This window comes from Cetorhinus maximus, unplaced genomic scaffold (genome assembly GCF_964194155.1).
Source record: "Cetorhinus maximus unplaced genomic scaffold, sCetMax3.hap1.1 HAP1_SCAFFOLD_2058, whole genome shotgun sequence".
In the NCBI taxonomy this organism is placed as follows: Eukaryota; Metazoa; Chordata; class Chondrichthyes; order Lamniformes; family Cetorhinidae; genus Cetorhinus; species Cetorhinus maximus.
Genome location: NW_027597998.1, coordinates 1 through 57,717, shown reverse-complemented (window position 1 = coordinate 57,717; position 57,717 = coordinate 1). Strand labels below are relative to the sequence as shown.

The 57,717-nt window shown below is 53.7% G+C and overlaps 1 protein-coding gene across 1 annotated transcript; it reads right to left on the bottom strand.

The window, feature by feature from the left end:
• Positions 1 to 14,020: 14,020 nt before the first annotated feature.
• LOC144676898 (uncharacterized) lies at positions 14,021 to 57,548 on the bottom strand. The gene is given in 17 exon segments (XM_078537214.1): positions 14,021 to 16,190; positions 17,690 to 17,775; positions 18,509 to 18,728; positions 23,739 to 23,852; positions 26,920 to 27,007; positions 29,222 to 29,423; positions 31,415 to 31,429; positions 31,432 to 31,516; positions 33,372 to 33,494; positions 36,283 to 36,372; positions 37,405 to 37,515; positions 37,947 to 38,102; positions 39,157 to 39,285; positions 41,464 to 41,601; positions 43,603 to 43,731; positions 44,667 to 44,959; positions 57,406 to 57,548. Coding segments are annotated over 16 exon segments (2,028 nt in total). The 5' UTR covers positions 44,874 to 44,959; positions 57,406 to 57,548; the 3' UTR covers positions 14,021 to 16,055.
• Between the last annotated feature and the right edge of the window lie 169 nt (positions 57,549 to 57,717).

The following is a 57,717-nucleotide window of genomic DNA, read 5'->3' as shown; positions in this document are numbered from 1 at the left end:
CAACACCATCCAGGACAAAGCAGCCCCGCTTGATTGGCACCCCATCCACAAACATTCACTCCCTCCACCACCGACGCACAGTAGCAGCAGTGTGTGTACCATCTACAAGATGCACTGCAGGAACTCACCAAGGCTCCTTAGACAGCACCTTCCAAACCCACGACCACTACCATCTAGAAGGACAAGGGCAGCAGACACATGGGGAACACCACCAGCTGGAAGTTCCCCTCTAAGCCACTCACCATCCTGACTTGGAAATCTATCGGCCGTTCCTTCACTGTCGCTGGGTCAAAATCCTGGAACTCCCTCCCTAACAGCACTGTGGGTGTACCTGCACCACATGGACTGCAGCGGCTCAAGAAGGCAGCTCACCACCGCCTTCTCAAGGGGTAACTAGGAATGGGCAATAAATGCTGGGCCCAGCCAGCGACGCCCACATCCCGTGAAAGAATAAAAAAAATAAGGAGATATTAGGGGCAGGCGACCAAATAATTGGTCCAAAAGGGCGGATTTAAAGAAGCATCTTAAAGGCGGAGAGAGAGAGAGGGGGAGGTGGAGAGGTTTAGGGAGGGAATTCCAGAGCTTATGTCCCCAGGCAGCTGAAGGCACGGCCGCCAATGGTGGAGCGATGGGAATCGGGGGATGGTCAAGAGGCCGGAATTGGAGGAGCGCAGAGATCTCGGAGGGTTATAGGGGCTGGAGGAGGTTACAGAGATAGGGAGGATTGTAGGGGCTGGAGGAGGTTACAGAGATAGGGAGGGTCGTAGGGGCTGGAGGAGGTTACAGAGATAGGGAGGGTCGTAGGGGCTGGAGGAGGTTACAGAGATAGGGAGGGTTGTCGGGGCTGGAGGAGGTTACAGAGATAGGGAGGGTCGTAGGGGCTGGAGGAGGTTACAGAGATAGGGAGGGTTGTCGGGGCTGGAGGAGGTTACAGAGATAGGGAGGGTTGTCAGGGCTGGAGGAGATTACAGAGATAGGGAGGGTTGTCGGGGCTGGAGGAGGTTACAGAGATAGGGAGGGTTGTCAGGGCTGGAGGAGGTTACAGAGATGGGGAGGGTTGTAGGAGCTGGAGGAGGTTACAGAGATAGGGAGGGTCATAGGGGCTGGAGGAGGTTACAGAGATAGGGAGGGTTGTCGGGGCTGGAGGAGGTTACAGAGATAGGGAGGGTTGTAGGGGCTGGAGGAGGTTACAGAGATAGGGAGGGTTGTAGAGACTGGAGGAGGTTACAGAGATAGGGAGGGTTGTAGGAGCTGGAGGAGGTTACAGAGATAGGGAGGGTTGTCGGGGCTGTAAAAGAGATAGAGTGGGTGAGGAGGGATATGAAAACAAGAATGAGAATTTTAAACTGCCGGTGTTGCCAAGCCGGGAGCCAGTGTAGGTCAGTGAGCGAGAGGAGTTTGTGGATGGACAGGTCTTGGTACGAGATACGATTTGTCTTATTCAGAGTGTCTGGCTACAGAGACCCCAGACGGGACAAATCTCCATTTCCCAGCTGTGGAATCCAGATGGTTCAGCTCTCTTGCTTCTGTTAGTTAAGGTCGTGTGTTCGAGTCCTACTTCATAATCCAGGCTAACGCTCCACTGCCTCACTGTACTGACCCTCCGACAGTGCAGCACTCCCTCAGTACTGACCCTCCGACAGTGCAGCACTCCCACAGTACTGACCCTCCAACAGTGCAGCGCTCCTTCAGTACTGACCCTCCGACAGAGCAGCGCTCCCTCAGTACTGACCCTCCAACAGTGCAGCACTCCCTCAGTACTGACCCTCCGACAGTGCAGCACTCCCTCAGTAGTGACCCTCCGACAGTGCAGCACTCCCTCAGTACTGACCCTCCGACAGTGCAGCACTCCCTCAGTACTGACCCTCCGACAGTGCAGCACTCCCTCAGTACTGACCCTCCGACAGTGCAGCACTCCCTCAGCGCTGACCCTCCGACAGAGCGGCACTCCCTCAGTACTGACCCTCTGACAGTGCAGCACTCCCTGAGTACTGACACTCCAACAGTGCAGCACTCCCTCAGTACTGACCCTCCGACAGTGCAGCACTCCCTCAGTACTGACCCTCCGACAGTGCAGCACTCCCTCAGTACTGACCCTCCGACAGAGCAGCACTCCCTCAGCACTGACCCTCCGACAGTGCAGCACTCCCTCAGTACTTACCCTCCGACAGAGCAGCACTCCAGCACTTTCTGTGGTCCTTTCTGAATTCCAGCACCCACAGTATTTTATCCCCATTTATATGTTGTCAGATGGAGCCTGCCTTGTTGGGTAAGTCTTGTAAACATGGAAGTGAATTTGGAGGAGCTGCTTAGAACCTCTCCCCTTTCTCCTGTAGCTGTGTGAGGGGGCTTAAAGCACATGGACTCCCTCCTGGAGAAGGATAACAAACTATTAACATAGAATTTCAATCTGTGGTTCTTTCTGATAGGTGGACGTAATATCATGGTTGATTTCCAAGGATGTGTATCCAAATCCATTTGTTCCCTGAACTCCACAGAGTTTATCTTTGGGATCAACCTTGGGAAATCCTTTGAATGCTGTGATGGAACTCTCTGCAATGGAAGTTCTCGAACAGTGACCGGAGCTCTGTGTTGGATCATCGCGTGTTTATATCTCCTTGTCACCGGCAATTGATATTGTTATTGTGTGGGAGTGGGGTGGCGTGGCCTAGTGTACATATGAGTAGATGAGATTATTATTTATCGGCCTTCTTGACATTATTTATTGGCAATTCCGGCTGCCTTCAGATGTTGCATTTAAGGCTAATTGCAAAGTGAATTGAGTGGCCGTGGGAACTTGAGGGTGGTCAAGACAAGACGTTCTATACCGGCGGGTTGACGTGTTCACATTAGCCCATAGGCCCAAAGCCTTGACTCCCATTGCTCTGCCAGGACCTGTATCCCTCGACATTGGAAACACAGGGACAGGAGGAGGCCATTCAGCCCCTCCATCCTGTTCCTCCTGTCACAAACGCTTTAATCACAGAAAATAATTCATCTTCAAGGGCTGAGAACGTTCTGGAGGGATTTGCGTTTTTTTTTTAAAAAAGGCACTGACTTTTTAAAGGTCTCTGACGGCTGCTGCTCATGGGAAAGGAAGAATCTGACAAGGAAGGGGAACTAAGCGGCTTTAGGGAAGCCGGAAACCTGTTGACCCCTGTTTATGGCTTTGGAAAAAGTTCCCTGTGCCTGGAAAGCTGTGTCTTAAAAGCCTGTAGGCTTTGCAGAAAGAAAGATCAACTACTTGGGCGGAGGACACACCAGCTCCTGAAGCTCCAGACACAGTCCCAAAGCAGAGAGAGAGTGGATGGAAGTTGGCTCCGAAACCTCTTTACGTTCTGAAATTGATTGACTGCAAGTTTTCCTCGAGTCTGCCTGAGAAGTCGTGCAAGATTCATCGATTGTTTCGTAGGCCAGTGCTGAGAAACCAACCGAAAAACCTGGACACCATTTCAAGGGCTCCACCATCTATCCTGTTCCTTTAAACCATTTACTTTTAACCTTTTTTGCAGATTTCCTCTATTTCATTTTGATTTTTTTTTGGAGTGTGTGTGTGCGAGCGAGCGTGCGTGTGTGTGCGCTTGCGTGTGCGCGCACGCGAGGGAGCGCGTGCGTGTGTGTGTGCAAGGGAGTGCGTGTGCGTGTGTGTGTGCGTGTGTGCGCGAGGGAGCGTGCGCGCGCGAGGGAGCGCATGCGTGTGCGCGTGCGAGGGAGCGCGTGCGTGTGTGTGCGCATGTGCGTGAGGGAGCGCGTGCGTGTGTGTGCATGTGCGCGAGGGAGCGCGTGCGTGTGTGCGCATGTGCACGAGGGAGCGCGTGTGCACGAGGGAGTGTGTGCACGTGAGGGAGCGCGTGCGTGTGTGCGCGCATGTGCGCGAGGGAGCACGTGCGTGTGTGTGTGCGCGAGGGAGCATGTGTGCGCGAGGGAGTGTGTGCGCACGCGTGTGTATTTTTCACACAGTGAATGCTTTGGGTCTGGAACACACTGCCTGGACGTGTGGTGCAGGGCAGGCTCAATCGAGGCATTCAAGAGGGCATCAGATGATTATTTGAATAGAAACAATGTGCAGGGGTACGGGGTAAAGGCAGGGCAATGGCACTAGGTCATAATGCTCATTTGGAGAGCTGGTGCAGACACGATGGGCTGAATGGCCTCCTTCTGCGCCATTAAAAGTGTGTGTTATACTTATTATACTTTCATTTTTCAGACTGTATGTTAACAAGCTTTGCGTTTCCACTTGACAAGGCTGGTTTTATGATAAACTAATAATTTTGTTGTTTATTGAAGAAACCTGGCATTGAGTGGTCATTCTGAGACTAATGGGTAAAGCACATATTTGACCATATAGCTCGCTGGAGAAGTCACTTAAGTATCTGGTGTGACCCGTGGAGCAGTGGACCTAGAGACAGACAGTGCACTCCTCCCATCTCGGTCATAACACTCCATTCAATGAGATCCTGGCTGATCTGGGACCTAACTCCACATACCCGCCTTTGCCCCGAATCCCTTAATCCCTCCTGGAGAACAAAAATCTATCAATCTCACCCATTTAAAATTAACAATTGATCAATTGCCGTTTGTGGAAGAGAATTCCAAACTTCCCCCACCCTTTGTGTGTAGGAATGTTTCCTAATTTCACTCCTGAAAGGTCGGCCTCTCATTTTTAGACTCTGCCCCCGAGTCCCAAACTCCCCCCAACCAGGGGAAATAGTTTCTCTCTATCGACCCCGCTCTGATCCCCTTAATATCTCAAAACTTTGATCAAATCCCCCCCCCTTACCCTCTAAATTCCAGGGGATAGAAGCCGAGATTGTGTTTAATCTTCCTCGTAATTTAACCCTCGGAGTCTTGGTCTCATTCTGGTAAATCGACACTGCGCTCCCTCCGAGGTCAGTACATCCTTCCTGAGGTGTGGGGCCCAGAGCGTCTCACAGTGACTCCCAGGTGTGGTTTAACCAGGGCCTTTGTATAGGCTGAGGTGTGACCCCTACCTTGTCTTCTAATCCTTGAGATGGAAAGACCAGTGTTCCATTCGTTGTTTTAATTATTATCTGTACCTGTTTGTGATATTGTAATGATTTGTGTAGCTGACCCTCCCCAAGTCTCTTTGGATCTCCATCGTTTTGAGGTTTCCACCATTTAGAAATGCCCCTGTTCTGTCCTCTTTTTTGGTTCAAAATGGATGACCTCAGACTTGCCAACACTGCAGTCCATTCGTCACAGTTTTGCCCCTTCCCTTCATCTTTCAGTATCTCTTTATCATTCACACTTCCACCTCCGCCGCTTACAGTGCGGCCTAACATCACTCCCGGGGCCTCCCAAATCCAAGGATCTGATTTCTCCTGGACCCCGGATCGGAGGCCTCATCTCCAGCGTTTGGCTCCCGCCTCGCACCCTATTTGACCGAGAAAGGCATCACAACCGCCGTCTTATCGAATCGTGGCAGCTTTATGGCACGGAGGGAAGGCTATTTTGCCCGTCGCGCCGGCTCCTAGCCCTATTCTCGCCTTCCAGCTCTTGGTTGTCCAGCCTTGTGGGTCAACGACACTTTGGATGTATATCCGGGTATGTTTTAAACGCGATGAGGGTTTCTGCCTCGGACCACCCATCCAGGCCGTGAGTTCCAGATACCCCCCTGGGGTGGAAAAAAAACTCCCCTCGATTCCCCTCCAACCTCCTGACCCAAAATCTATCCCGTTTGGTTACAAACCCCCCCTCGTGTCAGTGAGGTCATGTTGGCTCGAGTCAGAAACTCGTTGCTCTAAAGGTTGATGAGGTTAAGAATAAAAAGTGTGTTTTTTTGGGTGTATTTAGGGATGAAGCACACTCGACCTGTAGCTGCCCCTTCTCTGCCCACCCGACCAAGGCCATCGATACCTTCCTGCAGTCCACAGCTTCCTTCCCCGTCGCCTGCAGACGCCCCCATCAGCTCTCGCGCAATCCCCGCTCGCAAACGCGTCAAGTGGCACGGGAACGTCAATACAGAGCGACCGGTCCCCATAAACATTTCTCCCGCTGAAAGCGGGCGGAAGAACTTCCAATGGGAACAGGGTGAAGTTAAAAGGGGGTCCGAAATGCCCTGGGGCGGCTCACCGCTGCCCTCTGACCCCACTTCGCTGAAACACCATCAGGACCAGCCTTCACCGCCCATCCCTAACTGCCCCCTGGGGGAGGCAGCGGTGAGCTGCCTTCTTGAACCGCTGCAGTCCCATGTGGTGTAGGTAACACCCACAGACAGGGAAAGGAGCTGCTCTGTTTGAAAGTGGGTCCATTGGGGGCGAGTAAATGCTTTATCCACCCATGCTTCAATTGTATTTAAGTTGCGATGTTTCATAACTCTGTAAATATTGAGAACCTTAATACCTGCAATAAAAATATTGTTTTGCCACACATGTTGACTTTGTGTTCTGACCAGGAAGCCTCTCTCTGATTGTCCAATGCTTTTTACAGCAAGACGTTCTGACTTATGCATCATTCACGCCACACAAGTGCCAGGCAATGACCATCTCTGTCAAGAGAGAATCCAACCATCGCCCCTTGACGTTCAATGGCATTACCATCACTGAATCCCCCACTATCAACATCCTGGGGGGTTACCATTGACCAGAAACTGAACTGGACTAGCCAGATAAATACTGTGGCTACAAGGGCAGGTCAGAGGCTAGGAATCCTGCGGTGAGTAACTCACCTCCTGACTCCCCCAAAGCCTGTCCACCATCTACAAGGCACAAGTCAGGAGTGTGATGGAATACTCCCCACTTGCCCTGGATGAGTGCAGCTCCCACAACACTCAAGAAGCTCGACACCGTCCAGGACAAAGCAGCCCCGCTTGATTGGCACCACATCCACAAACATTCACTCCCTCCACCACCGACGCACAGTAGCAGCAGTGTGTGTACCATCTACAAGATGCACTGCAGCAACTCGCCAAGGCTCCTTCGACAGCACCTTCCAAACCCACGACAACTACCATCTAGAAGGACAAGGGCAGCAGACACATGGGGACCACCACCACCTGGATGGAGGGATAATATTTCCTCCGGCTGGTGGGGTGGTCTGGAACAAGGGGTCACAGTCTCAGGATAAGAGGTAGATCATTTAGGAGTGAGATGAGGGGAAACTTTTTCACTCAGAGGGTGGTGAACCTGTGGAATTCTCTACCACAGAGGCTGTGGAGACCAAGTCACTGAATATATTTAAGAAGGAAATAGATATATTTCTGGATTCTAAAGGCATCAAGGGGTATGGGGGGAGAGCGCAGGAGTCCATCACTGAGGTAGAGGATCAGCCATGATCATATTCAATGGCAGACCAGGCTCGAAGGGCCGAATGACCGACTCCTGCTCCTATTTACTATATTTCTATGTTTCTATGAATGGGTCTCCTCCTGTTCCTGTGTAACAGGCTTGAAGGACTGAATGGGCCTCCTCCTGTTCCTGTGTAACAGGCTCGAGGGGGCTGAATGGGCCTCCTCCTGTTCCTGTGTAACAGGCTCGAGGGGGCTGAATGGGCCTCCTCCTGTTCCTGTGTAACAGGCTCGAGGGGGCTGAATGGGCCTCCTCCTGTTCCTGTGTAACAGGCTCGAGGGGGCTGAATGGGCCTCCTCCTGTTCCTGTGTAACAGGCTCGAGGGGGCTGAATGGGCCTCCTCCTGTTCCTGTGTAACAGGCTCGAGGGGGCTGAATGGGCCTCCTCCTGTTCCTGTGTAACAGGCTCGAGGGGGCTGAATGGGCCTCCTCCTGTTCCTGTGTAACAGGCTCGAGGGGGCTGAATGGGCCTCCTCCTGTTCCTGTGTAACAGGCTCGAGGGGGCTGAATGGGCCTCCTCCTGTTCCTGTGTAACAGGCTCGAGGGGGCTGAATGGGCCTCCTCCTGTTCCTGTGTAACAGGCTCGAGAAGGGGCTGAATGGGCCTCCTCCTGTTCCTGTGTAACAGGCTCGAGGGGCTGAATGGGCCTCCTCCTGTTCCTGTGTAACAGGCTCGAGGGGCTGAATGGGCCTCCTCCTGTTCCTGTGTAACAGGCTCGAGGGGGCTGAATGGGCCTCTTCCTGTTCCTATGTAACAGGTTCGAGAAGGGGCTGAATGGGCCTCCTCCTATTCCTGTGTAACAGGCTCAAGGGGGTGGAATGGGCCTCCTCCTGTTCCTGTGTAACAGGCTCAATGGACTGAATGGGCCTCCTCCTGTTCCTGTGTAACAGGCTCGAGAAGGGGCTGAATGGGCCTCCTCCTGTTCCTGTGTAACAGGCTCGAGAAGGGGCTGAATGGGCCTCCTCCTGTTCCTGTGTAACAGGCTCGAGAAGGGGCTGAATGGGCCTCCTCCTGTTCCTGTGTAACAGGCTCGAGAAGGGGCTGAATGGGCCTCCTCCTGTTCCTGTGTAACAGTCTCGAGGGGGGCTGAATGGGCCTCCTCCTGTTCCTGTGTAACAGTCTCGAGGGGGGCTGAATGGGCCTCCTCCTGTTCCTGTGTAACAGGCTCGAGAAGGGGCTGAATGGGCCTCCTCCTCTTCCTGTGTAACAGGCTCGAGGGGGTGGAATGGGCCTCCTCCTGTTCCTGTGTCACAGGCTCAAGGGGGTGGAATGGGCCTCCTCCTGTTCCTATGTAACAGGCTCGAGGGGGCTGAATGGGCCTCCTCCTGTTCCTGTGTAACAGGCTCGAGAAGGGGCTGAATGGGCCTCCTCCTGTTCCTGTGTAACAGACTCGAGGGGCTGAATGGGCCTCCTCCTGTTCCTGTGTAACAGGCTCGAGGGGGCTGAATGGGCTTCCTCCTGTTCCTGTGTAACAGGCTCGAGAAGGGGCTGAATGGGCCTCCTCCTGTTCCTGTGTAACAGTCTCGAGGGGGGCTGAATGGCCTCCTCCTGTTCCTGTGTAACAGGCTCGAGGGGGCTGAATGGGCTTCCTCCTGTTCCTGTGTCACAGGCTCAAGGGGGTGGAATGGGCCTCCTCCTGTTCCTGTGTAACAGGCTCAATGGACTGAATGGGCCTCCTCCTGTTCCTGTGTAACAGGCTCGAGAAGGGGCTGAATGGGCCTCCTCCTGTTCCTGTGTAACAGGCTCGAGAAGGGGCTGAATGGGCCTCCTCCTGTTCCTGTGTAACAGGCTCAATGGACTGAATGGGCCTCCTCCTGTTCCTGTGTAACAGGCTCGAGGGGGCTGTATGGGCATCCTCTTGGTGTTCATATGTGTTCAAAGAATAGGCAAAACCTCACCAGCATTCAGATCTGATCTGAGTTGCTAAACGGGCTGTCTGAAGCATGAAATTACCAGCTCAACATGTCACTTTTTCCTTCCTTTCCAATTATTTCGCAAGCTTGTGAGCTCACTTTATTTTGATTGAAACCAGCTATGCTGTCCCGATTAGCCTATTACTCAAATACGTCAATTAAACACTCATTACTACAGAAGCAAATTTCTCATCAAGGAAACCCAGTCAGAAGCTGTGCAACAACACCCACTGTTGCTTCCTCTATCGTCAAGAGTTTCCTCATGATTTTCAACATTTACTCCTGTCAAACGAGGATGCAGCGAGTTTCACTCCAGCCTCCATGGGCTCGAGCCCCTTTCCAAAGACCTGAGCCCAAAATCCAGCTGACACCCACAGTGTCAGTCCCGAGGGAGAGCGGCACTGTCGGAGGGTCAGTACTGAGGGAGCGCTGCACTGTCGGAGGGTCAGTTACTGAGGGAGTGCTGCACTGTCGGAGGGTCGGTACTGAGGGAGTGCCGCACTGTCAGAGGGTCAGCACTGAGGGAATGCTGCACTGTCGGAGGATCAGTACTGAGGGAGTGCTGCACTGTCGGAGGGTCAGCACTGAGGGAGTGCTGCACTGTCGGATGGTCAGTACTGAGGGAGCGCTGCACTGTCGGAGTGTCAATGCTGAGGGAGTGCTGCACTGTCGGAGGGTCGGTACTGAGGGAGTGCTGCACTGTCGGAGGGTCAGTACTGAGGGAGCGCTGCACTGTCGGAGGGTCAGTTACTGAGGGAGTGCTGCACTGTCAGAGGGTCGGTACTGAGGGAGTGCTGCACTGTCAGAGGATCAGTACTGAGGGAGTGCTGCACTGTCGAAAGGTCAGTCCCGAGGGAGTGCTGCACTGTCAGAAAAACACGTATCTCACAACCCTCTCTATCTCTGTAACCTCCTCCAGCCCCTACAACCCTCCCTATCTCTGTAACCTCCTCCAGCCCCTACAACCCACCCTATCTCTGTAGCTTCCTCCAGCCCCCACAACCCTCCCTACCTCTGTAACCTCCTCCAGCCCCTAAAACCCTCCCTATCTCTGTAACCTCCTCCAGCCCCTACAACCCTCCCTATCTCTGTAACCTCCTCCAGCCCCTACAACCCTCCCTATCTCTGTAACCTCCTCCAGCCCCTACAACCCTCCGAGGTCTCTGCGCTCCTCCAATTCCGGCCTCTTGACCATTCCCCGATTCCCATCGCTCCACCATTGGCGGCCGTGCCTTCAGCTGCCTGGGGCCCTGAGCTCTGGAATTCTTTCCTTAAACCTGGATCCTCTCTGTGTCTGTCTGTCTGTCTCTCTCTCTCTCCCCTTCTTAAAAACTGACCTGTTTGATCGAGCTTTTGGCCACCTGTCCCTAATATCCCCTTATGTGGCTCGAGGTCAGATCTTGTCCGATTGCTACACCTGTGAATCAGCTTGGGGCTTTTGTCTACGTTACCGGTGCTATATAAATGTCAGTTGTTGTTGCCGATCACCACGCTGTTGTGGGCATTGCCTCAGGGTGTCAGCTAGTTGTAGACAAGGGGACCACAGGACACTGCCTCCTCATGGCGAACGCATGCTATTTCAGCATAGTCAGGAAGGGCTCACAAAGAGTGTTCATTGGAATTGGGAACAGATGATTGGTGAGTTAGCATCAGGTCAAATCCTCGAGGGTGACAAATCATTGCTCAGTTTTGAGCTAATGTGTCAGATTTCAGAGAAACAGCTTTAGAAACTCCAAAGTGTTCACAGCTAATTGCATTTAGCCAGCTCCCGGCAGGTCTTGGTTTCTTAAGAGTGGTCAGTGTGAGAGAGGATTGCACAGTAGGATCCAACCATATCAAACCAGTTTACATTCCACCCCCACACTGCTCTCCAAGAACATCCATTTCTCACAGTCGGTGAGCCAAGATTGAAAGGATTTTTTTCCAAAGCATTCCCATTAGATTGAGTAACATTGTTACTGAGCATCAATACACTGGGAGAATGATACTACCAGAAGCCCAGTCAATCCAATCGATTCCCACTCTACACAATCCCAATGGACCCAACCCCTTCCCATTCACATATATAAAAACAAAAAGCTAAAAGCTACTGCGGATGCTGGAAATCCAAAACAAAAACAGAATTACCTGGAAAAACTCAGCAGGTCTGGCAGCATCGGTGGAGAATAAATCAGTTAACGTTTCGAGCCTTCACGGCCCTTCGGCAGACTCCCACTGTACACAATCCCAATGGACCCAACCCCTTCCCATTCACTCCCACTATACACAATCCCAATGGACCCAAACCCCTTCCCATTCACTCCCACTGTACACATTCCCAATGGACCCAACCCCTTCCCATTCACTCCCACTGTACACAATCCCAATGGAGACAAACCCCTTCCCATTCACTCCCACTGTACACAATCCCAATGGACCCAACCCCTTCCCATTCACTCCCACTGTACACAATCCCAATGGACCCAACCCCTTCCCATTCACTCCCACTGTACACAATCCCAATGGACCCAAACCCCTTCCCATTCACTCCCACTGTACACAATCCCAATGGACCCAAACCCCTTCCCATTCACTCCCACTGTTCACAATCCCAATGGACCCAAACCCCTTCCCATTCACTCCCACTGTTCACAATCCCAATGGACCCAAACCCCTTCCCATTCACTCCCACTGTACACACTCCCAATAGACCCAACCCCTTCCCATTCACTCCCACTGTACACAATCCCAATGGACCCAAACCCCTTCCCATTCACTCCCACTGTACACAATCCCAATGGACCCAAACCCCTTCCCATTCACGCCCACTGTGCACACTCCCAATGGACCCAAACCCCTTCCCATTCATTCCCACTGTGCACACTCCCAATGGACCCAAACCCCTTCCCATTCACTCCCACTGTGCACAATCCTAATGGATCCAAACCCCTTCCCATTCACTCCCAATGTACACAATCCCACTGGACCCAAACCCCTTCCCATTCACCCCCACTGTGCACAATTCCAATGGACCCAAACCCCTTCCCATTCACTCCCACTGTACACAATCCCAATGGACCCAACCCCTTCCCATTCACTCCCACTGTGCACAATCCCAATGGACCCAAACCCCTTCCCATTCACTCCCACTGTACACAATCCCAATGGACCCAAACCCCTTCCCATTCACTCCCACTGTACACAATCCCAATGGACCCAAACCCCTTCCCATTCACTCCCACTGTGCACAATCCCAATGGACCCAAACCCCTTCCCATTCACTCCCACTGTACACAATCCCAATGGAACCAAACCCCTTCCCATTCACTCCCACTGTACACAATCCCAATGGACCCAAACCCCTTCCCATTCACTCCCACTGTACACAATCCCAATGGACCCAAACCCCTTCCCATTCACCCCCACTGTACACAATCCCAATGGACCCAAACCCCTTCCCATTCACTCCCACTGTGCACAATCCCAATGGACCCAAACCCCTTCCCATTCACTCCCACTGTACAAAATCCCAATGGACCCAAACCCCTTCCCATTCACTCCCATTGTACACAATCCCAATGGACCCAAACCCCTTCCCATTCACTCCCACTGAACACAATCCCAATGTACTCGAGCCCTCTTTCTATTCCACTCCAGTAAAACCCAACTCCAAACAGTGATTGGTTTCATCACAAGTCAGACCCATAGTTCATTATCCTCCACTTTCCACCAAATAAGATTTTCCCAACAAGTCACAGATGCCAACTTAACTCATGACTTATATTTTGTAATGGTCCAGAACAAGGACGACCTCGCTACATAGGGACAATAATAACAATACAGCGATGTTCAGCCCCTCTGCAAGTGTATTTCAGTCAGGAAGGTGTTAGAATTCTGGTTATAACCGCCATCCCTCCTACCCTTGCTGCTAATGTCGGGCCATCACCTCTTCTGTTCATGGCACCCCCCGCCCACCATTGGGGCATCAAGTCTCTCAACTTGGCCTAGGGTCTCCCAGGATTTCCCAGATACTGCCCCCATGCAACATTCAGGAAAGAGAGAAACCCACAGGGACTGAGTCATTTCTCACTGCCAAGATATCAAACGTTGGAGATTTGAGACTTTTAAAAAAACAGCCACATGACCGAAGAGTCAACCACCGGCCAATTGAGCTCACCAAAGAGTCCACCCAGCCTCCCATTGGTTGTGGGGAAGGCGGGGCCTTGTGAGGATTGGCAGGTCAGATGACCAATGGTTAAGAGGCGGGTGGTTGGGTGAGGTGGCCTCTTGGGGAAGCCTCCTCAGAGTTGACTGAAGCAACTGAATGTTTGGCACTGCCGGGTACAGTTGGTAAGGGAGAGGGGGGGGGGCGGAAAGAGGGTGTTGGGGTAGAGCCATGCCCAGGAGTCTCGTCGGGAAGGGGAGGGGGGCTGGGGAGGCGAGGTGAGGAGCAGCTCACTGGTTTCTTGGAGGACAAGGAGTTTGGGTGGGTGGTGGCCAGAGGGGCATTCGTGCCCAATTCCAAATCCAAAGGGCACCAGCGGGCACAAAGCAACAGGAGACAACAGACAGTGATTGTGAGCCAGTGGCCCTGGCTGATTCCACGCCCCCCACCCCACCCCCTGACTCCTCACTTCAAAAGGGCACTGAGGCAAATTGGAGAGGCCCCTGTTACCACACTGGCCAAGGGTAATGAGGGGAGCGATAGATTGAACCTGGCACCAAATTTCCTGCAGTTCAAGGACACACTAAGCCAACAGTTGGGGGTTTCCCTTGGCAAACTGGATAGGAGAGAGTGGGTCAGTGATAATACTACCTCGTGTTTATAATCTTAAATATATTAAAAATTAACATCAATCACATAATTTACAGTACAAATTTCAAAGGATACATCAGCAAACTCTTTGAATAACCCTCTCACGCGAGCGTATAATTGCTCTTCAATAGGTACACCTTTTATCTCAAGTTGAAGTGGGCAGCATTTTCCCAGTGTGTGAAAGGTGGGGTCTGTGAGGTGAACTCCACCCCCAACACAGTTCAAAGCACGATGTCCGGTTCCAGGTCTTTACAAAGGACACGAGGATACCAGGCTCAAAGTTGTCCGACTGCAATTTTGACTGGGAAGACCCATTGGATCAGGATATGCTCCAGGGAAGAGTCCATTCACCACCACAGCAAACGTGGTTAAAGTCGTACCAGAGGGTAGTGTCCACAGACAGGACAAGCTCCCTCTACACTGTCCCCATCAAACACTCCCAGGACAGGTACAGCATGGGGTTAGATACAGAGTAAAGCTCCCTCTACACTGTCCCCATCAAACACTCCCAGGGCAGGTACAGCACGGGGTTACATACAGAGTAAAGCTCCCTCTACACTGTCCCCATCAGACACTCCCAGGACAGGTACAGCACGGGGTTAGATACAGAGTAAACCTCCCTCTACACTGTCCCCATCAAACACTCCCAGGACAGGTACAGCACGGGATTAGATACAGAGTAAAGCTCCCTCTACACTGTCCCCATCAAACACTCCCAGGACAGGTACAGCACGGGGTTAGATACAGAGTAAATCTCCCTCTACACTGTCCCCATCAAACACTCCCAGGGCAGGTACAGCACGGGGTTAGATACAGAGTAAAGCTCCCTCTACACTGTCCCCATCAAACACTCCCAGGACAGATACAGCACGGGGTTAGATACAGAGTAAAGCTCCGTCCACACTGTCCCCATCAAACACTCCCAGGACAGGTACAGCACGGGGGTTAGATACAGAGTAAAGCTCCCTCTACACTGTCCGGTTAAACATTCCCGGGGCAGGTACAGTTTGTGTTTCTTCGTTACTGCCACTGGGTGTATTTCCACAGCAAAAGTCCCTTGTGTTGATTTACAGAATTCACTCAAGCAAAATGCAACAGCCACCACCAACCCTGTATATAATTGGACAGGAGCGTTACAGTAATATGTGCAACCGGGCAGTTACTACATTCGGGTTCCCTGTCGACACACAGGGGAAACAGAAGTCAGTCAACACAAACCTCCTTTTGCAAAAGAAATTCACAATTAAACTCAAAATAACTTTCCTCCCTCAAACCTCACAACAGCTTCAAAGAGGGAGTTGAAAGGACTCAGAATTACATTGACGTCAGAGCTTTATCTCAACCTGGAAGTTTGTTGGATCAATTTGATGCAGCACGTGAATGACTGGCGATGGTCCTCACAATTTCACATTGAGCCTTGGATTTGCCATCTTGAGCGTACCAGCAGCTGTGCAACAAGGCAGCCACCATCTTGAGTGTACCAGCTCTTATATGAGCCCTAGTTCTTCCGAAGCCACCATGTGTAATATGTGCCTTCGAAGCCACCATCTTGAGTGTACCAGCTCTAATATGGGCACAAACGGAGCTGAGGCCACCATCTTGAGTGTACAGACCTTATATGGGCCCTGGTGCCTACAAAGACACCATCTTGAGTGTACCAGTTCTAAAGTGTGTAAAAGTGCCTTTGAAGCCACCATCTTGAGTGTACCAGCTCTAATATGTGCACCGGTGCCTCCAAAGCCACCATCTTGAGTGTACCAGCACCCAATTCCCATTAATATCAGCACTTGTAAGCAGCAGCGTTCCTTAAGGAACTTCTAGAAACATCTGAACAGGCCTAGATAGGGATTTATAAAACCTTTTGAATAGATCCATGGTCATTTAAAAACGCACAAAAGGTGTTTTAAAAAAAAAAGAGGACTGGCTCCAATCTGAAGATTTGCTGTGGTTGGTACTGAGCGGGCATTGTCGGGCGAGGTGGGTCCCAGCGTCGGGTAACGCCAGAGATGGCGCGTCATTACCCGGGATGACAGCAAGCCTTTCAAAACGGAATGTTCCGCTCCACAGCGGTGAGGATAACTTCCATCCAGATTCGCAAGGAGACGTCTGTCGGAGCGACCATATAGAAGAGTCTGTCATAGGTCTTCAAGCAGAAGGTCAAAGGTGGGTTCGGACTCTGGGGCGAGGGGAGAGAAAAGGGGAAAAATTAAATTGGGCAACGAAGCCTGGGTTTGTGTTTGCCCTAAAGGAAGACAACAACAGCAAGGTTGTGCCGCAAATGTATTCAGAAATGATATCCTCTTCCTCTAGTCTTCAAATCGCGGATTGGTTACAGCACAGAAAGAGATCTTTTGGCCCATTGCGCCTGTGCCAGCTCTCTAAAGGAGCAACTCAAGCCAGTTCTACCCCCCTCACCCTTTTCCTCGTAACCCTGCACATTTTTTCCCTCTTCAGACAGTGATCCAATTCCCTTTTGAAATCCTCAATTGATCCTGCCTCCCCCGCCACACTCTCGGGCAGCGCATTGCAGGTCGTAACCACTCACCGCGTGAGAAAGTTTCTCCTCATGTTGCCTGAGTCGCCTGAAATCGGTGTCCCTCTGGTTCTCAACCCTTCCGCCAATAGGAACGGTTTCTCCCTACCCACTGTGCCCAGACCCCTCATGATTCTGAACGCCTCTATCAAATCTCCTCTCAGCCTTCTCCTCTCCAAGGAGAACAGTCCCAACCTCTCCAACCTACCTTCATAACTGAAATTTCTCATCCCTGGAACCATTCTCGTAAACCTCTCCTGCTCTCTCTCCAATGCGTTCACATCCTATAGTGTGGCACCCAGAACTGTGCACAATACTCCAGCTGAGGTCTAACTCGTGTCCTATACAAGTTCATCATAACCTCCCTGCTCTTGTACTCTACGGCCCTATTAATAAAGCCCAGGACACTGTATTCTTTATTAACTGCTCTCTATACCTGTCCTGCCACCTTCAATGACTTATGTACATATACCCCCAAGTCCCTCTGCTCCTGCACACCCTTTAGAATTGTATATTGTCTCTCTATGGCCCTCCCACCAAAATTAATCGCCTAAATCCTGGGGAACTCCACTGTAAAACTTCCTCGAGCCCAAAAGACACCCATTCGCCACTCAAGTCATACGGACTCCTGTCTACTCTACTCCTGTAGAAACTTCCTTAGCCAGAGAGTCTACGGAATTCATTGCCACAGAAGGCTGTGGAGGCCGGGTCATTGAGTGTATTTCAGACCAAGATAGATAGGTTCTTGATTGGTGAGGGGATCAAAGGTTACGGGGAGAAGGCGGGAGAATGGGGGTCGAGAAACTTATCAGCCATGATTGAATGGCGGAGCAGACTCGATGGGCCGAATGGCCTAAGTTCTGCTCCTATGTCTTATGGTCTTATGGACTCGAAACGTTAACTCTGTTTCTCTCTCCACAGATGCTGTCAGACCTGCTGAGTTGTTCCAGCATTTTCTGTTTTTATTTCATTCACCACGACTCCAATTCCTGTCTCTCAGTGAACCCCATGTATCTAGTTTCTCTTTGATTCCATGAGCTCTAACTTCACTCTCAAATCTCTGTTGTGTGTCACTTTAGCAAATGATTTTTTTTAGAAACAGTGAAATGCATCGATTAGGGAGCAGGGCATGAATAGGCTACCTTAGGGGCACTCCGCAAATGGTCAAAGTAAACTTCCTCAATGGCCTGGAAGTAAATGACTCCTTTCAGCTTGGTCTGCTCTTTGCCTAAAGATAGAACAGAACAGAGTCAGCGTTGTCCATGTAACAGCACCGGAAACAAACACTCACTCCATCCACTGCATTAAATATTCACTGTGCTGCACTGGCGGAGGGTCAGTACTGAGGGAGTGCTGCACTGTCGGAGGGTCAGTACTGAGGGAGTGCTGCACTGTCGGAGGGTCAGCACTGAGGGAGTGCCGCACTGTCGGAGGGTCAGTACTAAGGGAGTGCTGCACTGTCGGAGGGTCAGTACTGAGGGAGTGCTGCACTGTCGGAGGGTCAGTACTGAGGGAGTGCCGCACTGTCGGAGGTTCAGTACTGAGGGAGTGCCGCACTGTCAGAGGTTCAGTACTGAGGGAGTGCCGCACTGTCAGAGGGTCAGTACTGAGGGAGCGCTGCACTGTCAGAGGTTCAGTACTGAGGGAGTGCTGCATTGTCAGAGGGTCAGTACTGAGGGAGCGCTGCACTGTCAGAGGTTCAGTACTGAGGGAGTGCTGCATTGTCAGAGGGTCAGTACTGAGGGAGCGCTGCACTCTCGGAGGATCAGTACTGAGGGTGCATGTGGATGGAACCCGAGACCTCTGACCCAGAGGCGAGATGCCAACCGTGTCAGGATGGAAGAACATTCTGGAATAGACATGCGATTTTGTGTTCAGCTCCTGGATGCAGTTGTGAAGGCTGGGCGTCGGGGGCGGCATGCTGACTGGAGTGGCTATACAGAGCGGAACATGGTGCGTACCTGCAAAATACGCCAGCCGCCTCTTGACACTGTCAAAAACGAACCACCTTTTCCTCCAGGTCTTGATGCGGCCGCCCATCTTGGTCAGAAAGCCCTGGCACACCCTGCTTGTCAGCGTCAGATGGCGGCATGCCTCCACCCCGTGTCCAGAAGCTTCTACGTGGGAGCGGAGGTCAAAGGTTGCCTGAATGATTGGCGCCCGTTGAGTGCTGAGGGCTTTCTGTTTGAGAGAGAGAGAGAGGGAGATATGAAAAAACAAAATGGCCGCCGAGCAAATCGCCAACATGCCCCTCATTATTGGGGATGGAATGGTCCCTCCTAACAAAAGATCGTCAGAAACAGGAGCAGGAGGAGGCCAGTCGGTCCCTTGAGCCTCCTCTGCCAGTCAATAAGATCATGGCCGATCTGACTGTGGCCTTAACCCCGCTTTCCTGCCTGCTTCCCCCTCATAACCCTCGACTCCCATGTCAATCAAAAAAAATCTACCTCAGCCCTGAGTATATTCAGTGACCCGGCCTCCACTGCTCTCCGGGGAAGAGAATTGCACAGAGGAGAATTCCTCCTCATCTCCGTCTTCAATGGGAAGACCCCTTATTTTTAAACTGTGCCCCCTAGTTCTAGGTTCCCACACGAGGGGGAAACATCCTCTCCGCATCCACCCTGTCAAGCCACCCCACCTCAGAATCTTATCTGTTTCAATAAGATCGCCTCTCATTCTTCTAAACTCCAATGGGTACAGGGCCCAACCTGCTCAACCTTTCCTCATAAGACAAACCCCCTTCGTCCCAGGAATCGGCCCAGTGAACCTTCTCCGAACGGCCTCCAACGCGAGTCTATCCCTCCTTAAGTGAGGAGACCAAAACTGTGCCCAGGACCGCAGGCGTGGTCTCGCCAATATTTGTGTTTTGAAAAAATATCCTTTATTCATGAAATATCTGAAAGGACATTGCAAAACATTTCAAAAAGGCCGTCTTAGAAAAAAGTGCAATCAGGTTCCAGTTTTCCCGCATGGATCATGAGATGCTTCAGTAGAATCAACGAACATTACAGACATTTCAACATGGTCATGACAGACAGTCCCTTGTACAGTTCCAGCAAGACTTCCCGGCGTTTATACTCCATCCCCCTCGCAATAAAGACCGACATTCCATTTGCTTTCCTCATTATTTGCTGTACCTGTAGACTGACTTGTGGTTTACAATGTCGAATAAACATCAGCTCTAAATTAAATCAAACTCTGGCCTGGTTTTAATATGCGACTTCCGAAAACAAAGATTACGTAAGGCCAGTGGGGTAAGGAAAACAATATTTGACCCCGAGCCACTTAAGGACAGGTGACTAAAAGCTTGGGCGAAAAAGTTGGTTTTTAAAGGAGCATCTTAAAAGGAGAGAGAGAGAGAGAGGGAGGGAGAGAGGGAGGGAGGGAGGGAGACAGGCAGAGAGGGGGAGAGGTTTAGGGAGGGAATTCCAGAGCTCAGGGACCCCCCGGGCAGCTGAAGGCACGGCCGCCAATGGCGGAGCGATGGGAATTGGGGGATGGTCAAGAGGCCGGAATTGGAGGAGCGCAGAGATCTCGGAGTGTTGTAGGGGCTGGAGGAGGTTACAGAGATAGGGAGGGTTGTAGGGGCCGGAGGAAGTTACAGAGATAGGGAGGGTTGTAGGGGCTGGAGGAGGTTACAGAGATAGGGAGGGTTGTAGGAGCTGGAGGAGGTTACAGAGATAGGGAGGGGTGTAGGAGCTGGAGGAGGTTACAGAGATAGAGAGGGTTGTAGGGACTGGAGGAGGTTACAGAGATAGGGAGGGTTGTAGGGGCTGGAGGAGGTTACAGAGATAGGGAGGGTTGTAGGAGCTGGAGGAGGTTACAGAGATAGGGAGAGGTGTAGGGGCTGGAGGAGGTTACAGAGATAGGAAGGGTTGTAGGAGCTGGAGGAGGTTACAGAGATAGGGAGAGGTGTAGGGGCTGGAGGAGGTTACAGAGATAGGGAGGTTTGTAGGTGCTGGAGGAGGTTACAGAGATAGGGAGGGTTGTAGGGGCTGGAGGAGGTTACAGAGATAGGGAGGGTTGTAGGGGCTGGAGGAGATTACAGAGATAGGGAGGGTTGTAGGGGCTGGAGGAGGTTACAGAGATAGGAAGGGTTGTAGGGACTGGAGGAGGTTACAGAGATAGGGAGGGTTTTAGGGGGCTGGAGGAGGTTACAGAGATAGGGAGGGTTGTAGGGGCTGGAGGAGGTTACAGAGATAGGGAGGGTTGTTGGTGCTGGAGGAGGTTACAGTGATGCTGGGGGGAGTGGGCTGGGGGAAGGGAGTATGTGGAGGCATCTGAATCAACATAAAGAGAATTTACAATATATGTTCTCTTAAATCCCTGGGAATGTGAGCAATGTAGGCGGGGGCGATGGTGATGGTGGGGGCGGGGGCGATGGCGGGGGCGATGGCAGGGGTGGGAGTGGGGGCGATGGCGGGGGTGGGGGCGATGGCGATGGTGGGGGCGATGGCGATGGTGGGGACGGGGGTGGGGGCGATGGCGGGGGCGATGGCGATGGTGGGGGCGATGGCGGGGGCAGGGGCGATGGCGATGGTGGGGACGGGGGTGGGGGCGATGGCGGGGGCGATGGCGATGGTGGGGGCGATGGCGATGGTGGGGACGGGGGTGGGGGCGATGGCGATGGTGGGGGTGATGGCAGATTGCTGCTGCCACTGGATAGTAATCCAGGGGAATGCTCTGGGGACCCGGGTTCGAAACCCATCACGGGAGCTGGTGGAATTTCAATTCAATAACAATCTGGAATTAAAAGTCTAATGATGACCATGAAACCATTGTTGATTATTGTAACAAACCCATCTGGGTCACTAATGCCCTTTAGGGAGGGAAATCTGCTGTCCTTACTCGGTCTGGCCTACATGTGACTCCTGGCCAACGGCAATGAGGTTGATTCTTAATTTTTAAAAAATATTATTCACTCACGGGATGTGTCCTCGCTGGGCTGGGCCAGCATTTTTTGGCCCTTGAGAAGGTGGTGGTGAGCTGCCTTCTTGAACCGCTGCAGTCCCTGTGGTGTAGGTACACCCACAGTGCTGTTAGGGGGGGAGCTTCAGTATTTTGACCCAGCGGCAGTGAAGGAACGGCCGATATATTTCCAAGTCGGGATGGTGAGTGACTTGGAGGGGAACTTCCAGGTGATGGTATTCCCCATGTGTCTGCTGCCCTTGTCCTTCTAGATGGTAGAGGTCATGGGTTTGGAAGGTGCTGTCGAAGGAGCCTTTGAGAGTTACCACAGTGCATCTTGTAGATGGTACACACACTGCTGCAGGTTATTGCTAAGCAAGTGCCACTTGATAGCACTGTTGATGACCCCTTCCATTACTTTACTGATGATGGAGAGTAAACTGATGGGGCTGTAACTGGCCGGGTTGGATTTGCCCTGCTTTTTGTGTACAGGACATACCTGGGCAATTTTCCACATAGCCGGGTAGATGCCAGTGTTGTAGCTGTACTGGAATAGCTTGGCTGGGGGCGCGGCAAGTTCAGGAGCACAAATCTTCAGTACTATTGCCAGGATATTGTCAGGGCCCATAGCCTTTGCAGTATCCAGTGCCTTCAGCTGTTTCTTGATATCACGTGGAGTGAATCGAATTGGCTGAAGACTGGCACCTGTGATGCTGGGGACCTCCGGAGGCCGAGATGGATCATCCACTCAGCACTTCTGGCTGAAGATTGTAGCAAATGCTTCAGCCTTGTCTTTTGCACTGATGTGCTGGGTTCCCCCATCATTGAGGATGGGGATATTTGTGGAGCCTCCTCCTCCAGTGAGTTGTTTAATTGTCCACCACCATTCACGACTGGATGTGGCAGGACTGCAGAGCTTAGATCTGATCCGTTTGTTGTGCAATCACTTAGCTCTGTCTATCACTTGCTGCTTATGCTGTTTGGCAAGTAATCCTGTGTTATAGCTTCACCAGATTGACACCTCATTTTTAGCTATGCCTGGTGCTGGTCCTGGCATGCCCTCCTGCACACTTCATTGAACCAGGGTTGATCCCCTGGCTTGATGGTAATGGTAGAGTGGGGGATATGCTGGGCCATGAGGTTACAGATTGTGTTCGAGTGCAATTCTGCTGCTGCTGATGGCCCACAGCGCCTCATGGATGCCCAGTCTTGAGTTGCTAGATCTGTTCAGAATCTATCCCATTTAGCACGGTGGTAGTGCCACACAACATGATGGAGGGTATCCTCAATGTGAAGGCAGGACTTTGTCTCCACACTGACTGTGCAGTGGTCACTCCTACCGATACTGTCGTGGACAGATGCATCTGCAGCAGGCCGGTTGGTGAGGATGAGGTCAAGTATGTTTTTCCCTCTCGTTGGTTCCCTCACCACCTGCCGCAGACCCAGTCTAGCAACTATGTCCTTTAGGACTCAGCCAGCTCAGTCAGTAGTGGTGCTACTGAGACACTCTTGGTGATGGACATTGAAGTCCCCCAACCTGAGTACATTCTGCACCTTTGCCACCCTCAGTGCTTCCTCCAGGTGATGTTCAACATGGAGGAGCAGTGATTCATCAGCTGAGGGAGGGCGGTACATGGTCATCAGCAGGAGGTTTCCTTGCCCATGTTTGACCTGATGCCATGAGTCTTCATGGGGTCCGGAGTCGATGTTGAGGACTCCCAGGGCAACTCCCTCCCGACTGTATACCACTGTGCCGCCACCTCTGCTGGGTCTGTCCTGCCGGTGGGACAGGACATACCCAGGGATGGTGATGGTGGAGTCTGGGACATTATCTGTAAGGTATGATTCTGTGAGGGTGACTATGTCAGGCTGTTGCTTGACTAGTCTGTGAGACAGCTCTCCCAATTCCGGCACTAGCCCCCAGATGTTAGTAAGGGGGACTTTGCAGGGTCGACAGGGCTGAGTTTGCCGTTGTCGTTTCCGGTGCCCAGGTCGAGGCCGGGTGGTCCGTCCGGTTTCATTCCCTTTTTGAGGCTTTGTAGCGGTTTGGTACAACTGAGTGGCTTGCTCGGCCATTTCAGAGGGCACTTAAGAGTCAACCACATTGCCCTCTGAACAAGGGCAATTAGGGATGGGCAACAAATGTTGGCCTAGCTGGGTGATGCCCACTTCCCGTGAATTAATTAAAAAATAAGAACGCGGAGAGGGCGAAGACGTCATTCGGGATTTCTTGTGGAGCCCGAAGCCATTAGTATCCAGAGATACCCAAAAAACGTCCCATACCCCTGAGTGTACCGGGACTGCTGAGGTCTGAGGCTGGTCATCGCCCATCACTGGCTCTCCGTTCAACACCTTGTCTTCTTTCTGGGCCTCCTCTGTTACTCTCCTTTGGGCTTCCTACAGGCAGACAGAACACAGTCATCCAGCACTTTCCAATTGGTACAATCGGTCAGTTAAGAACAACAGCTGGCATTTATATAGCACCTTTAACACAGCAAAGCATCGATTCGCAAGCTTGGTGTCACATTGCAGCCCAGCACCAGGTCCCGGCCTCATATTCGCTCCATCACGAAGACTTAACTCGGTCTCAGTCTCAGCTCCCCTGCTCCTGGAAGCCCCCTTCGTGACGATGTTAGCTGCAGCTTTTCTCTGTTCCCACACGCTCCTTCCTCATCTCCAATATTCGACCCTCCAGAAACTCCAGCTCATCCAGAACTTTGCAGTCCCCGTGTCCTAACTCTCACCGAGTCCCGTTTCCCCTCTCACGCCCTGTGCTCACTGACCGACACTGGCTCCCAGTCAAGCAACGTCTTGATTTTAAAATCCACGTCTTCGTTTACAAATCTCTCCATGGCCTCGCCTCTCCCTATCTCTGTAACCTCCTCCAGCCCCTACAACCCTCCCTATCTCTGTAACCTCCTCCAGCCCCTACAACCCTCCCTATCTCTGTAACCTCCTCCAGCCCCTACAACCCTCCCTATCTCTGTAACCTCCTCCAGCCCCTACAACCGTCCCTATCTCTGTAACCTCCTCCAGCCCCTACAACCCTCCCTATCTCTGTAACCTCCTCCAGACCCTACAACCCTCCCTATATCTGTAACCTCCTCCAGCCCCTACAACCCTCCCTATCTCTGTAACTTCCTCCAGCCCTACAACCCTGCCTATCTCTGTAACCTCCTCCAGCCCCTACAACCCTCCCTATCTCTGTAACCTCAAGCCCCTACAACCCTCCCTATCTCTGTAACTTCCTCCAGCCCCTACAGCTCTCCCTATCTCTGTAACCTTCTCCAGCCCAAACAACCCTCCCTATCTTTGTAACCTCCTCCAGAACCTACAGCCCTCCCTATCTCTGTAACCTCCTCCAGCCCCTACAACCCTCCCTATCTCTGGAACCTCCTCCAGCTCCTACAACCCTCCCTATCTCTGGAACCTCCTCCAGCCCCTACAACCCTCCCTATCTCTGTAACCTCCTCCAGACCCTACAACCCTCCCTATCTCTGTAACTTCCTCCAGCCCCTACAACCCTCCGAGATCTCTGCGCTCCTCCAATTCTTGCCTCTTGACCATCCCCCGATTCCCATCGCTCCACCGTTGGCGGCCGTGCCTTCAGCTGCCTGGGGTCCTAATGTCTGGAATCCCTCCCTAAACCTCTCCACCTCCCTCTCTCTCTCTCTCCCTCTCTTTCCTCCTTTAAGACGCTCCTTAAAAACCTGCCTCTTTGACCAAGTTTTTGGTCACCTGTCCCTAATATCCCCTTATGTGGCTTGGGGTCATACTTGGGTTTATAACTCTCAGGTGAAACGCCTTGGGGTGTTTTGTTCTGTCAGAGGTGCTATCTGACTATAAGTTGTTGTTGCTGCCCTGGGATGTCAGCCATTTTCCTGCAGCTCAAAGGCGCCATCTGCTGTGCAGAAGCTTGTTATTACAGGGGGTGCCAATCACCAGCTTCACCCCTCACCTCAACACCTTGGGACTACTTTCAGGGACAGGTGGCGGCCAATTGGCCCTTTGTGCCTGTACAGGAGGAGGCCCATTCAGCCCCCCTCGAGCCTGTTACACAGGAACAGGAGGCCATTCAGCCCCTCGAGCCTGTTACACAGGAACAGGAGGCCATTCAGCCCCCTCGCGCCTGTTACACAGGAACAGGAGGCCATTCAGCCCCTCGAGCCTGTTACACAGGAACAGGAGGCCATTCAGCCCCTCGAGCCTGTTACACAGGAACAGGAGGAGGCCCATTCAGCCCCTCTTGAGCCTGTTACACAGGAACAGGAGGAGGCCCATTCAGCCCCCTCGAGCCTGTTACACAGGAACAGGAGGAGGCCCATTCAGCCCCCTCGAGCCTCTTACACAGGAACAGGAGGAGGCCATTCAGCCCCTTGAGCCTGTTACACAGGAACAGGAGGCCATTCAGCCCCTCGAGCCTGTTACACAGGAACAGGAGGCCATTCAGCCCCTCGAGCCTGTTACACAGGAACAGGTGGAGGCCCATTCAGCCCCCTCGAGCCTGTCCCACCATTCTATGAGATCATAGCCAATCTGTATCTTAACTCTATCGACCTACCTCGGTCCCGTAACCCTTAACCCCCCCGACCCAACACAAATCTTGGTTTTGAAATTTTCAATTGACCCCTCCCAGCCTCAACAGCTTTTGTGAGAGGGGGGAGAGAGAGTTCCAGATTTCCACCCCCCCTTTGTGTGAAGACTGTGCTTCCTGACATCACCCCCTGAACGGCCTGGCTCCAATTTTAAGGTTCTTCCCTACTTGTTCTGGATTCATGCCCCCCCCTTCCCCCATTCACCCCCCCTGACCCCAGCTCCCCACCCCCACCAGAGGCAACAGTTTCTCTCTATCGACCCTATCGAACCCTTGAATCATCTTAAAGCCCCTCGATTAGATCGCCCCTTAATCTTCTAGACTCGAGGGGTAACAAGCCCGGTCTGTGTGACCTGTCCTCGGGATTTAACCCTTTCAGCCCTGGAGGTGGTGGGGGGGAAGGTGTTTGGGGATGGGTGGTGGTGATTATTGCTGAAACAAAAGATCTGCATTTCTCTCACTCCTTTCAACACCCCACCCCCCTCCCCCGGCAAAGACGGTGAGAAGAAAATTAAACATTTTTTTGTTCAGAGTGTCATCAAACAGAGGGAGCTCGGCAGGAAATCAGCGCACAGCAAGATCCCACGAGCGCGGCAATGAGCCACAGAATCACCACAGTATTGCCAAAAGTGCCGGGGGAGGCCATTCGGCCTGCTCCGTTCGTGCTGGCTCTCTTGTGCGAGCACCCCGCCGACCGCCATTCCCCACGTTGGACGTGGGATAGAAGTTGGCCTCAGGACCCCTCCTCCTCCTGCTGCTGCCGCCTCGCCTTCCTCCCCCCACCCCGCCACCCTGCCACCCACAGCCCCCAAAAGCTATGGATGGGACCCCAGCCCTCTAACACGAGAGGGCTGACCTTGTGATGCTCACCCTGGCCTGCAGGAGTCGCTCCCTCACCTCCATGGCTTCCCTCAGCTTCTTCTCCATTTCAGCCAGTGTCCGCAGTGAACACCCATTACTGCAAAAAAAAAGGGGGAGTAGGCTTAGCGATTATATCTTGTCTGCCGCCTAGAAACAGGCCATTCGGCCCATCTGCTCCGTGCTGGTGTTTCTGCTCCACACGAGCCTCCTCCCACCCCCCCTCTCCATCTCACCCCATCCCCATATCCTTCTCTTCCTTTCTCCCTCATGTGTTTATCCAGCTTCCCCCTTAAACACATCGACACTATTCACTTCCACCACTCCCTGTGGGAGCGAGTCCCACATTCTCCACACTCTCTGGGTAAAGAGGTTTCTCCTGAATTCCCCATTGGGTTTATTAGTGATGATCTTATATCGATGGCCCCTAGTTCTGGTCTCACTCCGACAAGTGGAAACATCTTCTCTACGTCTACCCTATCGAAACCCTTTCATCATTTTAAAGACCTCGATCAGGTCACCTCCTCAGCCTTCTCTTTTCTAGAGAAAAGAGCCCCAGCCTGTTCACTCTTTCCTGATAGTTATAACCTCTCAGTTCAAGTACTACTCTGGATTCTTTCCCCAGTGCCTCTTTATCCTTTTTATAACGTGGGGACAGTGCACACTGCTCCAACTGTGGTCTGACCGAGGTTTTTATATTTGTTTACAGGATGTGGGCTTCGCTGGCCGGGCCAGCATTTATTGCCCATCCCTAGTTGCCCCTTGAGAAGGTGGTGGGTGAGCTGCCTTCTTGAACTGCTGCAGTCCCTGTGGTGTAGGTAGACCCACAGTGCTGTTAGGGAGGGAGTTCCAGGATTTTGACCCAGCGACAGTGAAGGAACGGCCGATATATTTCCAAGTCAGGATGGTGAGTGGCTTGGAGGGGAACTTCCAGGTGGTGGTGTTCCCATCTATACGCTGCCCTTGTCCTTCTAGATGGTAGAGGTCGTGGGTTTGGAAGGTGCTGTCTAAGGAGCCTTGGTGAGTTGCTGCAGTGCATTTTGTAGATGGTACACACACTGCTGCTACTGTGCGTCAGTGGTGGAGGGAGTGAATGTTTGTGGATGGGGTGCCAATCAAGTGGGGCTGCTTTGTCCTGGATGGTGTTGAGCTTCTTGAGTGTTGTGGGAGCTGCACTCATCCAGGGCAAGTGGGGAATATTCCATCACACTCCTGACTTGTGCCTAGCAGATGGTGGACAGACTTTGGGGGAGTCAGGAGGTGAGTTACTCTCCGCAGGATTCCCAGCCTCTGACCTGCTCTTGTAGCCACAGTATTTATAAGGCTGGTTCAGTTCAGTTTCTGGTCAATGGTGACCCCCAGGATGTTGATAGTGGGGGATTCAGTGATGGTAATGCCACTGAATGTCAAGGGGTGATGGTTAGATTCTCTCTTGTTAGAGATGGTCATTGCCTGACACTTGTGTGGCGCAAATATTACTTGCCACTTGTCAGCCCAAGCCTGGATATTGTCCAGGTCTTGCTGCATTTGGACATGGGCTGCTTCAGTATCTGAGGAGTCACGAATGGTGCTGAACATTGTGCAATCATCAGCGAACGTCCCCACTTCTGACATTGTGATGGAAGAAAGGTCATTGATGAAGCAGCTGAAGATGGTTGGGCTGAGGACACTACCCTGAGGAACTCCTGCAGTGATGTCCTGGAGGTGAGGTGGCTGACCTCCAACAACCACAACCATCTTCCTTTGTGCTCGGTATGACTCCAACCAGCGGAGAGTTTTCCCCCTGATTCTCATTGACTCCAGTTTTGCTAGGGCTCCTTGATGTCACACTCGGTCAAATGCTGCCTTGGTGTCAAGGGCAGTCACTCTCACCTCACCTCGGGAGTTCAGCTCATTTGTCCATGTTTGAACCAAGGCTGTAATGAGGTCAGGAGCTGAGTGGCCCTGGTGGAACCCAAACTGGGCATCAGTGAGCAGGTTATTGCTAAGCAAGTGCTGTTTGACAGCACTGTTCATAACCCCTTCCATCACTTTACTGATGATCGAGAGTAGACTGATGGGGCGGTAATTGGCCGAGTTGGATTTGTCCTGCTTTTTGTGTACAGGACATACCTGGGCGATTTTCCAAAACCCAACACTGTTAGAACATCCACCAGGCGTTGGTTATGGTCATCGTGAGGGGTGCTGTTGAGCTCGGTAGCGCTGCCCGGGATTCCCCAGCCCTCATACAAAGCTTGGGAGCCACAGGGGAGCGAGGGTCTCTATATACGCACCCCACCCGGCACCGCAGGCTGGCTGACCTTTGACCCCTTACCTGCAGAGGCTGTGTGTCCGGGAGAGGGCGACGCTGCCCCCTGTCTGGGCCCTCTGGCGGCCGGGTTCGCTCTCCGGACCCGACGGGGTGGCGTTCCGGGGTCCGGGTGGGGGGCAGGAGAGAGCGTGCTTCCGCGTTCCGAAGCTGTGGCTCCGATGGAGGGTGACCAGGGACAGGAGCTGCACGGGGGCGAGGGTGAGGCCTGAAAATCACAAGCAGAACCCTCAGAAAAAAAAAAATCCGAGACCCGTCTGCATTTACATAGCGCCTGTAACGTCCTGAGATGCTTCGGGTACGTGCGACGCGAGGACCCAGGGCCACATGAGATATTCGGTGTCGGTGACAAGACACGAGGTCAAAGAGGAAGATTTTAAGGAGGGTCTTAGAGGAGGAGGAGAGAGAGAGAGGCAGAGAGCGAGGTTTAGGGAGGAAATTCCAGAGCTTAGGGCCCCCATCAAACACTCCCAGGACAGGTACAGCACGGGGTTAGATACAGAGTAAAGCTCCCTCTACACTCTCCCCATCAAACACTCCCAGGGCAGGTACAGTACGGGGTTAGATACAGAGTAAAGCTCCCTATACACTGTCCCCATCAAACACTCCCAGGACAGGTACAGCACGGGGTTAGATACAGAGTAAAGCTCCCTATACACTGTCCCCATCAAACACTCCCAGGACAGGTACAGCACGGGGTTAGATACAGAGTAAAGCTCCCTATACACTGTCCCCATCAAACACTCCCAGGACAGCTACAGCACGGGGTTAGATACAGAGTAAAGCTCCCTATACACTGTCCCCATCAAACACTCCCAGGACAGGTACAGCACGGGGTTAGATACAGAGTAAAGCTCCCTATACACTGTCCCCATCAAACACTCCCAGGACAGGTACAGCACAGGGTTAGATACAGAGTAAAGCTCCCTCTACACTGTCCCCATCAAACACTCCCAGGACAGGTACAGCACGGTGTTAGATACAGAGTAAAGCTCCCTCTACACTGTCCCCATCAAACACTCCCAGGACAGGTACAGCACGGGGTTAGATACAGAGTAAAGCTCCCTATACACTGTCCCCATCAAACACTCCCAGGACAGCTACAGCACGGGGTTAGATACAGAGTAAAGCTCCCTATACACTGTCCCCATCAAACACTCCCAGGACAGGTACAGCACGGGGTTAGATACAGAGTAAAGCTCCCTCTACACTGTCTCCATCAAACACTCCCAGGACAGGTACAGCACGGGGTTAGATACAGAGTAAAGCTCCCTCTACACTGTCCCCATCAAACACTCCCAGGACAGGTACAGCACGGGGTTAGATACAGAGTAAAGCCCCCTCTACACTGTCTCCATCAAACACTCCCAGGATAGGTACAGCACGAGGTTAGATACAGAGTAAAGCTCCCTCTACACTGTCCCCATCAAACACTCCCAGGACAGGTACAGCACGGGGTTAGATACAGAGTAAAGCTCCCTCTACACTGTCCCCATCAAACACTCCCAGGACAGGTACAGCACGGGGTTAGATACAGAGTAAAGCTCCCTCTACACTGTCCCCATCAAACACTCCCAGGACAGGTACAGCACGGGGTTAGATACAGAGTAAAGCCCCCTCTACACTGTCTCCATCAAACACTCCCAGGATAGGTACAGCACGAGGTTAGATACAGAGTAAAGCTCCCTCTACACTGTCCCCATCAAACACTCCCAGGACAGGTACAGCACGGGGTTAGATACAGAGTAAAGCTCCCTCTACACTGTCCCCATCAAACACTCCCAGGACAGGTACAGCACGGGGTTAGATACAGAGTAAAGCTCCCTCTACACTGTCCCCATCAGACACTCCCAGGGCAGGTACAGCACAGGGGTTAGATACAGAGTAAAAGCTCCCTCTACACTGTCCCCATCAAACACTCCCAGGACAGGTACAGCACGGGGTTAGATACAGAGTAAAGCTCCCTCTACACTGTCCCCATCAAACACTCCCAGGGCAGGTACAGCACGGGGTTAGATACAGAGTAAAGCTCCCTCTACACTGTCCCCATCAAACACTCCCAGGGCAGGTACAGCACGGGATTAGATGGTATGAACTACACAGTTGATGACACTTGCAGGGTTCATTGTCCTGTAACCTTTGCCCTCTCCTCTCTGTGCTCCTTTGGGATTCCCGGATTTTCCCTCTCTGTGCTCTTACCTTCCTCATGCAGGAGACGGGTCTCTCCGAATCCTTGTTCCTGGGACAGTCAGGCCGCCTCCGTGGTAAAGTTCCAAAGCTATTCCCAGAGAGAGAGGGATCCTGTGGAGGGAGAGGGGAGGGGAGTCAATTCACCACATTGTCAGTCTGGTAAATACTCATGGGGCGGGAGGGCCGAGGGGGCGGAGGGAGCGAGGGGGCAGTCGGGGCGAGGGGGAGCGAGGGGGGAGGGGAGCGAGGGGCGAGGGGGCAGTCAGGGCGAGGGGGCAGTCGGGGCGAGGGGGCAGTCGGGGCAGGGGGGCAGTCGGGGCGAGGGGGCAGTCGGGGGCGAGGGGGAGCGAGGGGGGAGGGAGCGAGGGGCAGGGGGAGCGAGGGGAGGGAGCGAGGGCGAGGGGGCAGTCAGGGCGAGGGGGCAGTCGGGGCGAGGGGGCAGTCGGGGCAGGGGGCAGTCGGGGCGAGGGGGCAGTCGGGGCGAGGGGGAGCGAGGGGGGAGGGAGCGGGGGGAGGGAGCGAGGGGGGTGGGGAGCGAGGGGGGAGGGAGCGAGGGGGGAGGGAGCGAGGGGGAGAGGGAACGAGGGGGGTGGGAGCGAGGGGGCGGGAGGGAGCGAGGGGGAGGGAGCGAGGGGGGGAGGGAGCGAGGGGGGAGGGAGCGAGGGGGGAAGGGAGCGAGGGGGGAGGGAGCGAGGGGGGGGGAGCGAGGGGGGGAGGGAGCAAGGGGGCGGGAGGGAGCGAGGGGGGAGGGAGCGAGAGGGGGAGGGAGCGAGAGGGGGAGGGAGCAAGGGGGGAGGGAGGCGAGGGGGAGGGAGCGAGAGGGGGAGGGAGCGAGAGGGGGAGGGAGCAAGGGGGGAGGGAGCGAGGGGGGAGGGAGCGAGGGGGGGAGGGAGCGAGGGGAGGGAGCGAGAGGGGAGGGAGCGAGGGGGGGAGGGAGCGAGAGGGGGAGGGAGCGAGGGGGGGAGGGAGCGAGGGGGGAGGGAGCGAGAGGGGGAGGGAGCGAGAGGGGGAGGGGAGCGAGGGGGGAGGGAGCGAGGGGGGGAGGGAGCGAGAGGGGGAGAGAGCGAGGGGGGGAGGGAGCGAGGGCGGGAGGGAACGAGAGGGGGAGGGAGCGAGGGGGGAGGGATCGAGGGGGGAGGGAGCGAGGGGGGAGGGAGCGAGAGGGGGAGGGAGCGAGGGGGGGAGGGAGCGAGGGGGGGAGGGAGCGAGAGGGGGAGGGAGCGAGGGGGGGAGGGAGCGAGGGGGGGAGGGAGCGAGGGGGCGGGAGGGGAGCGAGAGGGGAGGGAGCGAGGGGGGGAGGGAGCGAGGGGGGGAGGGAGCGAGGGGGCGGGAGGGAGCGAGATGGGGAGGGAGCGAGGGGGGAGGGAGCGAGGGGGGAGGGAGCGAGGGGGGAGGGAGCGAGGGGGGAGGGAGCGAGGGGGGAGGGAGGGAAGAGAGGGAGGGGGTGAGAGAGAAAGGGGGGAGGTGGAGAGAGAGAGGGAGGGGGAGTGGGGGCTGAGGGGGGGCGGGGGGACTTGGGGGGAGGGGGAGAAAGAGAGGGGAGAGCGAGATAGCGGCAAGAGAGAGAGAGGAGGAGAGAGGGAGTGAGAGGAGTTGATGAGGGAGACTGAGGGGGAGGGTAGTTGCCGAGAGGGGGAAGGAGAGGGGGACAGGAAGGGAGGGGGAAGTGGTGGGGCAGGGTGAAGGTGGTGGGGGGTGAGGTGGAGGGTGGGGGGAGGGGAGACCAGAGGCAAGTTAAAGGGAGGGGGTAAGGGGGGAGAGAGAGACGGCAAGGGGGATTGGGAAAGGATGAAGGGGAGAGAGAGAGAGAGAGGGGGTGAGGGAGTGAGAATGCGAGGGGGAGGGAGGGCAAGGGGCAGGGAGGGAGGGCGGGCGAGGGAGAGGTAGGGAGGGCACAGCAGGGCGCGGGGAGTGGGTGAAGGGAGGGGGCACCGGGGGAGGGGGTGGATGCTGGTGAAACACTCACCCTGAGGAAAGCGTTGGTTGCAGAGATGTGGGTGAGAGAGAGGACACACGGTGTGGAGCTGCAGAGATCACTGTCCGGCCCGGCCGCTATCACCTGCCCCGTCCTCCTCACAAAATCCAGAGCCTGACAAAACAAACAGCCATGGGCCCAAGGTTCAGCTCCATCCCTGCCCAATCCCCCCAATCCGGCCTATAAACCCCACCAACAGGGCAGCCTCTGAAAATTAACCCTGAGCCACAGGAGATATTGGGCAAAGGGGACCAAAGAGCTCCCTCCTTAATGGGCGTCTTAAAGGAGGGGAGAGAGAGAGAGGGAGGTGGAGAGGTTTAGGGAGGGAATTCCAGAGCTCAGGGCCCCCAGGCAGCTGAAGGCACGGCCGCCAATGGTGGAGCGATGGGAATCGGGGGATGGTCAAGAGGCCGGAATTGGAGGAGCGCAGAGATCTCGGAGGGTTGTAGGGGCTGGAGGAGGTTACAGAGATAGGGAGGGTTGTAGGGGCTGGAGGAGGTTACAGAGATAGGGAGGGTTGTAGGGGCTGGAGGAGGTTACAGAGATAGGGAGGGTTGTAGGGGCTGGAGGAGGTTACAGAGATAGGGAGGGTTGTAGGGGCTGGAGGAGGTTACAGAGATAGGGAGGGTTGTAGGGGCTGGAGGAGGTTACAGAGATAGGGAGGGTTGTAGGGGCTGGAGGAGGTTACAGAGATAGGGAGGGTTGTAGGGGCTGGAGGAGGTTACAGAGATAGGGAGGGTTGTAGGGTCTGGAGGAGGTTACAGAGATAGGGAGGGTTGTAGGGGGCCGGAGGAGGTTACAGAGATACGGAGGGTTGTAGGGGCTGGAGGAGGTTAGAGAGATAGGGAGGGTTGTAGGGGGCCGGAGGAGGTTACAGAGAGAGGGAGGGTTGTAGGGGCTGGGGGAGGTTACAGAGAGAGGGAGGGTTGTAGGGGCTGGAGGAGGTTACAGGGAGAGGGAGGGTTGTAGGGGCTGGAGGAGGTTACAGGGAGAGGGAGGGTTGTAGGGGGCCGGAGGAGGTTACAGAGATAGGGAGGGTTGTAGGGGGCCGGAGGAGGTTACAGAGATAGGGAGGGTTGTAGGGGCTGGAGGAGGTTACAGAGATAGGGAGTGTTGTAGGTGCTGGAGGAGGTTACAGAGATAGGGAGGGTTGTAGGGGCTGGAGGAGGTTACAGAGATAGGGAGGGTTGTAGGGGCTGGAGGAGGTTACAGAGATAGGGAGGGTTGTAGGGGCTGGAGGAGGTTACAGAGATAGGGAGGGTTGTAGGGGCTGGAGGAGGTTACAGAGATAGGGAGGGTTGTAGGGGGCCGGAGGAGGTTACAGAGATACGGAGGGTTGTAGGGGCTGGAGGAGGTTACAGAGATAGGGAGGGTTGTAGGGGGCCGGAGGAGGTTACAGAGATAGGGAGGGTTGTAGGGGCTGGGGGAGGTTACAGAGAGAGGGAGGGTTGTAGGGGCTGGAGGAGGTTACAGGGAGAGGGAGGGTTGTAGGGGCTGGAGGAGGTTACAGGGAGAGGGAGGGTTGTAGGGGGCCGGAGGAGGTTACAGAGATAGGGAGGGTTATAGGGGCCGGAGGAGGTTACAGAGATAGGGAGGGTTGTAGGGGCTGGAGGAGGTTACAGAGATAGGGAGTGTTGTCGTTGCTGGAGGAGGTTACAGAGATAGGGAGGGTTGTAGGGGCTGGAGGAGGTTACAGAGATAGGGAGGGTTGTAGGGGCTGGAGGAGGTTACAGAGATAGGGAGGGTTGTAGGGTCTGGAGGAGGTTACAGAGATAGGGAGGGTTGTAGGGGCTGGAGGAGGTTACAGAGATAGGGAGGGTTGTAGGGTCTGGAGGAGGTTACAGAGATAGGGAGGGTTGTAGGGGGCCGGAGGAGGTTACAGAGATACGGAGGGTTGTAGGGGCTGGAGGAGGTTACAGAGATAGGGAGGGTTGTAGGGGGCCGGAGGAGGTTACAGAGATAGGGAGGGTTGTAGGGGCTGGGGGAGGTTACAGAGAGAGGGAGGGTTGTAGGGGCTGGAGGAGGTTACAGGGAGAGGGAGGGTTGTAGGGGCTGGAGGAGGTTACAGGGAGAGGGAGGGTTGTAGGGGGCCGGAGGAGGTTACAGAGATAGGGAGGGTTGTAGGGGCTGGAGGAGGTTACAGAGATAGGGAGGGTTGTAGGGGGCCGGAGGAGGTTACAGAGATAGGGAGGGTTGTAGGGGCTGGGGGAGGTTACAGAGATAGGGAGGGTTGTAGGGGCTGGGGGAGGTTACAGAGAGAGGGAGGGTTGTAGGGGCTGGTGGAGGTTACAGAGATAGGGAGGGTTGTAGGGGCTGGAGGAGGTTACAGGGAGAGGGAGGGTTATAGGGGCTGGAGGAGGTCACAGAGATAGGGAGGGTTGTAGGGGCCGGAGGAGGTTACAGAGATAGGGAGGGTTGTAGGGGCTGGAGGAGGTTACAGAGATAGGGAGGGTTGTAGGGGCTGGAGGAGGTTACAGAAGGGAGGGTTGTAGGGGCTGGGGGAGGTTACAGAGATAGGGAGGGTTGTAGGGGCTGGAGGAGGTTACAGAGATAGGGAGGGGTTTAGGGGCTGGAGGAGGTTACAGAGATAGGGAGGGGTTTAGGGGCTGGAGGAGGTTACAGAGATAGGGAGGGTAGTCGGGGCTGGAGGAGGTTACAGAGATAGGGAGGGTAGTCGGGGCTGGAGGAGGTTACAGAGCTCCTGGTGTGGGTTAGGACATGAGGGTACCAATATCAGGAGCAGAATTGGAGAACGTTTTCACCCATTGGCACCTCCCCTGTCGTATGGGGGGGTGGTCAGGAGTGAAGCGCTCACCCACGGGGAGAGTGGAGGGGGTACATCCCAACATGTCCCACAGAGACTGTCCCAGTAATCCCCAGGAATCAGAGACACTCCCGTTACCTGCTTCATCCTCTCGTTTCCATTCGGGAACATTCCGGAACCACCTCCCGCCGAATTCAACTTGCCCAAAGAGAAAACCGTTCCCTCTTCCTGGAGTTAGAAACATAAGAGGGTCAGAGCTGGAGAAAGGGAGGCCAGACCGAGATCGGACAGAGATATTTAAACTCGCCAAGGGTTCCAGATTGACTAAAACCTCGGTCAGAGACTCTCCCAGCACCAGAGACCACCATTCGGCCCATCGGGGCCCGTGCTGGCTCTTTGATAGATCTGTCCAATTAGTCCCGTTGCATTTACTCCTGTTAAATAGGAGGAGGCCCATTCAGCCCCCTCGAGCCTGTTACACAGGAACAGGAGGAGGCCCATTCAGCCCCCTCGAGCCTGTTACACAGGAACAGGAGGAGGCCCATTCAGCCCCTCGAGCCTGTTACACAGGAACAGGAGGAGGCCCATTCAGCCCCTCGAGCCTGTTACACAGGAACAGGAGGAGGCCCATTCAGCCCCCTCGAGCCTGTTACACAGGAACAGGAGGAGGCCCATTCAGCCCCCTCGAGCCTGTTCCTCCATTCAATGAGATCCTGGTTGATCTGTGACCTAACTCCACATACCCGTCTTTGCCCCGTATCCCTTAATCCCTTTGGATAGCAAAACTCTATCAATCTCTCAGATTTAAAATTAACAATTGACCAATTGCCGTTTGGGGAAGAGAATTCCAAACTTCCCCCACCCTTTGTGTGTAGAAATGTTTCCTAATTTCACTCCTGAAAGGTCGGCCTCTCATTTTTAGACTCTGCCCCCAAATTCCAGACTCCCCCCAACCAGCGGAAATAGTTTCTCTCTATCGACCCCGCTCTGTTCCCCTTAATATCTTCAAAACTTTGATCAAATCCCCTCTTAACCCTCTAAATTCCAGGGAACACAAGCCCGGTTTGTGTTTAATCTCTCCTCGTAATTTAACCCTGGAAATTGGTTCGGTCTCACGAACACCCCTGAGAAGGCCAATGTCAGTGTTGTCCATGGGTCCCACAGTCCTCTAGGGCAGGGGGTGGTGGTGGGGGAGGAGGGGCGATGGTGGTGGAAGGATGGGGTGGGGTTGGGGGCGGTCAGGGTGGGGGGTCATCTCACCGAACTGAAGGCCGTGAGTGCCTCTTTCCAGCGCTGGGTCAGCCGCCAACTCTCGCTCCGGGCCTGCTCCTTGATCTGAGCCGTCTGCTCCTCCAGCCTCTTCACCCGCTCCTGTCAACACAAGGGAGACGCTCCATTTACCGGCGAGATTCTATAGTCACCACCCCCACCCCCTCTCCCCCACACCCAGCCCACCTCAACCCCCCCCAAAGGGCAAGGGGCAAAGGTCAGAAGGCCTTTGTTAAGGGCAGCACCTCTCAGCCCTCACCCCAACCCCTTCACGACCAACCAGCCCTCACCTCCACCTTGGAGCACCCCCATTCCTGGGACTAGCCCAGGGCGTCTCTTCCGCACCCTCCCCAAGGCTTTGACCTCCTCCTGATCATGGCAGCTCCAGTTTGGACACGTTCCTCTAGTTGAGGCCCTAACCAGGCGCTTGTAAGGGGTTTAGCAAGAACCTCCTGGCCTGCGTTCTTGACGCCTCCATGAATGCAGCCCAAGGAGCCCGTTTACGTCTTAGACAGCACTGTCCTGTCACCCACCTTCCTGTCGGCCTGTCGTCTCCTGCTCTGCGTCAGGTCGCGGTTGAGTCGCAGGCTCTGTGTCTCCCTCTCCTCCTCCAGGCTGCTAACCTTCTCCAGCCACTGGAACTCCAGGTCCTCAAAACTCCTCTGGGCCAACTCCAGAGCTTCCGTCTCCTGCACAGAAAGAGCCCGCCCAGCGAAGGGTTAACGCCACCAGGAATCCAACTCAAAAAGCACTGGGGTTAAACCTGTTCAGCCTGCCGAGCACCTTTGGTTAGGCCACACTGGGAGCACTGTGCACAGTTCTGGTCTCCATATCCCCTGGTTAGACCACACTTGGAGCACTGGGCACAGTTCCAGTCTCCATATCCCTTGGTTAGACCACACTCGGAGCACTGTGCACAGTTCTGGTCTCCATATCCCTTGGTTAGACCACACTTGGAGCACTGTGCACAGTTCCGGTCTCCATATCCCTTGGTTAGACCACACTTGGAGCACTGTGCACAGTTCCGGTCTCCATATCCCTTGGTTAGATCACACCTGGAGCACTGGGCACAGTTCTGGTCTCCATATCCCTTGGTTAGATCACACCTGGAGCACTGTGCACAGTTCTGGTCTCCGTATTATAAAAAGGATACAGAGGCACTGAAGATGGTGCAAAACAAGTTTTACAGGGATGATACCAGAACTGAGAGGTTATAACTATTGGGAAAGAGTGAACAGGCTGGGGCTCTTTTCTCTAGAAAAGAGAAGGCTGAGGGGGGTGACCTGATCGAGGTCTTTAAAATGGTGAAAGGGTTTCGATCGGGTTGACGTAGAGAAGATGTTTCCACTTCTTGGGGAGAGACCAGAACTAGGGGCCATCGATATAAGATCGTCACTAATAAACCCAATGGGGAATTCAGGAGAAACTTCTTTACCCAGAGAGTGGGGAGAATGTGGGACTCGCTCCCACAGGGAGTGGTTGAGGTGAATAGTATCGATGTGTTTAAGGGGGAAGCTGGATAAACACACGAGGGAGAGAGGAATAGAAGGATAGGGTGAGGGGGTGAGATGGAGAGGGGGGGCGGGAGGAGGCTCGTGTGGAGCAGGAATGCCAGCACGGAGCAGAGGGGCCGAATGGCCTGTTTCCCTGGTGGAAATTCTATGTAATTGGTCATATTTAATGTAATAATTCTATCTCATCCATGGGGGAGTGGAAGAAGTTTAGAGGCTGTAACATGCTCACCTCCTGCAGTCGCTCCCTCAGTTGCTCCTTGGCAGATTCTGGCTGATCCTCAAACCGTCGCTGTGAAGCTCGGAGACGCATTCGGGCCTCCTCCACCTTCTGTCTCGCGCTCTCCACCTTGGCCTTTTCCTGCAGAGCGGAATCGAACACAAATGAAAAGGTAAGGCAAAGCGGGGTGGTGAACTTTCACCTCCGGTTGCCCTTTAACCACCACCCCCTCCGCCCTCCTCCCCTCCCCTCAATCCCGGGAAGCGGAAGGTCAAAGTTCAACCCAGGCCTTTCGGCCTGCGCGGCCGGAGGGCTGGTGAGGGAAGGACGGGGCGCTAGGCCGCAAACCCCTCTGCCCGCTCCCTGATGGGAGATCCCAGGGATCGCCGCAGTGCAACGGACTGTGCCATCTACCAGCTTTAGGTAGGCCAAGGCCGTTATCCAATTGAGCTCCAAGAAATGCACAAAAATAAAATATATATAAAAAAATAAATCGCAGAATTCTTTGTGGCCAGGGATAGAAAACTGTGGCCGGTTGAGAGATTTAGGAGCTCAAAGTATGCAAGTCACAAGCTACCACTGACCACGGACAAGAAGTTATTCCTAAGAAGCAATTGGAACGTTGGCCTTTATCTCAAAGGAACTGGGTTACAAAGGGATGGGAGCGATGCTTCGGTTCATGTGAAGCTCTGCTTAGCATCCCCCCCACCCCAGTCTGGAGACACTGGGTTCAGTCCTGGACCCCGCACCTCAGGAGGGAGAGGGGCCGAAAGGGTTAAACTCCGAGGACAGGTCGCACAGGCCGGGCTGGTGTCCGGGCTCGAGCGCAGAAGGTTAAGGGGCGGTCCGACCGAGGGGTTGAAGATGATTGAAGAATTCGACGCGGTCGATGGAGAGAAACTGTGATTTGGGGGGCATTGGAAGGGAGGGTGTGTGGAGGGTGAGGGGGAGCTAGTCCAGAAAGAGGGGGGCAGAACCTTACAATTGGAACCAGGCCGTTCAGGGGGGGTGATGTCAGGAAGCACTATCTTCACACAAAGAGGGGAGAGGGGAAATCTGGAACTCTCTCTCCCCTACCAGGAAGGGGTCCAGTGAAAATTTCAAAACTGAGATTGATGGATTTGTGTTGGGTCAGACGGGTTAAGGGTTATGGAACCAACATGGGTAGATGGGGTTAAGATACAGATTGACCATAATCTGATTGAATGGTGGGACAGGATCAAAGGGCTGAATGGGCCTCCTCCTGTTCCTGTGTAACAGGCTCGAGGGGGGCTGAATGGGCCTCCTCCTGTTCCTGTGTAACAGGCTCGAGGGGCTGAATGGCCTCCTCCTGTCTAACAGGAGTAACGAGGCAGTAACTCAAGGAACTAACTTGGCAAATAACCATTCTAACAATGTCAACTGATATTTCTCCCACATCTATAGAGGGCTGTAGGTATAGGAAGCAATTTATGCAAGAACAGCTGATAGGTTCCTTCCAGAGAGGCAGCACAGACACAGGCTGAATGGCCTCTTCAGCTCGGTGACAACAACTCATCATCGTGAGCTGCCCACTGGGTCTGCAATACCTTCAGATGCCACCTGAATGCAGTGTGGCAGTACCCAGGTAGGCCACCAGATGGCGAGGGAAGATCATTGAACACAGAGCATGTTCCACAAGACGAAATATCAGTTCTTGCCAAGCACATAAAACTGTACAAGACCTTTCTGGATGTTCTATTGACAGAAACTGCTCTAAAGCAGAATCTAGATCACTGAGCAAAGGAGCAAAAATAGATCACCCATTTACAGAGGTGTTTACTCCCTCTACACTGTCCCCATCAAACACTCCCAGGGCAGGTACAGCACGGGGTTAGATACAGAGTAAAGCTCCCTCTACACTGTCCCCATCAAACACTCCCAGGGCAGGTACAGCACGGGGTTAGATACAGAGTAAAGCTCCCTCTACACTGTCCCCATCAAACACTCCCAGGACAGGTACAGCACGGGGTTAGATACAGAGTAAAGCTCCCTCTACACTGTCCCCATCAAACACTCCCAGGGCAGGTACAGCACGGGGTTCGATACAGAGTAAAGCTCCCTCTACACTGTCCCCATCAAACACTCCCAGGACAGGTGCAGCACGGGGTTAGATACAGAGTAAAGCTCCCTCTACACTGTCCCCATCAAACACTCCCAGGACAGGTACAGCACGGGGTTAGATACAGAGTAAAGCTCCTTCAAACACCCCAGAAAACAGCCAAGCCTTTAGAGGTTAGCGAGAGAGTGAAGGTGGGGAAAGTGGGAGAGAAATCCTCCATTTTCCCGGGATATTCCTACCTTGTCTTTCTCGGCCTGTAGTTTCTGGCTGAGACCTGCAATGTGGGTATGAAGCTCCTCCCCCATCTGCTGCTCCCTCTCCAGCTCCTTACGCTCAGCCTCCAGCTCGCCCTGGACCAGAGCGAGTTCCATCTCCATCTGGCGGTAAAAAGCTGCTGGTGACTGACGGGTGCCTTTACATCAGAGCTACAACTCTCAACTGACCCAACGATTAACCCCGACCCACTACCAGACACAACTCCCTCCTCCCACTCTCCTCACACTCCTCATCCCTACCCAAACAGATATCTGTCCCCGCACTGTCGGAGGGTCAGTACTGAGGGAGTGCTGCACTGTCAGGAGGGTCAGTACTGAGGGAGTGCTGCACTGTCGGAGGGTCAGTACTGAGGGAGTGCCGCACTGTCGGAGGGTCAGTACTGAGGGAGTGCCGCACTGTCGGAGGGTCAGTACCGAGGGAGTGCCGCACTGTCGGAGGGTCAGTACCGAGGGAGTGCCGCACTGTCGGAGGGTCAGTACTGAGGGAGTGCTGCACTGTCAGAGGGTCAGTACTGAGGGAGTGCCGCATTGTCGGAGGGTCAGTACTGAGGGAGTGCTGCACTGTCAGAGGGTCAGTACTGAGGGAGTGCTGCACTGTCAGAGGGTCAGTACTGAGGGAGTGCTGCACTGTCAGAGGGTGAGTACTGAGGGAGTGCTGCACTGTCAGAGGGGCAGTACTGAGGGAGTGCTGCACTGTCGGAGGTGCAGTACTGAGGGAGCGCTGCACTGTCGGAGGGGCAGTACTGAGGGAGCGCTGCACTGTCGGAGGGTCAGTATTGAGGGAGTGCTGCACTGTTGGAGGGTCAGTACTGAGGGAGTGCTGCACTGTCGGAGGGGCAGTACTGAGGGAGTGCTGCACTGTTGGAGGGTCAGTATTGAGGGAGTGCTGCACTGTTGGAGGGTCACTACTGAGGTATTCCCTACATAATGCCCCAGTGCCCCATTTTGACAAGAAGAATTAAAAAGATGCTTATTATCTAAAGGGTGAGAGATTGCAGAGCTCTGAGATTCAGAGGGATCTGGGTGTCCTAGTGCATGAATCACAAAAGGTTAGTATGTAGATACAGCAAGTAATTAGGAAAGCGAATAGAACATCATAATTCGTGAGAGGAATAGATTACAAAAGTAGGGAGATTATGCCTCAGTTGTACAGGGCACTGGTGAGACTACGTCTGGGGTATTGTGTACAGTATTGGTCACCTTATTTAGGGAAGGATGTAAGTGCGTTGGAAGCAGTTCAGAGAATGTTTACCGGACGAATACCAGGAATGGGTGGGTTGTCTTTATGAGGAAAGGCTGGGCAGGTTAGGCTTGTATCCGCTGGAGTTTAGAAGAGTAAGAGGCGACTTAATTGAAACTTATAAGATCCTGAGGGGCCTCGACAGGGTGGATGTGGAGAGGATGTTTCCTCTTGGGGAAGAATCTAGAACGAGGGGGTCACTGTTTAAAAATAAGGGGGTCGCTCATTTAAGACGGAGATGGGGAGAAGTCTTTTCTCTCAGAGGGTCGTGAGTCTTCTGGAAACTCTCTTCCTCAAAAGGCGACGGGAGCAGAGACTGAATATTTTTAAGGTGGAGCTGGATAGATTCTTGATTAACAAGGGGGGGGGGTGAAAGGTTATCGGGGGGGTAGATAGGATGTGGGATTGAGGTTGTTATCAGATCAGCCACGACCTTACGGCATGGTGAGGCAGGCCCTCACTCCGAATTCGGGCGTTCCCACCCGGAAGCGATCGCCAGCGAAGGTCATTGTCTGCAGAGTTACATCACGGCTGCAACCTCAGCACAGCAAGATCCCGGGGAAAGGTGAGGGATGAAGTGTTATAGAACCAGAAGGCGTGTTCGTGGAACGCTCAGCCGTGATTGGATAGAACAGCGGGGACGGGTCCAGAGGGGCTGAATGTCCCTCTCCTCTCCTCTCCTCTCCTCTCCTCCCACCACGTCCTGACAAGAGCAGTGGCCTCCTGGTCTCACACGCGAGGCCTGACCTGACGGCTCACAGCTAACACTTCCCCGACCTCCCCTCCGCCCGCTGGGTGCCACCACTTGCCGGGGCACAGAGACGAGGCGGGGAGGCCGCCAATCATGCCCTCACCGCCTTTACCTCCTGATCGAGATCTTCCTTCTGCCGCTCCAGGTCGGTCCGATACAGACTCGTCTGTGTCTTCCAGGGCGCCGTCTGGTACGGGTGACCGTCTAGCCGGCTGGCGTCTGTCCCCAAGGGGGGCAGGTCCTTCAAACAGACAAGACATTGACGGAGAAGCATGTTACAATGAGCCTCCAAGCCACCATTAATCCCCCTGTTTCCCATTACACAGCCTAAACACATAACCTGGTCCTTACCAAATTATTACCAACACAGCTCCGCTTGATGTTCAATGGCATTACCATCGCTGAATCCCCCACTATCCACATCCTGGGAGGGTTACCATTGACCAGAAACTGAACTGGACTGGCCATATAAATACTGTGGCTACAAGAGCAGGTCAGAGGCTGGGAATCCTGCGGAGAGTAACTCACCTCCTGATTCCCCCAAAGCCTGTCCACCATCTACAAGGTACAAGTCAGGAGTGTGATGGAATACTCCCCACTTGCCCTGGATGAGTGCAGCTCCCACAACACTCAAGAAGCTCGACACCGTCCAGGACAAAGCAGCCCCGCTTGATTGGCACCCCATCCACAAACATTCACTCCCTCCACCACCGACGCACAGTAGCAGCAGTGTGTGTACCATCTACAAGATGCACTGCAGCAGTTGTACAGGGCACTGGTGAGACCACATCTGGAGTATTGTGCACAGTATTGGTGACCTTATTTAAGGAAGGATGTTAGTGCGTTGGAAGCAGTTCAGAGAATGTTTACCAGGCTAATACCAGGAATTGGTGGGTTGTCTTATGAGGAAAGGCTGGGCAGGTTAGGCTTGTATCCGCTGGAGTTTAGAAGAGTAGGAGGTGACTTAATTGAAACATATAAGATCCTGAGGGGTCTTGACAATCTAGCTACCATCTAGAAGGACAAGGGCAGCAGATAAATGGGAACACCACCACCTGGAAGTTCCCCTCCAAGCCACTCACTATCCTGACTTGGAAATATGTCGGCCGTTCCTTCACTGTCGCTGGGTCAAAATCCTAGATCTCTACACAGAGACAGAGAGGGATAATGCTGTACCTCGTTAATTCTATCGGACGCGCCATTCAATATGTTTTTGATCTTCTTTCCCCCATTCCGAGAGATTTCATCATCGGCGTTGGACACTGAAACACTGGCGATGGATGTACAGTCGGTTGATGCTGTGTCCCGGGATCCAGTCACTGCAGGGAGCTGATCCTCCTGTCCATCCAGATCAGCGCCCAAACCCATCGGCAGGTCGATCATTCTCACCCCTGGGGAACGTCGTCAACTCTGCCCTCTGACCCCTCTCTGAAGCTGGCCGCAAGGCAGATGTCACTTCATCAGGGAATCTGGGAACAACACAGAGTGGCCCACGTTAAACACAATCCAACAGTGCAGCACTCCCTCAGTACTGACCCTCCCGACAGTGCAGCACTCCCTCAGTACTGACCCTCCGACAGTGCAGCACTCCCTCAGTACTGTCCCTCCGACAGTGCAGCACTCCCTCAGTACTGACCCTCCGACAGTGCAGCACTCCCTCAGTACTGACCCTCCGACAGTGCAGTACTCCCTCAGTACTGACCCTCCGACAGTGCAGCACTCCCTCAGTACTGACCCTCCGACAGTGCAGCGCTCCCTCAGTACTGACCCTCCGACAGTGCAGCGCTCCCTCAGTACTGACCCTCCGACAGTGCAGCACTCCCTCAGTACTGACCCTCCGACAGTGCAGTGCTCCCTCAGTACTGACCCTCCGACAGTGCAGTGCTCCCTCAGTACTGACCCTCCGACAGTGCAGCGCTCCCTCAGTACTGACCCTCCGACAGTGCAGCGCTCCCTCAGTACTGACCCTCCGACAGTGCAGCGCTCCCTCAGTACTGAGTGGAAGCAGCATTCAGGGCTGGTCTCAGCAAAGCCGAGGACTGACACTGGAACAGACGCAAACACAAACCGGACCCAGGCTGGGGGAGTGCAGCCGCCCTCGATATCCTTATCGAACCACGGGCTACACATCTGGAGCAGCTGGAGATGGCCGCGAACATGTTATTTGCAAAACAAATTCTGCAGAGCCAGCCCGATGCATCCCTGCCCTATTAAACCCTATCTCCACACAGTCAGCGCATTTGCTTTGCAAATATAAACTCTCGGTTTCCTGTACAACATCTGTGGCTTCTGACATAACGAGGCTGCTCACTTTTCAGGCGACTTTGGGAATGCCGCTACAGGAGGCATCATCAGCTGCAGAAAGTTCTGGTGTGTGTGTGGATGTCAGCTTAACTTGTACTGAGTCCCGTCCACCCACCCACCATCACTCCCTGACCGACACTGGCTCCATTTTAAACCCCTCACCCTTGTTTTCAAATCCCTCCTCGACCCTCCCTATCTCTGTAACGTCCTCCAGCCCCTACAACCCTCCCTATCTCTGTAACCTCCTCCAGCCCCTACAACCCTCCCTATCTCTGTAACCTCCTCCAGCCCCTACAACCCTCCCTATCTCTGTAACCTCCTCCAGCCCCTACAACCATCCCTATCTCTGTAACCTCCTCCAGCCCCTACAACCCTCCCTATCTCTGTAACCTCCTCCAGCCCCTACAACTCTCCCTATCTCTGTAACTTCCTCCAGCACCTACAACCCTCCCTATCTCTGTAACCTCCTCCAGCCCCTACAACCCTTCCTATCTCTGTAACCTCCTCCAGCCCCTACAACCCTCTGAGATCTCTGCGTTCCACCAATTCCAGCCTCTTGACCATCCCCCGATTCCCATCGCTCAACCATTGGCGGCCGTGCCTTCAGCTGCCTGGGGGCCCCAAGCTCTTGAATTCCCTCCCTAAACCTCTCCACCTTTCTCTCTCTCTCACTCCTTTAAGACGCTCGTTAAAAACCAACCTCTTTGATTGAGATTTCACTTGTCCTCATTTCTCCTAATGTGGTTGGTGGCTAAATTTGGTTTGGTGGAGCACCTTGGGACATTTTACTAGGTAGGCGCTACATAAATGAAAGTTGTTTCCAGAGAAGAGGCCCAGTGAAAATCAAAGCCTGGAGGGACCTCACTTATTGCCCCGAAATTGGTCTAACACTTGTCATACGGGAGTAGGCCTCATTTGTTGACCTTTGACCTAAGAACTTGCCTCTTCAACCCCTCCCCCTCCCAAGAGTCTAAATGAGCGCTTCTAGAAATTTCCCCAAGCTCCTCCAATCTCCCAATTATTCCGCTGCCTGCTTTCTTTCCCCAGCCTTGGCACTGTCGGCACGCCGAGTTGGCCAAGAGTCTGGAAATCCAAGTGAAGGGTCATTAACCTCCCCTCACCCAATCACAAACCCTCCTTCTGCAATGTCGGCTGTGCCTCAGTGAAAATCTCTCTCTCTCGTCGCCTCTCAGTCAGGGTTCAATTTCCCACTCCAGAGACTTGCGAACAAAAATCGACACAAACACTCCCAGTACTGAGGGAGTGCTGCACTGTCGGAGGGTCAGTACTGAGGGAGTGCTGCACTGTCGGAGGGTCAGTACTGAGGGAGTGCTGCACTGTCGGAGGGTCAGTACTGAGGGAGTGCCGCACTGTCGGAGGGTCAGTACTGAGGGAGTGCTGCACTGTCAGAGGGTCAGTACTGAGGGAGTGCTGCACTGTCGGAGGGTCAGTACTGAGGGAGTGCTGCACTGTCGGAGGGTCAGTACTGAGGGAGTGCTGCACTGTCGGAGGGTCAGTACTGAGGGAGTGCTGCACTGTCGGAGGGTCAGTACTGAGGGAGTGCCGCACTGTCGGAGGGTCAGTACTGAGGGAGTGCCGCACTGTCGGAGGGTCAGTACTGAGGGAGTGCTGCACTGTCGGAGGGTCAGTACTGAGGGAGTGCTGCACTGTCGGAGGGTCAGTACTGAGGGAGCGCTGCACTGTCGGAGGGTCAGTGCTGAGGGAGTGCTGCACTGTCGGAGGGTCAGTGCTGAGGGAGTGCTGCACTGTCGGAGGGTCAGTGCTGAGGGAGTGCTGCACTGTCGGAGGGTCAGTACTGAGGGAGTGCTGCACTGTCGGAGGGTCAGTACTGAGGGAGTGCTGCACTGTCGGAGGGTCAGTACTGAGGGAGTGCCGCACCGTCGGAGGGTCAGTGCCGAGGGGGCGCCGCACCGTCGGAGGGTCAGTACTGAGGGAGTGCTGCACTGTCGGAGGGTCAGCGCCGAGGGAGTGCTGCACTGTCGGAGGGTCAGCACTGAGGGAGAGCCGGACTGTCGGAGGGTCAGCGCCGAGGACTGACACTGAATTCTTGAATTTGAACAGTGCTCTGGCGAGGGGCGGGACAGTAGACCTGGGAGATTTCTCCTCTGCTGACTGTGTAACAAATCATGTCACTGCTGACTGATAACTATCTATCGTTTACTCAGAACCTGGATCTGGTCTCTCCCTCCCTCTGACTCAATTAAACCTGCTAAACGAGATTTCCTTCACTGATTTTGTCAACTTTCCTCCAAGGAGCATTCGCTGTGATGTTTCACATTGTCTGAAGGCCATTCAGCCCATCTAAGTCCTTCATTCTGCTCAACAGCCTCCAGCACTCTGGGGAGTCAGGTCGGTGTGGTTGGGGGGGAGAGGTAGGGTTAGCAGGAACACACGGCTTGAAGGGCATTTCCAGATCCGGATCCTGTTCTGGTTTCTGATCCCAAAAGCCAATATTGTCACAACACTTCTGCACGGAACATTCTTAGTCATGGGACACGCCCCCAGGAATTCACATAGATGTCAAGGTGTGTCTTTCGGTTCCAGTCTGGGATCTTTCTATTCATGATGCTGAGTAAGTGCCTGCAGGGCGGAGGAGAGAGTGACCGAAACTGAGTGTTGTCACTGGGGTGTGAACTGACCCAGCGGAGATGCACTGTCCCTTTAAGGATACTAGGGTGGGGTGAACCATTTTTTGAGGGAGGGGGTGTGAGGTTCAAACCATTGCCCCCCGCCCCACCTTGGCTCCCCTCTGGGTAATAACTGAACTGAGGGCCCAAGACGAACGACTCGCACTCGATCGCCTCTGAGTCAAAAGGTCAGGGGTTCAATTCCCCACTGAGACTGAAACCCATAATCCAGGCTGACACTGTCGGGGGGTCAGTACTGAGGGAGTGCTGCACTGTCAGAGGGTCAGTACTGAGGGAGTGCTGCACTGTCACAGGGTCAGTGCTGAGGGAGTGCTGCACTGTCGGAGGGTCAGTACTGAGGGAGCGCTGCACTGTCAGAGGGTCAGTACTGAGGGAGCGCTGCACTGTCACAGGGTCAGTGCTGAGGGAGCGCTGCACTGTCGGAGGGTCAGTACTGAGGGAGTGCTGCACTGTCGGAGGGTCAGTACTGAGGGAGTGCCGCACTGTCGGAGGGTCAGTACTGAGGGAGTGCTGCACTGTCGGAGGGTCAGTACTGAGGGAGCGCTGCACTGTCGGAGGGTCAGTACTGAGGGAGTGCTGCACTGTCGGAGGGTCAGTACTGAGGGAGCGCTGCACTGTCAGAGGGTCAGTACTGAGGGAGTGCTGCACTGTCGGAGGGTCAGTACTGAGGGAGTGCTGCACTGTCGGAGGGTCAGTACTGAGGGAGTGCTGCACTGTCACAGGGTCAGTGCTGAGGGAGTGCTGCACTGTCGGAGGGTCAGTACTGAGGGAGTGCTGCACTGTCGGAGGGTCAGTACTGAGGGAGTGCTGCACTGTCGGAGGGTCAGTACTGAGGGGGTGCTGCACTGTCGGAGGGTCAGTACTGAGGGAGCGCTGCACTGTCAGAGGGTCAGTACTGAGGGAGCGCTGCACTGTCGGGGGGTCAGTACTAAGGGAGTGCTGCACTGTCAGAGGGTCAGTACTGAGGGAGTGCTGCACTGTCGGAGGGTCAGTGCTGAGGGAGCGCTGCACTGTCGGAGGGTCAGTACTGAGGGAGTGCTGCACTGTCAGAGGGTCAGTACTGAGGGAGTGCTGCACTGTCAGAGGGTCAGTACTGAGGGAGTGCTGCACTGTCAGAGGGTCAGTACTGAGGGAGCGCTGCACTGTCGGAGGGTCAGTACTGAAGGAGTGCTGCACTGTCGGAGGGTCAGTACTGAGGGAGTGCTGCACTGTCGGAGGGTCAGTACTGAGGGAGGGCCGCACTGTCGGAGGATCAGTGTTGAGGGAGGGCGGCACTGTCAGAGGGTCAGTACTGAGGGAGCGCTGCACTGTCAGAGGGTCAGTACTGAGGGAGGGCCGCACTGTCGGAGGATCAGTACAGAGGGAGGGCGGCACTGTCAGAGGAGGCTATTTTGGGATTGATGCAGGGCTATGAGGAGAGAGCAGGGCAGTGGGAGTTGGGGGTTGGTGTGGCAAAGGGTGAGTACAGGCTTGATGGGCCGAATGGCACCCATTTGCGCTGCAACCACAGATCGTTTGCTCTGAGCATCCTGTTTTTGCTAATCCAGTTTGTTCAGTGGTCCGATGGTAAAACATTGGCCACACCTTTCAAAGCTTATTTACATCAAAGTGAGTGATTGTTCCAGCTGTCCTCCTGCTCGAACTGCCTCCAGCGAAGCTACCTTATTCTGACAGAATTATTCTATTTATAAACAAATAGGCAGGTGCCTGGATAAGGCTTGTCTACTGGCTGCAGCAGACATCCTCACAGTCTCTCCTCATTCGGAAAGATCCCATTGACCTAGAGGTTGACCACTTTAAAGACATTGGCCCGGATAGGTCGCCGGATCATCGGAGACCGACGTACGACCCAAGGTGGTGCATCGGGACCCGCTGACCTCCGTGGGAACTCCCGGGAATTTGGACTTTCTGACGGACAACTCCCCTGCTCCCCCGGGACCCTCCGCCAACGTCTCCGACTCCGAGCGAGAGTCAGAGACTTCGGAAAGTTCCGGCTTACTTTGCTTGCGCCTCTTTCAATCTTCGTTGCTCCCAACGCGTTCCCCTCTACACTCGGCTGGGGGGGGTGGGGGGGGGCGGGGTGGGACACGAGACGCTTTGCGGAACACCTCCGCTCAGTCCGCAAGCACGACCCCCGACCTCCGACCTCCGTGCCGCTTGCCTTTTCAATTCACCACTCGGCTCTCACGCTCACATCTCTGTCCTTGGCCTCCAGCAATGTTCCAGTGAAGCCCAACGCAAACTGGAGGAACAGCACCTCAATCTTCCGACTAGGCACTTTACAGCCTTCCGGACTTAATACTGAGTTCAACAATTTCAGGCCGTGAACTCTTGACCTCCATTTTTGATCTTCTCTTTTTCCAACCCTCTCCCCATCAAAAGGGCCTATCTGTAACTTGTCCTTGTGTCTTACTTTCAGATAGGGCTGACCCTTGTTCCACTATTAACACATTCTACTATCTCACCTTTATACCACTATTAGCACCTTCCCTACTCTTTAACACAATCATTAACACTCCCTTTGTTGTGACCATGACATCTTTGTCCATCTCTCCTGAGCTCCCACCTATCCCTGATCTCCTATTTTGCTCCACCTGTTCCACCCCTTTGTCAACAGCATAAAATCCATCACATTTATACTCCTCTTCAGCTCTGAAGAAGGGTCATGCGGACTCGAAACGTCAACTCTGTTTTTCTCTCCACGTGTGCTGCCAGACCTGCTGAGTTTTTCCAGCATTTTCTGCATTCATTTCCGACTTACTTACCTGGATAGTTACCCGGGAAAACTAGGAAAAGGTGGTGGGGTAGCTCTGTTAATCAAGGATGTCACTAGTACAGTAGTGAGAGATGACCTTTGCTCGAAAGAACACAATGTTGAATACGTTTGGGTAGAGATATGAAGTAGTAAACCTAAGAGGTCATTTGTGGGAGTAATTTATAGGCCCCCTAACAGTAGTTACACTGTAAGGCAGATCATACAGGAAGAAATAAATGGGGTGTGTAAGAAAGGTACTGCAATAATTATGGGTGACTTTAATCTACAGGTAGATTGGGCAAATCAGATTGGCAAGTGTGGCCTGGAAAATTGAGTTCATAGAGTGTGTTATCGGGCTAATTTCTTAGGGAATTCTAGAGCCAACCAGGGAGCAGGCTATCCGAGACCTGGTAATGTGCAGAGAGACAGGATTTATCAATAACCTCATGGTAAAGGAGCCTCTAGGTGATAGCGATCACGATATAATGGAATTTCCCATTCAGTTTGAAGGGGAGAAGTGTGGGTCTAAGACTTGTGCTTTAAACCTGAATAAGGGTAATCCTAAGGGTAAGAAAGCAGAGCTGGCTAAAATGAATTGGGAAACTGGGTTAAAAGGTAGGACAGTAGAGATGCAGTGGCAGATTTTTAAGGAGACGCCCATGGCTGAATAAAGAAGTTAAGGATTGTATCAAATTGGGGAAAAAAAGTGTCCAAATCTGCAAAGAATAGTGGTGGGTCAGGAGATTGGTCAAATTTTAAGAGCCAGCATTGGATGACTAAAAAAAAAGGGGGGAGGGGAGGGGTGGAAAGAAGAGTATGAGAGGAAAGCTAGCTAGTAATATAAAATCAGACCGGAAGAGTTTCTACAAGTATTTAAACAGGAAAAGGGTAACTAAAGCGAGTGTTGTTTCTCTAGAGAGTTGGCCTGGGAATTGAGAATAGAAAACAAGGAAATAGAGGAGGTGCTTAACGGGTATTTTGTGTCTGTCTTTACCGTAGAAGATTAGAAAACTTCCCAAACATACTTGTAAATCAAGAGGTCAACGGGAGGGAGGAACCTAAACCATTAGCAGTGAAAGGGTGCCCTTAAAACTATTAGGCCTAAAGGCTGACAAGTCCCAGGGCCCAATGGCCTACATCCTAGGGTCTTAAAATAAGTGGCTGCGGAGAAAGTAGAGGCATTGGTTATAACCTTCCAAAATTCCTTAGATTCTGGTTGGATCCCAGTGGGTTGGAAAACAGCTAACCTATCACCTTCATTCAAGAAAGGAGGGAGGCAGGAGTCAGGAAAACTACAGGCCAAGTAGCCTAACATCTGTCATAGGGAAACTTCTAGAATCCATTATCGAGGCGGTTATAGTAGGATACTTTGAAAATCGTAACTTGATCAGGCAGAGTCGACATGGGGTTGTGAAAGGGAAATCATGTCTGACTAATTTATTAGAGTCTTTTTTTTAAGGAAGTAACAAGCAAAGGGTAACCTGTGGACGTGGTATACTTAGATTTCCGGAAGGCATTTGACAAAGTGCCACATCAAAGGTTATTACACAAGATAAGATCACATAGTGTAGGGGGGCAACAAATGAGCGTGGATAAAGGATTGGTTAGCTAACAGGAAGCAGAGAGTCAGGATAAACGGGTATTTTTCAGATTGGCAAGGTGATAACTAGTGGAGTTCCACAGGGTTCAGTGCTGGGGCCTCCACCATTTACAATCTGCATCAATGATTTGGATTAAGGGACTGAACGTACGGTAGCTAAGTTTGCCGATGACACCAGGGTAGGTAGGAAAGTAAGTTATTAAGATGAGTTAGAGAGCCTGCAAAGGGATAGAGACAGGTTAAGTGAGTGGGCAAAAGATTTGGCAGATGGAGTATAATGTGGGAAAACCTGAACTTGCCCACTTTGGCAGGAAGAAGAGAAAAGCAGCCTCTTGTCTAAACGGAGAGAGAGACTGTAGAACGCGGTGGTGCAGAGGGATCTGGGCGTCCTGGTGCGTGAATCTCAAAAGGTTAGTCTGCAGGTACAGCAAGCGATTCGGAAAGCTAATGGAACGCTGGTGCTTGTTTGCGAGGGGAATAGAATATAAAAGTGGGGGAGGTTTCCTAAAGCTGGACAGGGGCTTGGTGAGACCACATCTGGGATACTGTGCACAGTTTGGTCTCCTTATTTGAAAAAAGAAAAGGTGTAATTGTGTTAGACGCAGTTCAGAGAAGACAGGAACAGGAGTAGGCCATTCGGCCTGCTCCAACATTCAGTTAGATCGTGGCCGATCATCTAACCTCAATGCCACTTCCCCGCGCTTTGTCCATATCCCTGGATGTCAAGGTTCACTCGGTTGATTCCTGGGATGAAGGGGGTTTGTCTTCTGAGGAGAGGTTGAAAACGTTGGGCCTGTACCCATCGGAGTTTAGAAGAACGAGAGGTGATCTTGATGAAACACGTAAGATCCTGAGGGGACTTGACAAGATGGATGCCAAGAGGATGTTTCACCTTGTGGGAGAGACTAGGATCAGGGGACACGGTTTAAGAATAAGAGGTCTACCGTTTAAGACGGAGATGAGGGGAGATTTTCCCCCCCCAACAGAGGGTTGTTAGCCCGTAGAATTCTCTTCCCCAGGCAGCGCTGGAGGCCGGGCCATTGAATTTATTCAAGGCTGAGTTAGACAGATTATTGTTTGACAAGGGGTAGGGAGGGGCAGATGGAAAAGTAGAGTTGAGGCCACAACCAGGTCAGCCGTGATCTTATTGAATGACAGAGTAGGCTCGAGGGGCTGAATGGCCTCCACCTGCTCCCAAGTCCTATGTTCCTAATAAATGTTAGACAGAAAAATCCTAGTCCAAATCCTAGAACTGAACCCCCAATCACTCACACTGACTCCTCCTGACACCCCTTGAGACCCTCCCATCTACCCCGTGTCTATCCCCCCAACCCAAACTGACCATTCCTCCTGACAATGCTAACCCCAACCATCTGACCACTCCCCACCCACCCGACTACCCAGTGAGCCACCTGCCACTATACCCACTCTACCCACTTACCTGCCTCGCCCGAGCCACTCACACACTTAGCCGTCCACTCATTCGCTGCCCCACTCGGCCATTCACTAACAGTCACACTGGACAGGGAAATAACCCTGTGGCAGGCAGTGCCATTAAAAAGGAGGCTTGTCCTGGCTTTCCCCCCACCCCACCCCCCAATGCTACTCCGCTGTGACGAGTATCTCCGAGAGACACTGCGATCCGCATTTTTGGAAAAGCCAGGCTCAGAAGATCCGGCAAGAAATTTGAAGCCGAATGGAGGCATGGCAAACTCCGAGCAGATGGGCAATCTGACAATGACTGCCGGTCCGGGGAAGGTTCAGGTCATTATTTATGCTTAAAAGGAAAAGCTGAGGTCAACAGGAAGAAACTCACCCAGCACTGACCCTCCGACAGTGCGGCGCCCCCTCAGCGCTGACCCTCCGACAGCACGGCGCTCCCTCAGCACTGACCCTCCGACAGCGCGGCGCTCCCTCGGCGCTGACCCTCCGACAGTGCAGCGCCCCCTCAGCACGGACCCTCCGACAGCGCAGCACTCCCTCAGTACTGACCCTCCGACAGTGCGGCACTCCCTCAGTACTGACCCTCCGACAGTGCAGCACTCCCTCAGTACTGACCCTCTGACAGTGCAGCACTCCCTCAGTACTGACCCTCCGACAGTGCAGCACACCCTCAGTACTGACCCTCCGACAGCGCGGCGCTGTCTCAGCACTGGCCCTCCGACAGCGCGGCGCTCCCTCAGCACTGGCCCTCCGACAGCGCGGCGCTCCCTCAGCACTGGCCCTCCGACAGCGCGGCGCTCCCTCAGCACTGGCCCTCTGACAGCGCGGCGCTCCCTCAGCACAGACCCTCCGACAGCGCGGTGCTCCCTCAGCACAGACCCTCCGACAGTGCAGCACTCCCTCAGTACTGACCCTCTGACAGTGCAGCAGTCCCTCAGCGCCGACCCTCCGACAGTGCGGCACTCCCTCAGCGCTGACCCTCCGACAGCGCGGCGCTCCCTCAGCACTGACCCTCTGACAGTGCAGCACTCCCTCAGTACTGACCCTCTGACAGTGCAGCACTCCCTCAGTACTGACCCTCTGACAGTGCAGCACTCCCTCAGTACTGACCCTCCGACAGTGCAGCACTCCCTCAGTACTGACCCTCTGACAGTGCGGCACTCCCTCAGTACTGACCCTCCGACAGTGCGGCACTCCCTCAGTACTGACCTCTTTTACCCTGTTGACTTGAATGTGGATACAGTCTGATCGGAGAGTCAGAGAGCGGGAAGGAGAGGAGAAACAGGAGAATGTGTGTTGGAGAGAGAGACAGCGAGAGAGCAAGCAAGTGTATCATCGTCAGGCTGAGGGCAGATGCGAGAGTGTGAAAGAGAGGAAGGGAAGAGAAGAAGAGGGAGAGAGAGGAAGATGTTGTGGAGAGATGGAAGAGAGAGAGAGTGGTGGAAAGGAGAAAAAAAAGTGTGGGAGAGAGGAAGGTACAGAGGGAGAGGGAAAGAGGGCAAAGAGGGGGAGAGCAGGGTAGGAAGAGAGAGAAGAGAGAGAAAGAGAAAGGGAAAGAGCAAGAGCGAGAGAGAAAGAGAGAGAGACAACGAGGGAGCGAAGAGGAGAGAAGGTGAAAGAAAGGGAGAGTGAGGGTAAGAGTGTGAGCGAGTGAGAGAAAGCAAGTGTGTGAATGTAATGGACAAAGGGGAAATAAGTGAGAGAGAGAGGGAGAGAGGGAAAGTGTGTGTATGTACGACAGAGGGAGAGGGGGGGAAGAGGGGAAAGAAAGTGAGTGTGAGAGAGTTGGAGATGGACAAAGAGGGAAAGAGAGAGAGAGGGGGAGAGAGAAAGTGAACATTTGTGAGAGAGAGGCGAACAGAGGGAGAGAGAGAGTGAGTGAGTGTGACAGGGAAGCGGAGAGAGTTTGAGAGAGGGAGAGTTTGAGAGAGGGGTAGAGAGTTTGAGAGAGGGAGAGAGTGTTTGAGAGAGGGAGAGAGTGTTTGAGAGAGGGGGAGAGAGTTTGAGAGAGGGGGAGAGAGTTTGAGAGAGTGTTTGAGAGAAGGGGAGAGTGTTTGAGAGAGGGGGAGAGTGTTTGAGAGAGGGAGAGAGTGTTTGAGAGAGGGAGAGTGTGTTTGAGAGAGGGGGAGAGAGTTTGAGAGAGGGGGAGAGAGTTTGAGAGAGGGGGAGAGAGTTTGAGAGAGTGTTTGAGAGAAGGGGAGAGTGTTTGAGAGAGGGGGAGAGAGTTTGAGAGAGGGAGAGAGTGTTTGAGAGAAGGGGAGAGAGTTTGAGAGAAGGGGAGAGAGTTTGAGAGAGGGGGAGAGAGTTTGAGAGAGGGGGAGAGAGTTTGAGAGAGTGTTTGAGAGAAGGGGGGAGAGTTTGAGAGAGGGGAAGAGAGTTTGAGAGAGGGGGAGAGAGTTTGAGAGTGTGTTTGAGAGAGGGAGAGAGTGTTTGAGAGAGGGAGAGAGTTTGAGAGGAGGAGAATATGCTTCAGAGAGGGGGAGAGAGTTTGAGAGAGAGTTTGAGAGAGGGAGAGAGTGTTTGAGAGAGGGAGTGTTTGAGAGAGGGAGAGAGTGTTTGAGAGAGGGAGAGAGTGTTTGAGAGAGGGGGGAGAGTGTTTGAGAGAGGGAGAGAGTGTTTGAGAGAGGGAGAGAGTGTTTGAGAGAGGGAGAGAGTTTGAGAGGAGGAGAATATGCTTCAGAGAGGGGGAGAGAGTTTGAGAGAGAGTTTGAGAGAGGGAGAGAGTGTTTGAGAGAGGGAGTGTTTGAGAGAGGGAGAGAGTGTTTGAGAGAGGGAGAGAGTGTTTGAGAGAGGGGGGAGAGTGTTTGAGAGAGGGAGAGAGAGTTTGAGAGAGGGGGAGAGTGTTTGAGAGAGGGAGAGAGAGTTTGAGAGAGGGAGAGAGAATTTGAGAGAGGGAGAGAGAGTGTTTGAGAGAGAGAGAGTTTGAGAGAGGGGAGATAGTTAGAGAGAGTGAGAGAGAGAGAGAGAGAGTTTGAGATATACTCCCCTGTTCCCTCATGTGTGTCAGTCACAGTAAATAACCACTGTCCTGACCTTCGCCATCGGGAGCTGTTCATTTTCAGCGGGAGGTCAGAATATGGCGCTGGACCTCCCCTTTAAATCTTATACAACCAAAAAAGTGGTAACACAAAACAAGCTACTTACCTTGTGACCTGAAGCGGATTTAACTGCTGAGCGCTGGTGCCTGGGTTACACAGCTCTCCCTCTGGGCAACATTGTACTCGTTCCTGTTTCGCTGCAGGGGGTCGCCTTATGGTTCTGTTTATTTGGGAATTCCCCTTCCCCCCCCCCTGGTGAATTTCAGAGCCCCCCCCTCACCACCAGCTTGTCTGTTTCGACTGAGTTTCTGGGAGGCTCTGAGCGGAACTGACTGAGACTGAGACTGAGAGACAGATACGGGAGGAGGAGCTGCTGCTGTGTTAATCCCAAAATAGAGGAGGAACCGGAGAACTGGTC